A 71,098-nucleotide genomic window follows, 5' to 3' on the forward strand; every position below is an offset into this window, starting at 1 on the left:
CCCCTCATCGCCGTTCTGAAGCCCGTAGCTGTTCGCCATAGAGGAGCAGGCCGCGGCTTCTAAGATGGCGTCTTTTTCCTCGTTTCAGATTCTTCGCTGCTGCTGCCTTACCGCCGAGAACCACCACCCGCCGGGCGTCTTGCGGCCACACCCCTGGCGGGCTCAGGCAGGCTACGCCCACGCGACCCCTCCCGTTTCCCTGCTCTGGCCAATGGAGGAGCTACGAATGGCACGACCTGCTCGAGCTTGGCAGTCTCCAGTTGGGCTGTGCATGGAAGCTTGGGAAGACTTTGTTGGAAGGGGAGGCGGGGAGAGAGTGCTGGAGGCTCTGGGGCGATGGCTTCCGCACCTCTTCCAACCACCCTCTTTCCCTGGAGTCGGCGGACCACAGCTCAGCCAATTGGCTTGGAGATGTGGCGGGTTGCCACTTCCCTGTGGGTCTCTGCGGCACTCTTCTGCCTGGTGACTGACACCTTGGAAATGAAGTTTATGACGTCATCGTTGCGGCTGGCCAATAGAAAAAGCTCCCGCGGAGAGGTGTTCCTTCCCCTTCGACTCAGCTTCTTCACCCGCGTGAGCGAGCGCGCGCGCGCGGAGGGGGTGGGGAAAATCTCAAGCAGGGTGGCGCGCATGAGCGGCGAAGCTCCTCCTCCCCGCCTATATATAAAGGGCTGGCGCGGGGCTCGGCGGCGCCATTTCGTGCTGGAGTGGAGCAGCCTCTAGAACGAGCTGGAGGATTCTGCCTACCGATACAGAGCCTTCGAGTCGTCCGGGGCCGCCATTACAATCCACCTCCATCCACTTGGAAATGGCCTTCGTCCCGGCCTATGACTGGTCCCAGCGGGCAGTACAGACCCCATAGAAGCCCCTGGAGCTCCCCTTTTTCGGGCCCCGCCCAGTCCTCGGAGTCTGTCCACCCCCTCTACTCCGCCCTCAAGAGGATTTCAAAGATGGAGGCGGCGGCTCCCTAAACCACTTTTCGTGTTCATCCGCCTCCATCCGAGATCGAAACGGGACCTCGTCGGCCCCGTAGGGTCCCGACAAGAAGAGGGAATCCCTGCAGACCAACAGCGGGCTATATTGACGACGGTGTCTGAGATCGGGGACCGTCTTTTGAAGTCAGTCCCTCCTTAGTTGCCCGCCTCAGCTGAGGCCGCCGCCATTTTCTTGCTGTCCGCCGTCTGCAGAGCGCGCCAAGCTGCCCGGAGCTCTCCGAGAGGCCCCAAAGAGACTGCTTTCGTGCCGGCCAGGCAGGGGGTTTGTCGCCTGGAGGCCCAAGAGGAACGGCCTCCCCCCAACTTAGCGGGTTATGCTGGACCGGGCGGTGAGGGGAACCGAGGCCACCCGGACTTTCCGCGGCTGAGGGCAGCGCCGGTTCCCTGCGGTCAAGATGCTGCAAAACGTGACTCCCCACAACAAGTACGTTTCCGCGAGCCGCGTGTGGGAAGGGGATGTTGCAGGGCGGCGGCACAGGGGTGTGGGGCGCCGTGTTGGGAGTACGGAGCGGCCCCGGCGCGCTGCTGTTGCGGCGCAGCTGTCGACTCGGCCGCGCGGAGGGAATTGAGCGACGGTTTTGGAACGGTGGTGGCGGCTCGGCTACTGCTCGTGGAGGGGAATACAGGTTGTCAATTTATACACTATTAATGCCGCCGTGGCCCAGTCTTAACCGAGTCAGGCAGAGCTAGTTTGACGGTGGAGTGTAGTGAGGGTGGACAGCAGGTCTGGCGTTTGATGGGTCTGGTATCTAGCGGCGGTCTGTTAGCCTTTTAGGGGGGATTCACGGACACCTCTAGCGCCCTGTAGGGTTGCCATGGTGACGGAGCGCTTAAGGGAATGGCAACGGGGATTCCCAGAGAAGGGTAAAGAGATCACTCTCCCGTGTGTGCAGGTTCCTAATGCCCAGGGCATGTCATTAAATCTTTTGCTTTCTTTGGGTGGGTGGGTTGTGTGTGGTGTTTGTTGGTGCAGGGATTGTTTCTTCCTAACATTAAAAGTTTGATTCAGGGCAGGAGGGTAGAGCTAAGGTTCCTAGTTCAGCTCTGCGATGTAAACAATGAGATTCCCATATGATGTCTTAATTCTTAGGTGGTAGGAAACACTGATCGGAGGAGCACCAGAGGGACTGTAAATGAACCACTGTTAGCGTTTGGTGTCCGGAGTTGGTGCTACAGGGGGAACTGGTAGTGGAATCGTGTTGTGTAGTGGGTGGGTGGAAGGGGGCTATCACTTGGTGACCTTGACTGTTTTGTGTGGCTTTTTGACTTCCTTGGAGTGAGGAGACTTTGATTTGGTGCGAATAATTTTGAGGGCCTGGAAGTTTCGGGCTGTGAAGTCTGACAAATTCTTCCTTGTCTGAATTTGTTTTTAAGTTGATATGGTTCTTCTTCTGGGTTTCTAGTCTATGTTCTGTTGTGGCGTGAACTACCCAGACCTTGTGGAAGATGGTGCTCTCTCTTCTATCTAGGTGGATTATTCTGTGTCTTATCAGCATTTTATGGAATTTTTTATAGCCATAATTTGTTCTTTTCCTCCTTACCGGCGCTCAACCACCATGGCAACCACCAAAACCCCTAGTGAGGAGGAAGCTTGGGGTTTGAGTTTCTTAACTCCACCCATTTTGCTTAAGCCCCATCCCCATAGGGCTGCAGTTCTGAGATGTCGTGCCTTGTCAGAAACAATTTGGGAGTTTTTTGAAATATGAAAAAGAACAGATAGAGCCCATCAGACTTAAGAAGGTGGGGTCTAGATAGTATACTAAAAATATTAATAAAAGGAAGGTGGGGCCAGCAATAAAAGCTCCACAGATTGTTTGGATATTGTTTCTGCTTAAGAAGCACTTGGCATAAGCTTAACCACCTCACTAGGGCCAGCACCTGGATTCATCAGACTATTGTGCAGATGCACTTTTTCCTCATTTGGACGATATTGCCCTAATTTTGTTTCCCATCTTTACAGGCTCCCTGGGGAAGGGAATGCAGGGTTGCTGGGGCTGGGCCCAGAAGCAGCAGCACCAGGGAAAAGGATTCGAAAACCCTCTCTCTTGTATGAGGGCTTTGAGAGCCCCACAATGGCTTCGGTGCCTGCTTTGCAACTTACCCCTGCCAACCCACCACCCCCGGAGGTGTCCAATCCCAAAAAGCCAGGACGAGTTACCAACCAGCTGCAATACCTACACAAGGTAGTGATGAAGGCTCTGTGGAAACATCAGTTCGCATGGCCATTCCGGCAGCCTGTGGATGCTGTCAAACTGGGTCTACCGGTGAGTAGAGACATTGGAGCCCGGGAGGTGTGGGATGAGCAAGAATGCGTGTGAATGGGGGTGGTCTGCCTAGTGTAGATGGCTGCGGCCCCTAGGGAGTTCCCATTTCTCCCCTGTAGGGCAGTTAGCTACCAGATTTCTGGATATCTTGGTCCTTTGTGATTGATCCGACCGCTTGCTGTAACTATCTTGGCATCTTTCCTTGTGCCCTCCATGTGTCCTTCCTTAACTTTTGTGCCCTGGCTCCATTTTACAGATTCCCACCTCGGGTTGGGAGAGGACCACGGTGGCCAAAATTCTTAGCTTCTTCCTTTCCCTCATGCAGCCCATGGATAGCCAGCCCCAGAGGTAATGTCACAGGATGGGAAGTTTCCAGAGTGGGTGGGAGGTGGGTGGTTAGAGAAAGGCAGCAGGAGCCTCCCTGTGGATGTCAAGAATCTTTTTTATTTATTTACTTATTTTGTCCCACAGTTTAACTGGGGCCGCAGTTTAAGTAATTATTCCTTTGATGCATAGGGGGTGTGTGTGTGTGTGTGAGTCGGGGATCGGTAGTCTCCCTATAGGCATTTATTTTTCTGTGGTTCTGACCTAACGTTTCTTTATTTAGGATTATCACAAAATTATAAAACAGCCTATGGACATGGGTACTATTAAGAGGAGACTTGAAAACAATTATTATTGGGCTGCTTCAGAGTGTATGCAAGATTTTAATACCATGTTCACCAACTGTTACATTTACAACAAGGTGAGTTTTTCTGTGTGTTCATTTAGTAGGTGGGGAGAAACGGTAACTTCTATTATTGCTGGATATGTTGTCTACATAAAGTTTAAATCCTTTGCTACTGAAGGTGTTATCCAGGTAGGGTAGTCGGAGTCTTAAAAACCTGACTCTAGATGGTACTATTGAACACAGTGATGTGACTTCAGAGCTCTAGTTGAAGGTTATTTAGAACACTTCATACTTGGGGGTGGTGGTCCTGTTTCTTAGAAATCACCAGAGACCTGAGTAGACCAGGGATCTGTTTTCTTGTCAGCTCTCAAGTTTTTTCTTCTTTCGGATTTTGGGAGACAGTTAGGAGAAAGTGAAAATTAGTAGTGGCCTGGAGTAGGAAATTTTCTTTAAGATTTGATGACAAGATGACTGGTGGGGGTATGGTAATGGCCTAGGGCCTGAATGCCTCTGAGAAAGATGGTGTGTATCTATCTTCTGTTGGCATTTTAAAACTTTCTTTATTGCTGTCTGTGTTCTCATAGCCCACTGATGATATTGTCCTAATGGCACAAACGCTGGAAAAGATCTTCCTACAGAAGGTTGCATCAATGCCACAAGAAGAACAAGAGCTGGTGGTGACCATCCCTAAGAACAGCCACAAGAAGGGGGCCAAGTTGGCAGGTAGGAAGAGTGGGAGTTTTGCAAATGGACAACTAAAGATGGGGAAGAGAATCAAACTACACTTTTTTCCTTTTTTCTAGCGCTCCAGGGCAGTGTTACCAGTGCCCATCAGGTGCCTGCCGTCTCTTCTGTGTCACACACAGCCCTGTATACTCCTCCACCTGAGATACCTACCACTGTCCTCAACATTCCCCACCCATCAGTCATTTCCTCTCCACTTCTCAAGTCCCTGCACTCTGCTGGACCCCCGCTCCTTGCTGTTACTGCAGCTCCTCCAGCCCAGCCCCTTGCCAAGGTATGATCTGTGGATTTTCTCTGGGCAGCAGGGAGGCAAGGGTCTTAAGTAAAGTGGGCTTGGAGTGACAGGTTCCCTATCTTGTTTCTTTCTGCAGAAAAAAGGCGTAAAGCGGAAAGCAGATACTACCACCCCTACACCTACAGCCATCTTGGCTCCTGGTTCTCCAGCTAGCCCTCCTGGGAGTCTTGAGCCTAAGGCAGCACGGCTTCCCCCTATGCGTAGAGAGAGTGGTCGCCCCATCAAGCCCCCACGCAAAGATTTGCCTGACTCTCAGCAACAACACCAGAGCTCTAAGAAAGGAAAGCTTTCAGAACAGTTAAAACATTGCAATGGCATTTTGAAGGAGTTACTCTCTAAGAAGCATGCTGCCTATGCTTGGCCTTTCTATAAACCAGTGGATGCTTCTGCACTTGGCCTGCATGACTACCATGACATCATTAAGCACCCCATGGACCTCAGCACTGTCAAGGTACCCACTGCATGGGGCAGATGGGATGCTCAGGCAGTGATGGGAGCCTAGGTGCAAAACAATAAGTCTCTTTATGTGGACACACAGCAGTCTTTGGTTCTTGGCATTTTACTTTTATAAAATAATAGTGGAACAGAAGGTCTGGTGTTTTGAGAATTCGTATTTCTTGGAGTTTGAAACAGTAGGGTGGGGTTTCTTTGTCTTGAGAAAAATACTGTCTATAATTAAGTACTAATGTTGTGGCAGTGTTGGGTTAAGGAAGTTATAGGGTGGAAAGACAGGCATAGGCCACCTCTCTGTCACTTAGAAATGATTTCTTTTTCTAGACATAAATATTTCTTCAACCCACCCAAATTCCTTTGACTTCAAACTTGAACCCCAGGGCGCAGATCCTTAAGGTCATCCCCACTGTGCTCTCAAGAGAGGGCTCTTCTTGTGGTGTCTGGGGTTGGCAGGGAAAGGTGAGTCTTCCTGCCTGTGCAGCTTCTGATGCTGCCTCCTTCTGCAGCGGAAGATGGAGAACCGTGATTACCGGGATGCACAGGAGTTTGCTGCTGATGTACGGCTTATGTTCTCCAACTGCTATAAGTACAATCCCCCAGATCACGATGTTGTGGCAATGGCACGAAAGCTACAGGTGAGTGGAAAGGTTAGAGTTTGAAAAATAAATGGTATGGGGAGTTATTTTGTCATCTGTGCTGCATAGCCTCAACATGAGGGTCTCACTGTTCTGTACAGTTGTAAATTGGAGCTATATCACTTGGTGGCTGGGTATGTAGGGCACTGTTTATCAGCATAGTTTTGAGTTTGTGCTTCTTTCTAGGATGTATTTGAGTTCCGTTATGCCAAGATGCCAGATGAACCACTAGAACCAGGGCCTTTACCAGTCTCTACTGCCATGCCCCCTGGCTTGGGCAAATCGTCTTCAGAGTCCTCCAGTGAGGAAAGTAGCAGTGAGAGCTCCTCTGAGGAAGAGGAGGAGGAAGATGAGGACGAGGAGGAAGAAGACAGTGAAAGCTCAGACTCAGAGGAAGAAAGGGCTCATCGCTTAGCAGAACTACAGGAACAGGTATTTTGTCACTCTTGAAAGTTTTTACTGGGTAAGAGGTTCATGCCCTTTGTCCTCATTTTTTCTTCTTGTTATTTTATCTTTATTTACTTTTTCCACTTCATGTTTTTTTTCTTTTAGCTTCGGGCAGTACATGAACAACTGGCTGCTCTGTCCCAGGGTCCAATATCCAAGCCCAAGAGGAAAAGAGAGAAAAAAGAGAAAAAGAAGAAACGGAAGGCAGAGAAGCATCGAGGCCGAGCTGGGGCCGAAGAAGATGACAAGGGGCCTCGGGCACCCCGCCCACCTCAACCTAAGAAGTCCAAGAAAGCAAGTGGCAGTGGGGGTGGCAGTGCTGCTTTAGGCCCTTCTGGCTTTGGACCTTCTGGAGGAAGTGGCACCAAGTGAGTTAGAGTAGGAAGCAGAGACTAGTTTGGCTATTTCTGTGTCTCTGGGGGATGCCATCTCTCTTTGCAAAGATACTTCTAAATGGCCAGTTAACAGATACAATAGGCTTTGAGCAGTGGTCCCCAACCTTTTTGGCACCAGGGACCAGTTTCGTGGAAGACATTTTACCACGGACAGGGTTTGAGGGGATGGTTTTTGGGATGAAACTGTTCCACCTCAGATCATTGGGCCATTGGATTCCCATAAGGAGCATGCAGCCTGGATATCTACCACGCGCACTTCACAGTAGGGTTCATGCTTCTATGAGAATCTAATGCTTCTGCTGATCTGACAGGCAGTGATGCCCACATGCCGGCTGTTCACCTCCTGCGTAGCCCAGTAACAGGCCACGGACTGGTACTGGTCTGGGGGTTGGGACCCCTGGCTTTGGGAGTCAGGGTGTTTCACAGCTACTCTGACAGTGAACTCAAAGTAGCCATAAACTAGAAACATGAAGATGGCTGTGTTCCAAAAAGACTTTATTTGCAAAGACACGTGGTGATCAGATTTGTTCCCTGGGCCATATAGTTTGCCTGTTGCTCTAAATCAATGAGTCTAGACTTGTTTTTCATGGCGTAGTAGTTTTTGGTTTTTTGGTGTGGTTTTGTGTTTTGTTTTTTTTTTTTTGTTTTTTGTTTTTTTTTTAAAGACTCCAGGCTGGAGTGCAGTGGCGTGATCTTGGCTTACTGCAACCTCCACTTCTCGGGTTCAAGCGATTCTCCTGCCTCAGCCTCCCAAGTAGCCAGGATTACAGGCATGCGCCACCACGCCCAGCTAATTTTTGTATTTTTAGTGTGCAGCTAGTTTATGTAGTTTTAGTGGAAACGGGGTTTCGCCATGTTGGGCAGGCTGGTCTTGAACTCCTGACCTCAAGTGATCTGCCCGCCTTGGCCTCCCAAAGTGCTGGGATTACAAATCTGAGCCACTGCAGCTAGCCCATGGTGTAGTTTGGTAGTGTTTAAGGGAGCAGAAAGACCCATGTCAGTATACCTAAACAGGTATACCTTGTTTTATTGTGCTTCACTTTATGGAGTTTTTTTTAGATACTACTTTTTTTTTTAATTGAAGATTTGTGACAATCCTGTATGGAGCAAGTCTTTCAACAGTTTTTCCAACATGTTTGTGTGTCACATTTTTAGTAATATTTTTTCATTAAGGTATGTACGTACATTGTCTTTTTAAAGACATGTTATTGCCTACTTACAGTCAAGAGCATAGTGCAAATAAAATGCTCTGTTTCACTATACAGTGTCCCAGTAGCCCACCTCTTACTTGGCCATTGAATGGAAAAACAGAAGCTCCACTCTGGGCAGGAAATAGGATCACTGAATTATAACAGTGGGAACATACTGGAAGAGGTTAATGAAGCTTCTTTTGCTGACAACTCTTTTTGCCCTTAGGCTCCCCAAAAAGGCCACAAAGACAGCCCCACCTGCCCTGCCTACAGGTTATGATTCAGAGGAGGAGGAAGAGAGCAGGCCCATGAGTTACGATGAAAAGCGGCAGCTGAGCCTGGACATCAACAAATTACCTGGGGAGAAGCTGGGCCGAGTTGTGCATATAATCCAAGCCAGGGAGCCCTCTTTACGTGATTCAAACCCAGAAGAGATTGAGATTGATTTTGAAACACTCAAGCCATCCACACTTAGAGAGCTTGAGCGCTATGTCCTTTCCTGCCTACGTAAGAAACCCCGGAAGCCCTACAGTACGTATGAAATGAGGTTCATCTCATGGTTCTGAGGACGGTTTAGGAAAGATGGTGGGGTCTGTTCGCATTCAGGATTGTCAGCTCCCAGGATAATGGGATGTGTTGGTTGGCACCTGACGTTCAAGAAGGGAACTTGGGAACCTTAGGGGCCCATAATAAGATGCTTGGGGCAATCTTAATGTATCCTGATAAATTTCTTTCACTAGCCATTAAGAAGCCTGTGGGAAAGACAAAGGAGGAACTGGCTTTGGAGAAAAAGCGGGAATTAGAAAAGCGGTTACAAGATGTCAGCGGACAGCTCAATTCTACTAAAAAGCCCCCCAAGAAAGGTGAGTATATACTTTCATGCCACTACAGATTGACTGCATTCTGCCTTCTTGATTGTCTTTTATTGACAAATGAAGATTCAGACTTGGACGTCTTTAACTTTCGAATTTGTTCTGCAGCGAATGAGAAAACAGAGTCATCCTCTGCACAGCAAGTAGCAGTGTCACGCCTTAGCGCTTCCAGCTCCAGCTCAGATTCCAGCTCCTCCTCTTCATCATCGTCGTCTTCAGACACCAGTGATTCAGACTCAGGCTAAGGGGTCAGGCCAGATGGGGCAGGAAGGCTCCGCAGGACCGGACCCCTAGACCACCCTGCCCCACCTGCCCCTTCCCTCTTTGCTGTGACACTTCTTCATCTCACCCCCCCTGCCCCCGTCTAGGAGAGCTGGCTCTGCAGTGGGGGAGGGATGCAGGGACATTTACTGAAGGAGGGACATGGACAAAATAACATTGAATTCCCAGCCCCATTGGGGAGTGATCTCTTGGACACAGAGCCCCCATTCAAAATGGGGCAGGGCAAGGGTGGGAGTGTGCAAAGCCCTGATGTGGAGTTACCTGAGGCCATAGCTGCCCTATTCACTTCTAAGGGCCCTGTTTTGAGATTGTTTGTTCTAATTTATTTTAAGCTAGGTAAGGCTGGGGGGAGGGTGGGGCCGTGGTCCCCTCAGCCTCCATGGGGAGGGAAGAAGGGGGAGCTCTTTTTTTACGTTGATTTTTTTTTTCTACTCTGTTTTCCCTTTTTCCTTCCGCTCCATTTGGGGCCCTGGGGGTTTCAGTCATCTCCCCATTTGGTCCCCTGGACTGTCTTTGTTGATTCTAACTTGTAAATAAAGAAAATATTATTCAAGTTTTGAGTTACCTTAGTATTTGCTTTTGTAGTGTTTCAAAAGGAACATCATAAGAATTGTCTTGATAATTTTGAGGGAAATATTACTGCAGTGAGAAAAGGCAATAGCTAACCTATAATTGGATTGTCTTAATTTTTAAACCAGTAGGCTTTTGCTGTGTTTTTAATAAAGTAAATATGACTTTTGTAAACTGAGTCCTTAGAAGTAATCTTTAGGTCTACAATTTGCTCTTGTTTAAATGAAAAATAGTTCTGTGGCTCATTCATGCTTTAACCAAGAACTCAAAATTTTGAGGTAGGCTTTAGGTTTTTCCCTGTGGCACTGGATGTGTGAATTTTCTCCTGAGCAGACTTAAAATATGAGAAAAGGGTGGGAGGTAGCCGAACATAAGTACTTTATGCATTGAGTTTATTGCCTTTTAAAAGGAAATTGGCCTGTAATCCCAGCACTTTGGGAGGCCGAGGCGGGCAGATCACGAGGTCAGGAGATCGAGACCATGGTGAAACCCTGTCTACTAAAAATACAAAAAATTAGCTGGGCGAGGTGGCGGGTACCTGTAGTCCCAGCTACTCAGGAGGCTGAGGCAGGAGAATGGCGTGAACCCGGGAGGCGGAGTTCAGTGAGCCGAGATCGCGCCACTGCACTCCAGCCTGGGTGGTAGAGTGACACTCCGTCTCAAAAAAAAAAGTAATTGGGCCTACTACATTGTTAAACGTTGTTAAATTTTGCTGCCATGGTCACACACAAATTTACAGATAGTTTATTAGTAGAATACTAAAGAGTATTCCAACAATTAAATCACAAAACTATGCTTTCTGCATACCCCCTTGTCTTGCTAAGGGGAGAGAAGGGTTGTATAAAAAGTTTAGGGGGTTGGGATGTGTGCATTCTGGAATTTGGGGCTTTAATACTGGAAAAGTGAGACATTTGCTTAGTATAGTGTACCATAGTAGGAAACCTGGATAGAGACGTGGAAATTAGAATCAGGAATGTAGTAAAGCAAATGGTTTATTTTGCTGTAAATGACACCACAAACTAAGTGTAGGGCAACACCACAAATTAAATGTAGGAAGCAATAAATTTTACTAGTGATGCTCAGCCCTCTTTAGGAATTCCGACTAAACTGGGGCTTGAGCAACAATTTTCAAAAGCTCGGGAGATGGTAATAAAAAATTAGGTTTGTGAGCCACCTGCTACTGTTTGCCAAGCACTTAGTTTTGGAGGGAAACAAACCCTTGTTTGGGCTTTCTTGCTAACTTGTGTGCACCAGTGAAAGCTCTTGAGCTCCCTTTGAGCTCTGGTTCCCTTTTGAGAATAACATGTTGAGGATTCGTAAGTACTTAATAGAGACGCGTTGGGCAATAGGTGATGAGATACAAATTAACAAAGTTCTGAAAATCGGAGTAAATAGATTTAAGCTAAGTGCATGTCTATGTGAAGGATTACATCTCATTTCAGAGGGAATTTAAGGATTTAGTTGGATTAGTTTTGGGACAAAATATAGAATATTTTGTCTGACTGCAGCCCCTTCTGCTCATGTACTTTTAAGGTTTGTTTTCTGTAGTTCGGAAAAATAAAAGTTTCAACCTGACATTGGAGGCCCCTGAGTACTTAATTCCCTGTAAATGGAACCCAGACCGCCCTAAGTGCTTTAAGAGAGAGAAGGGCTGGCTGACACAGGGGCTTTAGACCTGCCTTAAACCAATTGGACTAGTCTCTTAATTGACTTTAGTTTGAACTTATTTCAAGCCTGTCTCACTTAGGGATTGTAATTGTTTCAGGAGTTTGGTTGAGTTCCATCTTGGTTGCCAAAGGACTTCATTCCAAAATAGCAGTCTCCAGCACAACTCAAAGGACTAGTGGAGTCCTGTGGGCATTATTTCCCCCTATGCTCCTCTCAGCTCTTGGAATCATGGGTTCTATTGCTGCTGCTTTTTCCCTCTCCCCTCATGCTGCCATTTACTCCCTTTTATTGCATCCATAGGAAGCCTTTTGTTGGGTTGTGGTGGAAGGTGAGAGTCGGTCTTATTTACTCAGTCACACATTTATTGAGTTCCCTTGATTGCCTTTTCAGCAAACTGTTAGGCCCGTAGACCTGGACGTTGCCAAGCCAGAGGGTATAAGGTGAAGATAAGACAAGGTCTTATCATGGAGTTTGCTTAGCACGAATAGAGTGCAATTATTAACCATCATGGTGTGGTAATTATACTGATTGAATCCAAGATATAGGCATGACTTGGTCTTCACAGACCATCCTTATTGTGCACCCATATGTGGACCCCAGTTCCAGCCTGCCTGTAACCTTCCCCAAAGTCCTGCTCTTAGGTTCACTCGGGACTACCTTGATTGGAAGGCCCTGCTTCCATGAGTGACCAGCATGAAGGACTCCCAGGACAAGGACCAGAGGTGACTGGTGTTACTCTGGGGCTTAGTGCAAGACTGGAGGAAGATTTTCCTGAGCAATTAGAGTGTGGCTGTAATGGAGAGCTGGGAAGGAGATGTGGGAATGGTAGCATGGAACTAATGTGTTGTCACCATGATTTCATTTTTTCCTGGGTCATCACCCTAAAGATACTTACAAAATCCCACTAGCTGGTCTCCAGCACTGAATGAGATGACAGCTTCTTGCTCTCAATTTATATTCTAGGATCGGGGAAAGGGGCAGCATTAGACAACTAGTCACACGATTTTTAACAAAAATAATTCTAACAGGACAATGTGCAGAGGTCTAGCAAGAATTTAGAAAAGAGGGTTCTCTGGTCTAAGCTGAGAGCTATTCAGATATCTCAGAACGATGAGTTCCTTCCTGTTTGTAAGGGGTGGATGGGTGGGAGCAGGGAGTAGTGAACATTGCCAGCAGAAGAAACAGCAACTGAGAAGGTAACTAGGTGATGCTGAAGCAGCAAGGATGAAGGTGAGTGCTTTGAGATGCTTTGAATTTGCATCTCAAAGACTAATAGCTAACATTTATTGAGCACTTACTGTGTCCCATGCACTGTGCTAAATAAAAACTTACTCTGTAAACTCATTTGGTCCTCACTATAATCCTGTGAGGTACATCTTGTCTGCATTTAACAGATGAAGAAATGAGGCACAGAGAGATTAGTCAATTTGCCCAACATCACCACATTGTCAGTGAGCACTGGAGGTGGGTTTTGAAACCAGGCGATCTGGCTTCAGGGTCCACATTTATAACCACATTTATAACTAGACTTCCAGTGCTGTGGGCCAGGAGGGAGCTAGGAGATAGACATGCTTTAAGGAAATTGCACTAGGGACAATCATGTTAGGGTTGGTGGGGTGTTGAGAGTGGATAGTTTAGAAAGCAATTGCAGCAGTTAATCCCAGCCAGTGAGAATAGTGGTGTAGAAGAGAAAGGCAGCAATGTAGATGAAGAAATGTAGATAGATTTGAGAGCTATGTAGGAGTTAAAATAGATGGGACTTATTCTCAAAAGGTTCTTGTCTCCACACATTAAAGGAACAGCAGAGCACACGTGCACTTGCAGACATACAGCTCTCAGAGTCCCTAGCACAGAGCTTTCCAATAGTGGAAGCTTGATATTTTGTTGACTAAAGGAGTGCCACCTGGCTGACTGGCAGATTTGAATGGAGCTCCCTCCAGCAAGGCTTGCCGAAGGGGCAGGGGTTCTGAGGCTCTTGTAGACTGCCACTGAGGGTATTTGGCGCCACCTGTTGGGTGTGTTACCCACGATTGGCTCCTGAATCTATTGTCATTTTTGTGTCCTGCCCCCGAGGTTAGGTGGTTCTTCCCTTCTTACTTTCCTATACTTCAACTCTTAAAATGTGAGCCTTCATTTTTATGACCCAGAGGGTCACAAAAGAAGGAGATTAGGCCTTTTTAGTCCTTATCTCCCTTTACCTCTGAAGCATCCCATGGGGCTTCCCTAGCATTTTATTTTATATTGATTTATTTATTTATTTTTAAGAAAGAGGATTTCTGTCACCCAGGCTGGAGTGCAGTGGTGTGATCATAGCTCACTGTAGCTTCGACCTTCCGGGCTCAAGTAATGCTCTTGCCTCAGCCTCCTGAGTAGCTGGGATTACAGGCATGAGCCACCGCACCCTGCATCTCCTGACTTCTTTGACTTGACACCACTTGTTCCTAGCTCTCATACTTTTCAGACAGCCATTTCTTAGTCTGCTTCTTTAAAGTCTCTGCCTCTGCCTCCCATAATATATTGTCCCTTATGACACCTTCCTTTGTCCTCTTTTTATTTGCACAGTATTTTTAAGCAAGTTTACCCATTCCTCTGGAGGCAACTCCCACCCATAAAATCTGTGTCTCTGTTTAGACCTTGTATTAGTCCATTCTCACATGGCTATGAGGAAATACCTGAGACTAGGTGATTTATAAAGGAAAGAGGTTTAATTGACTCACAGTTCTGCATGGCTGGGGAGGCCTCAGGAAACTTACAATCATGGCGGAAGACACCTCTTCACAGGGTGGCAGGAGAATGAGTGCCAAAATGAAGTGGGGAAGCCCCTTATAAAACCATAAGATCTCGTGAGAACTCACTATCACGAGAACAGCATGGGGGAAACTGCCCCCATATCAAACCTTGAGTCAAAGTTCCAAGTGCCTAATGCAATGCCTAATGGCAAGGTCCCATAAGCTCGTGCACACATTTTTAGAAAAGATTCTACCTTTTTCCCCAAACATGTCCCTCGCAGTGAGTTCTCTAAGTCAGCAGTCCCCAGCTTTTTTGGCACCAAGGACTGGTTTTGTGGAAGACAACTTTTCTATGGATGGAGGCGGGGAGAATGGTTTCCAGATCAAACTGTTCTACTTCAGATCACCAGGCATTAGATTCTCAAAAGGAGTTTGCAACCTTCCCTCGCATGCTCAGTTCACAATAGGGTTTGCAGTCCTGTGAGAATCTAATGCTGCTGCTGATCTGACAAGAGGCAGAGCTTGCTCACTGCTCACCTCCTGCTGTGCACCCCAGTTCCTACCAGGCCACGGACTGGTAGTGTTCAGTGGCCCAGAGGTTGGGGGACCCCTGCTATAAGGAACAAGCACTTATATAGAGCTTACTATGTACCAGACACTTATGAGCACTTTTGAAATTTAGTCTTCATAATAATCCTAAGAGGTACGTACTCATCACCATTTTATACATGAGGAAACAGACATTTAGTAACAGTTCTATAGCTGCCTAGTTTCTTCCCCTTATTCTCCCCCAACTCCCTGTTCAGCCATTGAGGACTGTTGAGCCTTCCTCTGTCCCTTCTCTCAGTGCCCCTCATCAGCCTGGACTCTCACACGACTCTGTCACTAGTCCATGTCTTTCAGCTATACTGTGTTGTTTCAGGGCCCATCACTCACCTCTCCCTTCATGCCCTGCCCTATCCCCACCACACCAGTGAAGACCTCCCTTCCTGGGTTATCAGGCCTGTCACTTGCAGTGAGGCCTCACCTCAACTAAGGAGGTCAAAATAAGAATAACCTCTCATGTGAGTAAGAGGAACTCATCATCCTTGCGAAGCTTTCCAACCAACCCCAAACTTCAAGTATTTTTGTGTCCTTGTACAGTAAGTGAATATTTCTACATAATAAAATATTTCTTACATCTCTTTGCCAAATGAGGACATTGCTCATTTTGTCAGACAAGCTAATGTTTGATTTGAGGTTGAAGGAGAAAAGGGATTTATTCTCCAGCGATAAGCATTTTTGCTGGTGTTTGACAAAAAAAGAGCAGTTCTTCTATTAGCTGCCACTGTCAGACCTCATGGAGTCAGTTGCTATTCTAATTGCTGAGACTATGAGAAGGTAACACTGGTTAATTGATGAATACTTTCCCCTCTTCTGCCCCTGCAGAAGATGTGTTGGAACTGGCTTCTCTGTGAAGGCAGGTTGTAGAGACAATGACAGTTCTTCCAAGAAAGACAGTTATTACCTTGTCTTCCTGCATGGTTTTCTTTCTCACCCAGAGTTCCTGAAAAAAAAAAAAAAAAAAAAAAAAAAAAAAAAAAAAGAGACATTTTGCAGTTTCATCTACCCATTTTCTCCTCTCTCTCAAAAATAATTTTTTTAAAAGACAGAGTCTTGCTCTGTAGCCCAGGCTTGAGTACAGTGGCACAATCTTGGCTCATTGCAACCTCTGCCTCCCAGGTTCAAGCAGTTCTCGTGCCTCAGCCTCCCAAGTGGCTGGAGACTGCAGGTGTGCACCACCGCACCCAGATAATTTTTGTATGTTTAGTAGAGATGGGGTTTCCCCATGTTGGCCAGTCTGGTCTCGAACTTCTGATCTCAAGTGATCCGATCCACCCGCAACTGCCATCCCAAATGCTGGGATTACAGGCATGAGCCACCATGCCCCACCTAAAAATAATTGTTTTAAAGCAGTTCTCAAGGTTTTCTAAGTTTACTTATACTCTTTTAACTCTTAAGTAACCCCAGGTAAGTGGAAGTTGAAAAGTTACAAAATGATAGTTACAAGGGCCAAGCACAATCCTGCATCCCTGTCAGAGTGAAACTTCATTCTCTCTGATGCAAAATAAAATGATGCTTGTTCTTCCAGATCCATGGTTACCATGACATATTATTCTGTATTCTTGATTTAAGAAAGCACTGGCACTGCCCAATCTCTGTGCCCTTTGATTGCTATGTCAAGCTTCAGGTTGCACACCCTGCCTTCTGTAAGGAACTTTCCTTACTTGGCCCCCAATTCCCTGATGTCTGGTCTGTGACCTGGTGTTGAAACTGGCTATGAATGACACTGTGCTTAGACTTCCTCTTAAAATTCTGCATTCTGTTCTGGACCTGTTTCCAACCACAATGACACAACCCACTGATTTACTGTTCTTAAATCCATCTCTGCTATTCAGGCTGATTCCCAGTGATCTCATGTCCTTCTATCACTGCCTTTGGTCTTGCAAATAGACCCTACAGAGCCCCACAACTATTTAACCAATCATTTGGCCAGGGAGTAAGGCAAGAGACAAAAATTGAGGGAAGGAGAGAATGATGAGCAACTGAGGGAGCAGCTTGGGGTTGAAAAGCTACCTCAGAAAGCAGTTCTGTGATTGGGAGGAAGGTGGCTGATGTTACTGCAGGGGGTATCAAAAGCATCTGTCCTGAACTTCAGAGTCAGGTAGAAAACAAAACAGAAAGAATCTTCTTTTGCTCTGAGTCTGGGGAAACTGAGAGAGAAGGAGAAAGCCAAGGAAAGGGAACTGACACTCACTGAGCCGTTGCTATCTGCCAGGTGTATATTGATGGGCACTTTTCATAGTCATCTTTTTTGGTCCACATGACGTTCCTACCACACATATGTTATTATTTTTATTTTAGAGAGGAGGAAACTCTAAGTTAATGTGCATAAGATCACAGAGCTAGTGAGACAAGATAAGGCTAATTTCAAAGTTTATATCTTTACATACCAAACATTTCTAGTTATATTCTAGATATAAGCAAACAAGGAATTCAGAAGTAAAACTTAGCAAAAACTTCCAGATATTGTTAACTCCACCAACCTGAGCTAAAGAATGAGGCTAGAGATGAACACACACACACATGCATGCACACACATACACACAGTCACACACACACCTCAATCTTTTTAGAACTTTATTTTATTTATTTACTTATTTACTTATTTATTTATTTTGAGACAGAGTCTTGCTCTGTCGCCTAGGCTGGAGTGCAGTGGCACGATCTCGGCTCACTGCAACCTCCACCTCCTGGGTTCAAGCAATTCTCCTGCCTCAGCCTTCCAAGTAGCTGGGATTACAGGCACCTGCCACCATGCTGGACTAATTTTTGTATTTTTAGTAGAGACGGGTTTTCGCCATGTTGGCCAGGCTGGTCTCAAACTCCTGGCCTCAAGCGATCCGCCCACCTCGGCCTCCCAAAGTGCTGGGATTACAGGCATGACCCACCAGGCCCAGCCTAGAATTTTATTTTTATTATTTTGATTTCAATAGCTTTAGGAGTACAGGTGGCTTTTATTTACATGGATGAATTGTATAGTGGTGAAGTCTGGGCTTTTAGTGTACCCATTACCCAATAGTGTATATTGTACTCAGTAAATAATTTTTCATCCTTCACCCCACACCCCACTCCCCACTTCTGTGTCTCCAATGTCCGTTATACTACTCTGTATGGCTTTGCATACCCATAGCTTAGCTCCTACTTACAAGTGAGTGTTAAATTAGGTTTAGCCTAAAGCTGCTTCCTTACATGTTTTAAGTTCAGCCTAAAGGTTTCTCCATACATAGTAAACTGAAACCTAACTTGATGTGTAATCAGACTGAAACCTACTCTAGTGCCAATCACTGAGTTTTGGCCAATCAAAGGTGATCAACTGTTCAAACTGTGTTCAAATAAGACAAATGCCAAGCTTTAACCAATCCTGCTGTTTCTGTACCTCATGTCTGTTTTCTGTACATCACTTTACTTTTTCTGTTCATAAATATTCCACCACTTGGCTGTTCTGGAGTCTCTCAGCTTACTCTGGCTCAGAAGGCTCCCCAGTTCACAAATTATTCTTTGCTCAATTAAACTCTGTTGAATTTCATTCATCTAAGGTTTTTTTTCTTTAACAATGAGAACACGTAGTACTTGGTTTTCTGTTCCTGAGTTACTTCACTTAGGAAAATGGTCCAGTTCCATCCAAGTTGCTGGAAAATATATTATTTCATTCTTTTTTATGGATGAGTACGATTTCATGGTATATACACATCACATTTTCTTATCCACTCATCAGTTTATGGGCACTTAGGTTGATTCCATACCTCTGCAATTGTGAACTCTATGTCTTTTTGATATAATGACTTCTTTTCTTTTGGGTAGATACCCAGGAGTGGGACTGCTAGATCAAATGGTAGATCTACTTTTAGTTCTTTGAGAAATCTCCATAGTGTTTTCCACAGAGGTTGTACTAATTTACATTCCCACCAGCAATGTATAAGCTATCCCTTTTCACTGCATCCTTGCCAACATCTATTGCTTTTTGACTTTTTAATATCAATGATACTGGCTGGGATAAGGTAGTATCTCATTGTGGTTTTAATTTGCATTTCCAGGCTGGGCGCGATGGCTCACGCCTGTAATCCCAGCACTTTGGGAGGCTGAGGTGGGAGTTCGAGACCAGCCTGACCAACATGGAGAAACCCCATCTCTACTAAAAATACAAAATTAGCTGGGCATGGTGGTGCATGCCTGTAATCCCAGCTACTCGGGAGGCTGAGGCAGGAGAACCACTTGAACCCAGGAGGCGGAGGCTGCAGTGAGCCAAGATCGCACCACTGCGCTCCAGCCTGGGCAACAAGAGCGAAACTCTGTCTCAAAAAAAAAAAAAAAATTGCATTTCCCTGATGATAGTGATGTTGAACATTTTAACCTATGTTTCTGGACATTTGTATATCTTCTTTTGAGAAATGTCTGTCAATGTCGTTTGCTCACTTTTTAATGGGATTATTTATTGGTTTTTTTTTTTTCTCTCATTTGTTTGAGCTCCTTCTAGATTCTGGATATTAGTCCTTTGTCAGATATTTGCAAATATTTTCTCTCATTCTGTGGTTGTCTGTTTAACTCTTGATTATTTCCTCTGCTGTGCAGAAGCTTTTTAGTTTAATTAGGTAGGTCCTATTTATTTATTTTTGTTTCTGTTGGATTTGTTTTTGAGGTCCTATTCATAAATTCTTTGCCTAGGCCAATATTCATAAGAGTTTTTCCAAGGTTTCTTCCAGAATTTTTATGATCACAGGTCTTAGATTTAAGTTGTTAATCTATCTTGAGTTAATTTTCGTATATGTTGAGAAACAGGGATCTGGTTTCGTTTTATTATTTTTATTTTTTATTTTTTTTGAGATGGAGTCTTGTTTGTCACCCAGGCTAGAGTGCAATGGTACAGTCTCGGCTCACTGCAACCTCCACCTCCTGGGTTCAAGTGATTCTCCTGCCTCAGCCTCCCAAGTAGCCAGGACTACAGGTGCACGCCACCACTCCTGGCAAATTCTTGTATTTTTTAGTAGAGACAGGGTTTCACTATGTTGGCCAGGCTGATCTCAAACTCCTGACCTCATGATCCACCCACCTCGGCCTCCTAAAATGCTGGGATTACAGGCATGAGCCACCACGCCCGGCCCTAGTTTCGTTCTTCTACCTGTGTCAATCCAATTTTCCCAGCACTATCTATTGAATAGGGTGTCCTTTCTTCAGTGTATTGTTTTGTCTGCTTCATTGAAGATTAGTTGGTTGTAGGTATTTGGTTTTATTTCTGGGTTCTCTATTCTGTTCCATTGATCTACTGTGTACTTTTATACCGGTACCATGCTGTTTTGGTTACTCTAGCCTTGTAGTGTAATTTGAAGTTGGGTAATGTGATGCCTCCAGATTTATTCTTTTTGTTTAGGATTGCTTTGGCTATCCAGGCTTTTTTTTGTTGTTCCATATGAATTTTAGGATTGCTTTTTCTAATTCTGTGAAAAATGATGCTGATATTTTGATAGGAATTGCATTAAACCTGTAGATTGCTTTGGGCAGTATGGTCATTTTTCATATTGATTCTTCCAATCTATGAGCATGGCATGGTTTTCCATTTGTTTGTGTCATCTATGATTTCTTTCATCAGTGTTTTGTAGTTCTCATTAGGGAGATCTTTCACCTCCTTGGTTAAGTATATTCCTAGACATTTACAATTTTTTTTGTATCTATTGCAAGTGAGATTGAGTTCTTGATTTGATTGTCAGGTTGGTCGTTATTGGTATAGAGCTGTGTTATTGATTTGTGTATGTTGATTTTGTAACCTGAGACTTTACTGAATTCATTTATCAAATCTAAGAGTCTTTTGGGAGGAGTCTTTAGCGTTTTCTAGGTATAAGATTATGTTATTGGCAAACAGAGATAATTTGACTTCCTCTTTTCCAATTTGGGTGTGCTTTCCCTTGTCTGTTTGCTCTGGCTAGGACTTCCAGTACTATGATGAATAGGAGTGGTGAAGGTGGGCATCTTTGTCTTGTCCAGTTCTTAGGGGGACTGGACAAGTTCCCCTGGACAGTTCTTGTTTTTTTGTGTGTGTGAGACGGAGTCTCACTCTGTCACCCAGACTGGAGTGCAGTGGTGCAACCTCAGCTCACTGCAACCCCTGCCTCCGAGGTTCAAGCAATTCTCCTGCCTCAGCCTCCCAAGTAGCTGGGACTACAGGCATGCAGTCCCACCATGCCTAGCTAATTTTTTTTTTTTTTTTTTTTTTTTTTTTTTAGTAGAGATGAGGTTTCACTATGTTGACCAGACTGGTGTCGAACTCCTGACCTCAGGTGAATTGCCCACCTTGGCCTCCCAAACTGCTGGCATTATAGGCATGAGCCACTGTGCCCGGCTGGGTTTCAACTTTCATCCATTCAGTATGATATTGGCTGTGTGTTTATCATATCTGACTTTTATAATTTTGAGGTTTGTTCCTTCTATGCCTAGTTTGTTGAAATTTTTTATTATAAAGGGATACTGGATTTTACCAAATGCTTTTTACGCATTGATTGAAATGATCATATGACTTCGTTTTAAATTCTGTTTATGTGGTGAATCACATTTATTGACTTGCATATGTTGAACCATCCTTGCCTCCCTATGATGAAACCCACTTGATCATGGTGATTTATCATTTTGATGTGCTGATGGATTTGGTTTGTTAATATTCTGTTGAAGATTTTTGCATCTATGTTCATCAGGAATATTGTTCTGTAGTTTTCCTTTTTGTTGTGTTCTTTCCTGGCTTTGGCATCAGGTAACACTGGCTTCATAGAATGAGTTGGGGAGGATTCTCTCTTTCTTAATCTTTTGGAATAGTTTCAATAGGATTGGTACCAGTTCTTCTTTGAACATCTGGTAAAATTCAGCTGTGAATCTGGTCCTGGGCCTTTTTTTTTTTAAAAAAGATTTTTTATTACTGATTCAATATCAGTACTTGTTACTGGTTTGTTCAGGATTTCTATTTGTTCCTGATTCAAGCTTAGAGGGTTGTATGCTTCCAGGAGTTCATTCATTTCCTCTAGGTTTGTTCAGGATTTCTATTTCTTCCTGATTCAAGCTTAGAGGAATGCTTCCAGGAATTCATTCATTTCCTCTAGATTTTATAGTTTGTGTGCGTAGAGGTGTTTATAGTAGTCTTAGATGATCTTTTGTATTTCTATAGTGTCAGTTGTAATGTCTCCATTTTCTTCTATGTTCTTAAATGCAGCTTCTACACAAGATTCCTGCTTACTGTAGAAAATTTTATTTTTTTCACCAAGCCCAATTAATTTAGCTTAGCTGGAGAACTATTAAGAAGTGTGAAGACACAAATAAGAAACGAACGACTTCATTCCATAAATATAAGTAAAGGAAATTCCAGTGATGGCTTTTGCTGCACGAAGAGAAACCAGGCTAAGTTGAACTATTAATATTCGCTTTAGACTGCGTAATTTCTAAATGGTAACTATTCATACCTACCATTCATCCTAACCATACCTTCAGGCTTGGCTTAGACACTGGGACCTTTGTGAAGGAAGAGAGGCCTGAGGGAACTGGATTGTAGGAGATGGATGGTGAGAGGAAAGCTGGGGGTAGGGGTAGGCGTGCGTCTGGGCTTGCGTTGACTACATAAGAAGGAGAGTAAAAAACTATAAAGACTTTTTAAGATTTTGGAAACTTAGTACCTTCTTCATTTTTACTTTTTTTTTTTTTGTTTTTTTGAGATGGAGTCTCGCTTTGTCGCCCAGGCTGGAGTGCAGTAGCGGGATCTCAGCTCACTGCAAGCTCCGCCTCTCGGGTTCACGCCATTCTCCTGCCTCAGCCTCCCGAGTAGCTGAGACTACAGGCGCCCGCCACCACGCCCGGCTAATTTTTTGTATTTTTAATAGAGACGGGGTTTCACCGTGTTAGCCAGGATGGTCTCGATCTCCTGACCTCGTGATCCGCCCGCCGCGGCCTCCCAAAGTGCTGGGATTACAGGCGTGAACCACTGCGCCCGGCCCATTTTTACTATTTTTTATTCCTCTTTTCTGTTTTCTGATTGGGATTGGCAATAAAATCTCAAATATGGGGAAAATAATTTTTTACATAACATTTTTATGTTTTATAATTTTTATATAACATTTTAATGTTTTATAATTTTTTATATAACATTTTAATGTCTTATAAAAACAAAATTACATAACATTTTTCTAGGTGAACTTATTCTTGGTGTTCCTGGGATGTCTATAGACAATGTTACAGTAACTTTTGACTACAGATCATTTTTTTCAAATGATATAATATTGATAAAGTAATTGTAGGGCTCCTAAAATAAAATGAGTTGGTTTTGAGCCTATGGATGAGAAATCTGCTGGGGAAATGGTCAAATTTTATGTATGTATTTAATAGCCATGTAGTGGAACAAAAATTTAAAGGCATTACATCATGTTTATTTTATTTTAATTAAAACAAAAGAACAACGCATTTACATTATTTATTTAAATTATAAAATATTACAGAACAGGCTGGGAGCGGTGGCTCATGCCTGTAATCCCAGCACTTTGGGAGGCTGAGGTGGGTGGATCACCTGAGGTCAGGAGATCGAGACCAGCCTGGCCAACCTGGTGAAACTCTGCCTCTACTAAAAATACAAAAATTAGTTGGGCGTGGTGGTGGGCGCCTGTAATCCCAGCTACTCGGGAGAGTGAGGCAGGAGAATCACCTGAACCCAGGAGGTGGAGGGTGCAGTGAGCTGAGATCGCACCATTGCACTCCAGCCTGGGCAACAGAGCAAGACTCTGTCTCAAAAAAAAAAAAAAGTTATTCAATTGGTGACATACATCAACTTGTGAGTTCAGGAATCTAGTGCTCTCTCCTTTAATTTCCTGCTATTTTCAAGTATAATAAAGCATTACACACACACACACACACACACCTCTTTAATTGTGAAAATTTCCAAACCTGCAGAAAACTTGGAAGAAATAAAATAATACTTGAAAGCTGCTATGGTTTGAATGTGTCTCCCAAAGTTACTAGGCTCTTCCTTTTGCTAGAGCTAGGACATATATATTAGTAAATCATTAGTTAAAACTGACATTTCTAGTTCAAAATATTTTTCTAGTTCAAATTTAATATTATTGTTTTAATTCAACTACGTTTACTTGCTTTTCATACATTAAAAATCTCAGTTCTGAATTACATGAACATAATCACTGATTTGCTTTATTTTATACATAACATAAAGTTGTTATATATAAAACATTGGAAACTTAATCCCCAATGCAACAACGTTGAGAAGTGGGACCTTTAAAATACGATTAGGTCATCTCTTAAAGAGATGGGCAGAGCCCTCATAAAGGGCTTAATGCCATCATCTCTAGAGTGGATTAGTTATCTCATCTCAGGAGTGAATTCCTGATGAAAGGATGAGTTTGACTCCTTTCCTCTCCTTCATCCTTTCTCTCCTTCTTTTTTCTTCTGCCTTTTTTCTTCATCACAGCAAGAAAGCCCTTGCCAGATGTTGGCACCTGACATTAGGCTTCCCAGCCTCCAGAACTGTGAGAAACAAATTTCTTTCTTTTCCTTTTTTTTTTTTTTGGTAAATTACCTAGTCTGTGGTATTCTGTTATGGCAACACAAAATGGACTAAGACAAATACCCATCATATAGATTCAACAACTGTCAAGATTTTGCTGTATTTGTTTGAACTGTGTGTGTATTCTGAATTCATTCCGAAGTAAATTAGAGATCTAGCATTTCATCCCTGAATACTTTAGCATAAAGATGACTTGATACATAACCGTGGTACTGTAATCATACTAAACAAAACTGAAAACAGCTCTGTAATATCATCAATTACCAGTTCATATTCAAATTTCCCCATTTGTCTGAAAAGTGCTTTTATATCTGTTTTTCCTCAAAGATATTGCCAAGAATCATTCACTAAATTTGATTGTAATGTCTCTTAATTCCCACTATTCCACCCATTTTTTAAACAGCATCTTTTTAGAGAGACCAGGCCAGTAGAATCTCTCACATTTTGAATTTGTGTGATTGGTTCTTTGTGGTTTCATTTGACTTATTCCTCTATCCAATGTATTTTTTTTATAGACTAGAACTTTTTGAAACAAAGGCTTGACTAGATTTAGATGAAAGATTTTTGACAATAATTCTTCATAGGTATTGCTGTGTACTTTGCATTTCATCTTATTAGGAAGCATATGCTTAATGTCTTGTCCTATTATTGGTGAGGCTAAACTTGATCACTCAGTCGAGGTGATGACAGCCATCACCTCTGTAAAGGTATTTCTCCCATTTGACAATAGCAAATAATCTATGACCATGATACTTTGGCATGATGTGACTCTCTTGTTCCTCACTGTCTATTCTCCTAATGGTTTTAACATATATGATGCCTTCCCTGAATCAATGATCACATTAGGCTTACAAAATGCTGGTTTTCTAATTCTGTTATTTTTCCCAACATTTATTCACTGGTACTCTGAAGGGTAGACCTTTTTTCATCAGTGGAACATTTCCTTGTGAAATGTCAGGATATATACTTGTTTTCTTTAAGCACCAATTTCCTGTGTTATGAATTGGAAGATCACATCCAGTGGTAATACCAATGGGTTGTTGTTGCTTACTTTTTAAAATCTGTATTCGACTATTAATAGGAACCCATGGATTTTTATATACTCAATGTGTTTAATTATATTATAGTCATCTTTTTGATGTCTGAGTTGTTCCAGTTTTGGCCAATGGAAGCTCCTTCAAACTGGCTGACCTGTTTTTTTTGACATGACTCTATTAGTCTTTGAACAGTGCCTTGTTTTATGAAAACAATGAGATACTCACACTTGCTTTGTATTTTCCATAACTCAGGCCTGGAACTGGTCACTTCTCCAAGAAGCTCTATTTCCTTTGAGTGGGAAATGATATTTACAAACTACAATCTGTGCATTGAGGATGCTCATTGCTACAGGGCTACTATTAGGCTCTTTCATTTGCTAGAGCAGGGACATATATGTTAGTAAATCATTAGTTAAAATTGACAGTTCTAGTTCAAATATTTTTTCTAATATTATTATTTTAATTCAGCTACTTTTACTTGCTTTTTATACATGAAAATCTTAGTTCTTTTTTTTTTTTTTTTTTTTTTTGAGATGGAGTCTCTCCCTGTTGCCCAGGCTGGAGTGCAATGGTGCAATCTCCGCTGACCTCAACCTCTGCCTCCCAGGTTCAAACAATTCTCCTGCCTCAGCCGCCCGAGTACCTGGGATAACAGGCGCCTGCCACCACACCCAGCTAATTTTTTTTGTATTTTCAGTAGATACGGGGTTTCACTGTGTTGGCCAGGCTGGTCTTGAACGCCTGACCTTGTGATCCGCCCTCCTCGGCCTCCCAAAATGTTGGGATTACAGGGATGAGCCACTGCCCCCGGCCTAAAAATCTTAGTTCTTAATTATATTAACATAATCACTGATTTGCTTTATTTTATATATAGTATAGTTTCAAATAAGGATACAAATATTACTTAACCATAAAACAACTGAATGATGTTCAAAGTTCTGATAGTTCTTTTTGTCCTTAGAATATATTCTATTAAGTCAGCTGGGGCAACATAATGAGACCCCATTTCTATTTAAAACATGTATTTTAATTAACTGGGTATGGTGGCATGTTCCTGAAGTCCCAGCTACTGTACTTGGGAGACCGAGGTGGGAGGATCACGTGAGCCCAGGAATTTGAGGGTGCACTGAGCTATAATCACACCAGCGCACTCCAGCACTCCAGCCTTGGCTGGCAACAGAGCAAGACCCTGTCTAAAAAAACAAAAAACAACAAACAACAACAACAACAAAAAATAGAGAGAGAAGAGAGAGAGTAAATGTATTCCACCAAGAACATACAGTAGTATCTTTTAATATCACTTGGGATACTTATTTTTTCTGTGTGGTTCAGTTCTATTTGTTTTAAATTTTAGAGGTTTTTGTCAATTTTTTTTTTTTTTTTTTTTTTTTTTTGAGACGGAGTCTCGCTCTGTCGCCCAGGCTGGAGTGCAGTGGCGCGATCTCGGCTCACTGCAAGCTCCGCCTCCCGGGTTCACGCCATTCTCCTGCCTCAGCCTCCCGAGTAGCTGGGACTACAGGCGCCCGCTACCACGCCCGGCTAATTTTTTGTATTTTTAGTAGAGACGGGGTTTCACCGTGTTAGCCAGGATGGTCTCGATCTCCTGACCTCGTGATCCGCCCGCCTCGGCCTCCCAAAGTGCTGGGATTACAGGCGTGAGCCACCGCGCCCGGCCGGTTTTTGTCAATTTTTTATTAACATTGTAAATTATTTATGCGTTTCAAAGGTCAATATTCACTTCTCACTTCTCCCTTCCTTCCTAAAAGTAGCCATTTTTATTAATTTCTTGTTTATCCTTCCAATGCAGCTTTTTTCCCCCTTTGGAGACATGGTCCCACTCTGTTGCCCAAGCTGGAGTGCAGTGGCACCATCATAACTCACTATAGCCTCGAACTCCTAGGCTCAAATGATCCTCTTGCTTCAGCGTCCTGAGTAGTTAGGACTACAGGGGGTACCACCATGCCTGGCTAATTTTTTTATTTTATGTAGAGACAGAGTCTTGCTATGTTGGCCAGGCTGGTGTTAAATTCCTGACCTCAAGTGATCCTCCCACTTCATCCTCCCAAAGTGTGGGAATTATAGGCACAAGCCACCACATCTGACCCAATCCACCTTTTTGAAAAAATATGTATCTTTCCTCTTTCTTACCCCAAAGGCAGTACATAGTTTAATCATTGTATTGCACTGTGAATTTTCCACTCTAACCTAGAGATTCCTCCGTATTAGTTCAAAGAGATCTTTCTCATTCCTTTTCGTTAGACTTTTTCCTTTAATTGATACATGATATTTTACATATTTTATTTATGAGGTACATGTGAGTATCTGTTACATGCATACAATGAGACTAATGATCAAGTCAGGTATTTGGGGTATCCTTCACCTTGAGCATTTATCATTTCTATGTGTTGGCAACATCTCAAGTCCTCTCTTCTAGCTACTTTGAAATATACTATATATATATATATATATATTGTTGCTGACTACAGTCACCCCAGTCTGCTATCAAACATTGGAACTTATTTTTTCTATCTCCTCATTCTTTTTAACAGCTTTGCATTACTCCATTGTGCAGATGTACTATAATTTTTTCAACTATTGTACTCTTACTAGGCATGTTTCCAATAATTTTCAATTGTTACAAATAATGACATATCATTTTTAAAAGGCAGATTACTATATAATAAAGATACATACTTCACTTTGGGAGGCCAAGGCGGACGGATCACAAGGTCAGGAGTTCGAGACCAGCCTGGCCAATATGGTGAAACCCTATCTCTACTAAAAATACAAAAATTAGCTGGGTGCGGTGGTGAATGCCTGTAGTCCCAGCTGCTCAGTAGGCTGAGGCAGGAGAATCACTTGAACCCAGCAGGCGGAGGTTGCAGTGAGCTGAGATGGCACCACTGCACTCCAGCCTGGGCAACAGAGCAAGACTCTGTCTCAAAAAAAACAAAAAACAAAAAGATACATATTTAAGTTTGGCATTTCCTTACATGTATTAAAATACGTTTTAACAGAAAAATATTACTTCTATTGATTTGTTTTTGGTTAGGTTATTAACACTCTCCTAAACACTTCGGTTTCATGCAACAATTTAGGAAACATCTGGTGTGCTTCTTAGTGAATGTGGAGATACTGGATTTGACAAATATCAGTTGGTTAGACTAGTGTTTGGCACATTGGAAGTGCTCAATAATAATAGTCAATACTATTATGAAAGATAATAGTATTAACAAAACAATACTTGTTAATATCAGAAAAACAGATTTTAATTTATTTTTCTTTATGCGGACATGTCATCAGGGAATTTGAGAGCAGGGTGACTACATTTTGTTTTAGTCAGCTGGGGCTTTAAACATTTATTGAGTAACCACCATGTTTCAGGCATTACAGTAAGAACTTGTACCTGAAGCAGATCCATATACTGAAGGCCCGAGGAAAGGAATAAAGGGCAACTGGGAACCTGACCAGGTCTCAAGAGCGGTGTTGGGACTCTAGGGAGGAGGCAGCAGAACGTTTCTAGTGGATGGAAGTGCCGGGGAGTCCACCTTGGGAGACCTTAGGCTTACTCAGATTTGCAGGCTCCAGGTCGGGTGGATGCAAACCACAAGATGGAGCCAAATTACAAGTCATAGGTAGCAACCTCCTAAACCATAAGGAGGAGAGGAGAGGAAGTGAAGTCGCTCCTCTGCGTGCATGATCACTTGTCTGGAAGCTTTTCTGAAGTCAGAGAGAAAGGAAAGCCTGAGAAGTGGGACATCATTCATTGAAAGGCATCTGTGTGTAGAGATAAATAGGGTAACATGATAGGGAGAGACTGGAGATAGGTGGTTTATTTAGCAAAGTTGGTCAATGAAGCTTCTCTGAATTGGTACCACACGAGTTGTGAATGGGTGATGAATTGGAGGCATTAATGTTAAGGAGAATTCTGGGGAAGATAGTGTGGCTATTGCTTAATGAAAGAAGGAAGAGTAGAGGGAAGTAAAGATGAAGACACATGCAGCGCCAGATCATATAGAGTCTTGTTGACCAGGAGGGAATTTAGACTAAGCAAGAAAGAAAGTCTGAACTGGGGGAGTGCTTTGAGTGATCCAGGAGGGAGAAGAAAATCTCTTCAGTAATTCCATCCCCAGTCATTCTTCAAGCTCACCTCATTCCCTGCAGCCTGTTGCTGCTGAAGCCTCAGAAGAAGTTTGTTCCCAAAGTTGGGAATACCTCCTCCTACACATTTGCTAGTAATGCTGATGTCTGACCCTGTTCATCCTGCCTCATGTCTCACAAGCTGGTCTCCATTCGCTGCTGAGTAGGACAGTGCAGTGGAAAGAACATGGGCTCTAGCATCACACAGACCTTCCAACCACCTCCTAGCTGTTTGACCTTGGGCAAGTTAGGTAATTTGAATCCTAGCTTCCTTCTTTATAAAATGAAATCATTATACTTAACTTGCAGATTGGTCATAAGGAAGAAATGAAATAATTCATGTATGGCAGAATGATGCTTTTCTTTTTCCTTTGTTTGTATTTAGGTTTGTCACACAAGACAATAGCACATGTCACCGCCAAGGCCTTTCCTCTTCTGGCTTTGGATTTCCCAAAATCTGAAGCTCACTTGACATTATGCCAGGTGTCCCAGACATTGTGCCAGAGAGAGAGAGGGGAATGCCTTTGACAGGCAAAGGGGGAAGGTTCTCCCAAACTGAGGAAGGCACAGTGGCCTGTGGGTCTGAAAGAGCCCTGCTTCCTTGCAGCAGCCAAGGCAGGTGGGGAGGCCTCCCAGGGACGGGGAAGTTGGCCGTATGGTGCATCTTTGCAGTCCTGCTCCCAGGCACTGGGGATCACTCCTCACTAAAGATTCCCTGCCCCAAGCCTAGTGCAGAAGCAGCAGAGCTTCCACTTGGAAAAGAGCATACAGGTTAAGCCCTAGGCATGCTTGGAGTAAACAGTCTGGACTGGAGAAGACAACAGGGGCTTCTCCAAGGCCTCAGCACTGTGTCAGGGCGCAGACCCTTGGAATAACTGTAAGAGACCAGAAGCCCCAATAAAGACAGATTGAATTTAAAACCAGCCTCATGGCAGGGGTTTTGAATCAGATTTAAGATTTTTTAAAGAGCAGGTTTTGAATCAGATTTTCGATTATTTAAAGACATTTACTATTTTTTGCACTCTGTGCACTATCTTATTAATCTTTTGGACCAAGATTCAAATCCACTACACGTGAAAAGCATTAAGGCCAGGCACATTGCATGTGTTGGGTAAACGGTAGCCAATGTTATTAAAACCAGCTGCAGACAGTCGGACCAGGCTGGATTTGAAGCAAACAAAATTGAATTAAATAGAATTCTACAGTGTTTCAATGCCCGTTATGTTCTGGGTGTTGGAACTATAAGACACAGCCTTCTCTTGCTTTAGAGGAGCAGTTAGTGGCAAAGGCAAATTCATGCACGGTCAACTGACACAGGGTGGAATGTGGTATGCACTGCAGGGACAGGGTGGCCAGCATATTGGGGGCTGGGATTGAAAATGCTTCACAGAAGAGGTGACATTTAATCTGGACCCTAGAAGGACAGGTAGAATTTTGACTGGTTGGTGGAGGAAGGCAGGTCCAGCACAGAGAATATTTTGTGCAAAGGCAGGGAGGAGTAAACATGCGACAACAGTTTTCTGTGACTTAAGCATTGATCATTTTCAGGAGGAGCTATTATGTGGTTAAAATAGGCCAGGTGCGGTGGCTCATGCCTGTAATCCCAGCACTTTGGGAGGCCAACACAGGCGGAGCACCTGAGGTCAGAAGTTCGAGACCAGCCTGGCCAACATGGTGAAACCCGGTCTCTACTAAAAATAATAAAATTAGCCGGGCATGGTGGGGGGTGCCTGTAATTCCAGCTACTCAGGAGGGTGAGGCAGGAGAATTGCTTGAACCTGGGAGACAGAGGTTGCAGTGAGCTGAGATTGCACCACTGCACTCCAGCTTGGGTAACAGAGTGAGACTCTACCTCAAAAAAAAAAAAAAAGAAAAGAAAAAAAGAAAAAGAAATACCTTGAGGACAGTTTGAGAAGGGTCTTCATCTTGTAGGTAATGGAGCACCTATAAGAATTTAAAGGAGGAAGGGAAAAAGCAGATATCCTATAAGCTTCTGAGAGAAAAAAACAACAACGATTACATACAAAGTTTCATGACACAATGTCTTTTGGATTATCAACAATAACGCAGGAAGCTAAGGGATTATAGAGAAATGCCTTAAAAATTCTGATGGAAATGATTTCCAATCTTGAATTTTATAACCGTGGAAGCTATTATTCAAGTGTGAGAGTAGAATAAATATATTTTCCGACATACGAAGCATAAAAAGTTTTCCTCATATGCACTGTTTCTCAGGAAGTGGAAAGAAGAGGTGCCTCATTAAAATAAGGCAGACCACAAAAGGGCTATGACTGGATACAAGAAGCAGAAGATCCAACTCGGAGGATAGGTAAATCCTGACGAGGATGGCGAAGAGTGATCTCAGAGTGACCGCTGTATCATCAAGGGCAAAGAGTTAAGAATGGAGCAGACAGAAGGTTCTGGGAGAGTTATATCTGGTGATAAAATTGACAGAATACCTGATGTGTTTGATTGTACTGTGAGGAATTTTGTGATTCATTAATAATAAGTACAAATACAGCCACACAAAGGAAAACAGGACAACTACATACTCCAGAGAAAACGAAGTCGTCTAGAAAAGGAAGAGTGAGCATGGCTTGCTCTATGGTTTGCCATTACATGGTCATATTGATAGAAACATAGTAAACACAGTAACTTTTACTATATTGTAAAAATTACAATATAGTCACATTAAAAGAAAGGGCATGGGAAAGGGGGCATGATGTTCTTTGAGGATGAAAAAAATCTAAATCCCCCTCTTCCACAGCAGGAGGTAAAGAGATAAAGCCTAAAGCTGAAAAATCTAGATGTAGCAACACAAACATGTTATTTAGAGATGGGAGGTTAATACCAACAAAACATATTAGAACAATTGAAAGTTATTTTCTGTAAGGGTGAGGATATGGTGGGAGAGGGGGCTGGAAACTGGTATTTCTGTAGCAAATATTGTAGAAATATTTGACTCTTTAAACTATAACATAATTTGGTTAAAAATTAAAACCGAAAGAGAGTGGATGGGAAGAGGGGATCTGGAGGCAGTCCACGCAGACACTCTCAGAGAGCGTGACCAGGAGGAGCTTGGGTGGAAGGGAGACTGGGTCAAGGACAGACAGAGGATTTGATGTTCTTGTTATATAGGAGAGATGACATGCTTATGATTTGTAGGGTGACCCTGCAAAAAGGGAGAGTTTGGATACAAAGGACAGGAGACTACTGGATGTCTGTTCTAAAAGAGAGTGAAAGATCAAGAATGCAGGAGGACAACTTGTTTTTTAAAATAAAAGACTACGTACTTTGAGACTAGAAACAAATGTGAGTATACACACAGATGCATAAATCTAAAAGCTCTGGAATTACTCCTAGAAGTTCCAGTGACTTCAGGGTAGTATATGCAACAGTGAAAAAAAAAAGCATATTTCTTTAGTCAAAAGAACACAATTTTAATGACTTTATCAAGCCTTAGGACAGAGATGAGAGAAACACCTTTCCAATGATGCATCAAGTTAACGTCTAAGCAAAAGATCAGCAGAGATCAGAGATTGTTGGGTACACACGTATCTTGTGATGTCTTCTGAGAACCAACTTATTCCTCTTTCTCTGAGAAGAACTTGACCCCTCGCCCTGGGGCTGAGTGCTTGGCAGCCACATTTGTGTTGAGATCTTGATTCCTGCTCTAACTACACAGGGCTGGGATGGACACCTGCTCCAAGTTTGGCCAGTCATTTATTTTTCCAGTAATTTAAAGCTGTGACTAGGAGACACAGCCTCTGTGGGTTGTGAGGGTTAAGATGATATAAACTCAGGAGCTGTCGGGTGGACATGTTCACTGAGAAGGACAGTCAGTCCACAGAGAGAGAACACCGCTAACATGCAGGGGGGTCTAGAGAACACAGACCATGTGGATCCGAGAGTGTTGGAGGGGCAGCTCTAGCTTCTCTGGGCTTTTCGGATCCGAGTTCTGTTCCTGGGAGGCCTGGCTAAAATCTACCCTTGGGCCCTGCACTCCTCCCCATGGCTATATTGCAAATATCCTATACTTTGCATGTGATCACACAAAGAGGGTTTCTGTTACTGGCACACAAAAAGTTTGCCTGAGATGATTCTCCTCCACTTCCATCAGGGTCTTCTAGTCATTGATTTCAACTTATTCTCTCTTAAGAAGCCCATTGAGTCCCCATAATCTCTTGGTTTCTTTCTTTTCCAGGACCAACTGCTCACAGTTCAAACCCTCATTTTGCCTCTATTTACTTGTACCTTGATTGGCTGATGCCCTAACAGACCCAGGTTCTTCAGAAAGCCTTCCTAGTCCACCTCAGACCTTGGGGATCCCCCTTTCCCATGACCCCCAATGGCACCTGATTACGTCACTGGGTTCCAGTTACCAGACCACAGCCAAGGTCCAGGATGGCTGCATCAGAGTCATCCAGAGCCGGTTAAAAATGACAGCCTCGGCTGGGCACAGTGGCTAATGCCTGTAATTCCAGTACTTTGGGAGGGAAGGTGGGTGGATCACGAGGTCAAGAGATGGAGGCCATCCTGGCCAACATGATGAAACCCCGTCTCTACTTAAAATACAAAAATTAGCTGAGTGTAGTGGCGCACACCTGTAGTCCCAGCTAGTCAGGAGGCTGAGGCAGGAGAATGGCTTGAACTCAGGAGGTGGAGGTTGCAGTGAGCTGAGATCATGCCACGGCACTCCAGCCTGGTGACAGAGTGAGACCCCATCTCAAAAAAGACAGCTTCCCTGTTGCTGCCCCTTGCACCCCCGAGATTCTAATTCAGTAGGTCTGGGTGATGACTGTTATTTTTATATTTTATTTATTTATTTATTTAGAGACAGGGTCTCACTCTGTCACCTAGGCTGGAGTGCAGTGGCGCAATCTTGGCTCACTGCAGCCTTGAACTCCTGGGCTCAAGCATTCCTCCAGCCTCAGCCTCTCGAATGGCTGGGAATACAGGTGCGAGCCACCATGCCTGGTTAATTTTTAAATCTTTCTTTTTAGAGATGGGGTCTCTCTATGTAGCCCAAGATGGTTTCCACCTCTTGGCCTCAAGCAGTCCTGTCCCCTTGGCCTCCCAAAGTGCTGGGATTACAGGAATGAGCCACTGCACCAGGCCAATGCCTATACTTTTAAAAGGATCCCAAGCAGTTCTTATGTGCATTCTGGTTTGAAAACCGTGATCTGTATTGCTCATTTTGGTCTTGACATAAACTATGTGGTATGGTGATTTATCTCTTTGTATGTTTTAAATTTTGTTCACAGAAAAGTAGACCAAAATCTTCTAGGCCACATATTTAGAGTGTGTCTAGGTGGACCTCCCCTCTTACGAGATACCTTGCAGACCGACTCTACCACCTCCTACCTAACATGACTGACTCCACTGAGGGAAGTGGCCACCTTATCCAAGCCTTGTGCCTCTCTTTATCATGCATGGGACTCTAGGGAAAGTAGAAAAAGGAGATAACATCATGGCAGGATACCAGTGGCCTCTTCATACAGAGTAAACCCAGGCAGGAGTGGAGTCCCCATGAGCCTGTCCTGTCCCAGCACCCTTCAGAACTGTTGTTAGCTGAGGGGGTCATGAGGAACAGGATAATCTGCATCCCTTTCAGGGTAAACCTGAACTCAGGAGGCAAATTTCATGAAGTCCATGTGAAATGGCTCATTCACAAAGTAACACACAATGGGCCAAATGGAGCACACTTGTGTGGGCCCCAGGACGGCTGCCAATCCCCAGCACCACATGCCTCACCCCTGGAAGAACTGGCCAAGGCCTAAAAAGGACACAGTGCAAACACCACCAAAGCATTTAGTGCTGCCAGCCAGAGCTTTGGGTAGAGCAAGAATGTGTGTGTGTGTTGAATGGGAAGGGAAGCTAGTAGGTGTCCAACAAACCCTGCCATGAATACTGGGGCCAAAAAAGAGGGGACCCGTAGGACAGATGTTGATCCCACTCAAAGTCAGCACAGCGGGATGCACTTAAAAGGCACTGAGCATGCAGGGGCTGTCACAAACCCATGAGGATATGCAGGGTGTCTCCCACAAGTCATTTCTCTCAGAAGGATCATTACCTAAAATAGCAGAAAACATACGATCGAGGTTGCTCAATTTCAATATGCTGGGATCCTATCTCTGAGTGCCCACCTCCCCCAAAACCTCACTCTCTCACCCCACCTCTGCTTCTTTTCTCCCTGCCCATTTCTTTCCTGACTTCTTTCCCCACAACAGAATCTCTGATTCTCCACCCACGTCCTGTTCAGAGTCATCCACTTTCCTCCCCCACCCCCCAGACTCCCGGGGCCTCTGCACCTGGGGACACTGGACACATATGTGCCCATGATGATGAGGACGGTGCCCACGAGGAAGCCTACCAGGCCGATGGCCAGGCCCAGGGCACAGACCAGGGTCTCCATGGCATCTGGTGGTGGAATAGGCACCTGGAGCTCTAGGAGAGAAAGGAAGGAGTTGGTGGTATATGAAAGGATTCTAGAGTAAAGGAAACCTGGGGCCAGGAGGGTGCATGGGGAGGGGGCTCCGTACCCCAATGCCTGAGGAGTGGTGCATCCAGGCCCCAGTGCTCCACCTGGCAGTCATAGACGTCCTCGGCTGAGGGCACGAAGGGCAGGTAGTGGAACTTGCGGAACAAATGGTCAGGCTGGGAATAGAAGCTGGTCTGGGCCACTCCCTCAGTGACAGTTTGGCCATTGCGCAGCCAGGTGATATTGATCACAGGGGGGAAGATGTTGTCCACAATGCAGATGAGGATGTTGGGCTGGCCCAGCTCCACCCGAGACTTGGGGAGCACGGTCACCCGTGGAGGCACTAGGAGGAATGGGCCCTGAGTCCACAGGCTCATCCCTCACCCCAGGGCCTTACTAGGACTGGGATTAAGGGACATTCCCCCTTTGTAGCCATCTGTGGGCAGAGGATGCTCTGGGGTATCCACTGGGGCAGGAGAGGAGGGAAACAGAGGGAGAGAGGAGACTGGGGAGGGAGTGGGGATGCCAGGAGCTCCTATATTTGACTGGTCCCTGGGCGGGAGTCCGGGTGAGAGGTGTCATTCCTCAAGGAGAGGGGTGCCAAAGGGGTCTGGGAAGACCTGGAGCCTCCTGGGAAAGAAAGGGACAGGGCATGACAGGCGCGGGCGCTGAGAGCGCGCCCCAGAGTGATGGGAGCCTAGGAACTGGGAGGAAGTTTCTCTGGACCTTCCCGCCTGACTGGGTGGGCAGAGGGAGGGCCGGTACCGTTGATGGCTCTGCTGCGGTTGGAGCGCTCCACCAGGATGTCCAGATGGGCTTTGATTGCGGCGATGCCGGCCAGCCCGCCCTGCGGGTCAAAGCGGGCAAAGTCGCCAAACTCAGGCAGACGCCACACGGCCTCGCTTTTCTTCAGGTCCACAGAGAACAGCTGTTCCCCATCAAATTCATGGGTGAACTGGCCCGAGGCGCCGTAAGACTGGTAGAAGGCGGGTCCGTAGGAGCCCATGTGGTCAGCTGTGTTTGGCGAGTTCAGGGTCAAGGAGAGAGAAAAAAATGTGTCTGTCTCATCCACAATATGTGATTGTTGAGTCCCTGAGCCTGGGCCCCGTCCTGGGTTCTGTGTGGGGACAGAGTCCTGTTCTGACACTGGGCTGGCCCTGGGAGAGAGAAAGGGAGAGAGAACAGGAAGAAAGAGGCTCATCCCAGCACACTGCAGTCGGCACAGAGACAGTGCAGTCTGGCATATCAGGATGGGAAGAGGAGGGACTGCCTAAAATCATGCTTGGGGTTCCAGAATTTAAATCTTGGCTGTGGTCATCTGCTCTGGCTGTGTTGTCAGGCCCTGTGTTGTGAGCTGGTGGGACTGTGGGGGTGGGATGAGGAGGAATGATTAAGGACAGGAGAGTAGTGGAGCTTTGCACAGAGATGCAGTGCAGGTGGGTGTGAGGGGAAACAGGCCACGGCTGGCAGGGGTAAGAATTAAGGTTAGTGACCCAGAGACCAAGGGGATAGGAAGAGGAAACTCAAGGCATTACAAAGAGCACTGGACGAGGAGTCAGAAGTCAAGGTTCATGTCCCAATTCCTCCATCTCAGAGCATTATGACTGAGTGTGGCTCTTCCATAACTGTTGTCTAGTTTTCTGGAAGTTAGTGATTAAGTTTTAATTCTTGTAGAACTCTATGAAGTTGTTTGAGCAACAGTTATTGAGGAACTAGCATGCACCCAGCACAATGGTGGGCCAGGGAAATAAAAGAAAAAAAAGATGAACCATCTGTAGACCCGCACCCCAGCTCATGTCTCCCGAAGAACAAAGACAGGTAAATAGTTAACTACCGGCATGGGCATAAATACTGCAACAGAACTGGACTTGATCGGGCACATTCCAGGCCAGGGGTGGTAGAGAAATCAGGGTGCTTGCTGGCATCTGTTGGATGGAGGTTTGGGTCTCAGGAAGGAGGAAGGAATGAGGAGAAATCTGAACGTCAGCAAAGGCTGACTGGGGCACCTGCGCAGCTGACCGAGCTGCATCTTCATTTAGGTCCAGAGTGGATGTGACAGAGATGAGGGGGATTGGGTGTCTCTTGGTGAAGGAAGTTGCCCATAAACCAGAGAGCGAGAGGAACAAGCATCCTCCATGCCACCTCCTCATGTAACCCAACTCCGTAAATCTCTGCTCCCCGCCGCACCCTCCTCGCCCTCGCACTCACCCTTGGTGGCCCCTGCCTCCTGCGGGCTCAGGAGGGTCATCAGGGTGTGGAACCCCAGGATCAGCCCTGCTCTGAGGGCCATTACACTCTGGTGCTTTAATCAAATCAGTCTCAGTCCGTGTGGTGAGGACAGGAACAAGGCGGAGGTAAAGAAGAAGAAAACAGATTCGAGGACGGGGGCGACCCCTGCTGTCTTCAGCCAATCACAGAAATTCTCTGAGTGAATGTATCTGTTGCTGGGTAAAGAGGGAAAGAGCCGGGGTGAGAAGGTGGAAGGATTCACTGGGCCCGCAGGAGAGGCCAAAGGAAGTTTTGGAGGATGGGAGGGGCTTGGACCAACTATTACCACGTCCTTCAAGAAGGGACCCCCTGAAGAGAGAGAAAAGGCCGTCAGAGCACCGCGCAGCTGAGCTCCAACAAATCCTCTCTATGTCGATCTGCGATGCAGGGAATCCTACTTTCCCAAGAAGTTTCCGTGGACAAATTTTGAGTTAGAAAGTAAAATAAACTTTACCAATAATCTTTAAAAGGAAAACATTGGCTACACAATGGAATAAAAACCTCTTAAAACTTTAAATCACTTTCAAATATGTTATTTTATTTTTCTTTTATTATTATTTAATTTCATTGTGTAAGAAAAAATGTGTAATTGTTGGAGTTGTTTGGTCTAAAGAAAAGTGTAAAGAGCTCCCGTGGACTCCCCGAGGAGGGCAGAGGTGCTGGTCCTCTCTGTTGGTCCCTCCAGGACCCGGGCACCTCCTCCAGGCTGACACAGGCTGGAGGACGGCATCACCCTTGCCTTTGGCTTCTGGTTGGGCTCGGCTAATAAGAGGCACTGGGAGAATTTAGTCCAGTATATATATTAAAAAAACAAAACAAAACAAAACAACAACAACGTAAAGCTAACGTCTGTGTAAAGAGAAATCTAACCAAATTAGGCCATGTGTCAAAGACCGTGAAATCGATGATTTTCAACTTGGAAGGAGCTAGGAAATCATGCGGGTCTCTGGTTCCAAATGAGAATCACCTGGGGGGTTCGTTATACTATGTGTTCCTGAGTTTCCTCTTTACTTAATGGGTTAGATTAGCCTTTCCAAGGCAGGGCCAGGGAACCTGTGTTTTCAGCATGCTCCCCAGGTGGTTCTCGGGTAGTCTGTGGACTGGTAAAACCTGCTCCAATGCTCTTTCCTCAATGAATAAGGGATGCCTATTTTAAGTGGGGCAGACACAGCTTCTGACTTCAAATTAATCAAATGACAGCTAGTAATTGATTTGCATGGCCCAGTTTATGGGGAGCCCTAATCTTAGTTTTTTTGTTTCTAGTCCACAGTGTCTACGAAATGCCTAGCACATAATAGGTGCCTAGGAGATATCTGCGCATGAATGAACAGTGTCTTCACTGCTTTGGTCCTGCCCTGGTTAGGACCCTTACCACCTTCACCTCTCCCCAAGTGAGGTGGGAGCTGGAGCCATGAGATGAAAGATGGGAAAGCCATGAAAAACTCATGATAAAGAATTTTGCTTCTTTGGTTAATAACAGTCGAGTATCGGGTGTTTTTTTAATTTGAAAACATACATAGATTTTTTAAAGTATGTTTTTTGTTATTAACTTATAATTTAATTACATGATAATCCTTTATGGCTTGGAGTGTGGTGAACTTCTGTAAATATTTCACATGGGCTCTAATAAATGTGATGCAGAATTTTATACATGTACATGTTTATTGGATCAAGTATGTGGATTTTGTCATTCTAATTTATTATGGTTTTCTTTATCTTTGGACTGACCTATACATAACTAAGAGTGGTGCATTTATTTATTTATTTTTTAGAGACAGGGCCTTGCTCTGTTGCTCAGGCTGGAGGGCAGTGAAGTAATCATGGCTCACTGCAGCCTCAAACAGCTGGGCTTAAGCGATCCTCCTGCCTCAGCCTCCCAGAGTAGCTGGGACTATAGGCATGCCCCACAATTCCTGGCCTATGAATGGTATATTTAAATCTCTAACTGTGACTGTAGGTTTTTCAACTTGTTTCTAATTTTTAAATCAACTTTTGCCCTCTCTGCATTTAGGTTATTAAGGTGTTTACTCTTGGGAATTATTACAGTCTTGGTGAACTGAGCCTTTTCCCAATTTGTCCTGAGAATCTTTCTGTCCTACTCTGTCTTGTCTGATAGTAGTAAGTTCTACAGCTGTCTTTGGGTATTTGTTCACTGTATCTTTTTCTACTCTTTTGTTTTTACTCTTCCTTTGTACTTATGCTTTAGATGTAGCCCTTGAAATGTCATAAATATAGATTTTTGCTTCTGATTCAATCTGACGATCTCTGTCTTCTAACCTATGTTCAATTCATATGGTAGTCAAAGTGAGCAAACTTGTTTCTGCAAGAGACAAACACTGAAGCCTCAGTGGTTTAACAAAACACAGGTTTATTTTTTAGCCACGTGTAGTTCAAGGCAGGTTGGGCACTCTGTAGCTCTTTTCCAAAACATGCCTCAAGGTGGCTAAGCTCCACTTTGCATCTCTATTATTGAAAAGCACTTCATGAACTCCTAGCTTTGCAGGTAGGAGAGAGAACCTGGGAAAGGCACATTGTTTCCATGGTTTTGGACCAGAAACTATTTGCCATCTCTGCTCACATTCCATTGGCAAGAAGTAAACGATGACCCCACATAGGCGCATGGGGATGGAAAAATGTACGTTACCTATGTGTGCAGGAAGATATAATGGTTTGGTGAGCACATGGCACTGTCTTTGCTGCATTCTGATTGTGTTTATTGTGAATATTGATGCACTTGGGCTTGTTTGTAATACCTTATTTATTTCAATATTTCTATTTTTTAAAGTTTGTTTGTTTGTTTTTGAGACGGAGTCTCGCTCTGTTGCCAGGCTGGAGTGTAGTGGCATGATCTGGGCTGGCTCACTGCAACCTCTGCTTCCCAGGTTCAAGCGATTCTCCTGCCTCAGCTTCCCGAGTAGCTGGGACTACAGGTGCATGCCACCATGCTTGGCTATTTTTTTTTTTTTTTTTTTTTTTTGTATTTTAGTAGAGACGGGGTTTCACTGTGTTGCCCAGGCTTATTCTCCTGAGCTCAGGCAATCTGCCTGGCTTGGCCTCACAAACTGCTAGGATTACAGGCGTGAGCCATCACACCCGGCCAAGTTTTCTTTTTTAATCTTCATTGCCTTTTTTTTTTTTTAAGTGTTACCGATACCTTCTCCATCTTCCCTCTGACTGGATAAGAACTTTAGCATGCTTTCAAATTTATTCACATATTTTCTCCTTCACCAAATTATTTGGTCAACATTACTTTTCATATCTTTTGGCACCTTCTAGAATGCGTTCTCTGATTAGAATTCTTCTTCCAAAACCTTTCAGATGTGGGAATTTGCATAGCAAACCTTCTAAAGTCTTGTATGCTTGATAATTTTTTAAAATTATACCAGCACTTTTGAATAAAGTTTAGCTGTGTATTACATACTATTTGAAGTTTTTTCCCTTTAATATTCTAAATAACATCATTCCAAATTTTTTTTTTGCATCCAGTGTCACAGTTAGAAAATCCCATGTCAGTCTTTCATGCTGGAATCTTCTAGAATTTTCTCATTGTCTTTGAGATTTTAAAATTTTGCTAGTGTGTCTAGAGTGGGTTTTTCCTTCTCTCTGTAAGACATTATGGATCTTCTCTATCTTTTAATTCTGGGAATTCATCTTTTTATTTCTTTAACTATTTTTCTCCTCTCTCTATTTTTTGTCTTTGTGAAACTCATATAATCTATATTTGGATAATTCTCTCCTCCTTTTCCCCTGACTTTTCTATTGATGACTTCTCAATTCTTCCCTCTTTTGTTCTGAACTAGCTCCTCAGTGTAGTCCTCCATCTTTCTGTTTTGTTTTTCAGTTGCATCTCTCCCACTATTTATCCCATTAATGTGGCTTTTACTTTGACTATTATATATATTTTTTACACCTAGAACTTCTAGGTGTTTTCCCTATATTCTCTATTTTTTCATATTATAATAGCTTCTGACTTTTAAAGTGCACTTATAATGCTCATTTTAAGCGGCTGGTCTATATTTTCTACCACTTCTTTCAAGGACATAGATGGTCCTGTTTGCTGTTTTTCTTTTGAGGTGTCGGCACTCCCTAAAGGCATTATTTTGACCCACTAGTGGCCATCTGTGTTAGTGTCATGTGTGTAAAGAGAAAGGAGGGCCAGCTGGAGTCCTAGGCCAGCGCAAAACCATAGTCACTACCCTTTGGGTGTCACTTCAGGTCAGGACTTCAGGGTGGGAGCACTAGGAGGTGTAGGGAGCACTGATAGCTGGGGTGGCAGAGGAGGCAATGACTAGGGCAGTCCCCAGCTCCTCCCACTCCAGCAGGATTTCAGTTGGATTTTCTCACCCACCCCTCAACAGCTGGACAGGCAATCAGGATCTTGCCATCGTTTTTTGCAGCAGGGAGCAGGCAGTGATTGCTCAAGGCCAACACCGGGGAGGCAAGAGCAGAAGGTTCCAGGAACCTTCTCATAGCCACAGCCAGCAAGCAACCCAGTTCAGAACACCTTTCAGTCTCACCAGGGCTTCCTCATTATTTGTTTTCTTGGAATGTATATGTATGGTCCACATTCCCTCCTAGATGGAAAGGGCCTGTAAGAAGGGATCATGGATGATTGAATCTTTGTTACACAATCTTCCTTTTCCCCCTAAACGCTAGCACGTTATTAAATAAATAAGTCAATGATAACAAATAAAAGTGAATAAAGTGGATAACCCTGACTCTAGGGAGAGGTACTGTTATTGGGACTAGAGTCTAATAATGAGGCAAACACAGATTCGACAAAAACTTACTAAAGTGTCCTTTAAAAATGACACAAATCCAGTTGTTCTAAATTGTCTAAAATGCTGACTTTGAGGTAAAGTTGTATCTGTCATGTTCTTTGGAGCATGACAAGTTCAGGTAGGTGTTAGGGGATATTCTTCATTAAATACATGTTTATAGGACACCTGATGTGACTTAGGCACTGTGTGCTGCTCTGGGAGCACAGAAGAGCAGGACATGATCCCCTTCCTCAAGGACCGTGCTGTCCTGTGCAGTAGCCGCCAGCCACCTGTAGCTATTAAGCCAAAAAAATACTCTAAGTATAAAATGCCCTGGGATTTGAAGACTTAATTAAATGTATATACATAATCTCAGTAATTTCTATATTAATTAATATTCAGTTTGCAATTTTTTGTATATTTGCGGTTTAAAATATGTATTAGATTAATCTCACCTGTTTCTTATTGATTTTTAAATGTAGCTACTAGAAAATTTGAAATTGAATTAAGAGGCTCCCATTATATTTCTACTGGACAGCGCTGCTCTGGGTGCTCTTGGTTGGCTACCAGTTGGCCACTGGCTCCTTTTCTGAGATTTTTACATTTAAGTAGCCAGCTTGCCAGAGTCTTCAAGTCCTTTCCTGTTACTACCTAGATATTCCACCAGAGGGCGACCTTACCATTGAATTTTTCCATTCTGGACCTTAGATCTGACTGTTTGCTGGTGCATCGCTCTGTTTTAATCTATTTTGCTTTAAGTGCCGTGCTAGGCTTTGGGACCACAATTATGGTTCCTGCCAGCAAGAATGGCTGTCTTGGAAGTCTGTACACAGAACTAAATACGTGGTGGAAAAAGGAGAAGGTCCATTAATGTGCAATATAAATGTTCATGTGGCCTGCAACTTTCTGGGGCAATCCTTTCCCTAGTAATTAAGCAGTTTCAAGTGCCTGTCTAATTGCAGGAATTCAAATGGCTCACTGCTGTCACCAGAATGTCTGATAATTCCTGGACAGAGAAGTGATGCAAATGTGTGCTTACGTATGGAGTTGATGGCATCTCCTGCACCAGCCTCCTGCCCTGGGCAGACTGTTGTGGTCATTTGGGGGCAGCTCCCCAGCACAGCAGATTTCTTGCTGGCCATCACTTTTCAAACTCTGGACTTCTGCCCTTTGGCTGGGAACTGCTCACTTCCCTTAGAACTTTCCCCTCCCGTCTCCTGACTTCTCTAAATGCCAGAGTTCCAACCTCTGTCTCCTGGGAAATTCTAAGCTAAAATCACTCTTCCTTTATATCTGCAGATAGTTTGAAATTTATACATTAAAACTTATTTGTGAAAAGAAAAGTAACTTTAAAAATATATAACTGGTCTCATTACACTCTGGAGCAACAATTCCAAATGATGGTAGGAAAACCCCAAAATTGGCCATCGAAAGGCATAGATACAGCCCTTCCTGTTTAAAAGAGGTATTTTTGAAAAACTTCAAATGTCTTCTGGGAAAGGCACAATCTTTCACGGTTTCTTCTCCTCCCCCTCCCCCTCCCACTTTTGGGAATGACATCCTGGGGCAGAGGATGAACTTACAGAGCGTGCTGGCTGTGGGAAGCTGGGTCTAGGTGGCATTTTTTCTCTTTTCTGATGGTTCTCTGCCCCCAGTTCCTTGGCCTGTCCCCATCGCTCGCCAACATTTCCGTGTCTGGTCTAATCTGCGATCGATTATCCCTGACGAAGGCAGTGGGGCTCAGCCACCTTGCCTGCTGGTGGCCCCAGCGTGGCTCTGCTCCTACTCACATCCTTCCAGTTTGGCGAGGCTGCAGCCTGATCCTGGGCCCGTGTGTTCTGGGCTGTGGCCCCTGGCTCCAGGCCAGTTCAAGCCTCTCCATGACCATCCTGAACACCAATTTACTGCACGTCAACTCACTAAAATCAACCCATCAACTAATCAGAAATTAATACATCAAATCATCAATTCTCCAATTTTATCAATTTGCCAAAAACTTGACTTTAAAGTTTTTGTCCTTTTATATTGAATTGAATGGTTTTTACAACTTTTGAAGACTTCTGAAAATGTTTGGTTAATTTGCCTTTCCTTTTGTTTTCATAGTAGCTTATAAGTAATGTTCGATTTGTCAGATGTTGGTGACACAGGGAGAAGATGATAATGGTGACAGAGTGTTTTTCATCTTCCCAAGTGTCCTCACAAAAACAGAGAGTGCAATTGGGATAGCAAAGGAAAATATCCACAGGCAGTGTCTCTTTATCAGACCAGGGATATCCCTAGAAGATCCCGTGAGACTCTAGAATGTGTGTGGGTAGATCCAAGCTGTAGATCCAAGGTAGATCCTGTGGGCTCTAGTGCCATGTGGAGGTAGCACAGGGTTGAGAGGAGAGGGTTCTGGTGTTTCTAAGATCTCGGGAACACAGAAGTGGCCAGTGTGTGCCCACCTCCCAAAAGAGGTGATCTCAGTCTAGAATGAATCCCCAGCAGAGAGCTCTAAGGACCTAGACTTTTGTAAATTTAGAAACTCCCTTTTCTCTTACCAATGTCTAATTTTTAAGACTATGATTTTGATATAGCTGTCAATATTCTGTTTTGGAATATTGTTTGCTTTTGGTCTTCTGTGATAAAAATCCAAATTTTCCCCTGGGTGAATAGGCATAAGGTCACATCTAAAGAAGTGCAAAAGGAAAACATTAAGACCTCTAGTAAATTGATGTTTTTATAATAACATATATCCCCATATGCTTCATAGAAACATGTTACTTCTGTCTATACAAGCTTTGGGTATTTCATTTATAATGAAATGGCGCATTAACGTGTTCTTCTAAATCAAAAGTCAATTTCCTCCTTGAGATTAATTACATCTCCAGAATATGAAAGCAGCTTCTGACACCATGTATTTGAAATAGCAATTTCCCATGTTTGCTATAACAACAATAAATAAATTGTTGTGTAATACACAAAAGGGAATTCTTAATTCTGCCCTAGGTAGGAGAAGCTAGAGAGAAGATGACATTTGAACTGTGCCTTGGAGGATAAATACAAGTCTACTGATGCGGAGAAGAGGATGAGAGCCTTGCAAGGAGAGAAGATGGCCTGGGCAAAGGCACAGAGGCCTCAAAGCATATGGTGGGTAGGGGACTGCTGCATGGCCAAGTAAACGAGGAGCCGGAGGAGACGAGGCTTAGGAAACAGGCTGGTGTCAAATTGTGAAAGCCGCAGATGTCCTGCTAATGTAATAGGGTTGTGCCTTATCTATGATTAATGGCAAGCAGGCACAGTTTTTGCCTTGGAGCCCGGTGAAAGCAGGATTGACTTGAATTGATAGAAAGAGAAAAGAGGCAGCAAACCATTTAATTGATTGACTGATCAATTAATTAATTACCTGAGTCTCCTTATGAAAGTTCCAAACCTTCTCACTCTCCTCTCACTCCACATTCAGTTCTACATAGCAGCAGGAATTCCTTGGCTCTTACTTCATCAAGAAAATTGGTCAGGCACACCCTTCATCAGCGACATTCTGACCATTTGGAGACCCTGGCTTCTCTTTCTTCTTCTTCCTCAAGTCTCAGAGGCTGGGACTCTTCCTGCTCCAGGCTAACCCTGACCTCCAGTTATGCGCTCGAGACCTTCACTCCTGCCTCCACTGGGAGCTTGTCTCAGCTGTCCTCCCTTCTATCTCTCTGTTAACTCTAATCAGCCCCCTGCTGCCAGATCCTTCCCTTCAGTTTAGAATTTAGGCTCAAATCTTCCTTGTCCCTAATGCTCTTCTCATCTCCCTAGCTTCCACCCTCATCTCTCTTCTTTACTCTTCCCATGTTCCTTAAAGAAAATGTTACACTTCTGTGTTTCCTCTTCCTCCCCTCCCACTCATTCTCAGCCCCACTGCAGTCTGACTTCCTTGTCCATGACCTCAGTGGGACAGAAATTGATTGCCAAGGTCACCAAATCTTTATCTTCGTGGAGTTTTCTGCTGCTTTCATCACAGTAGATCATTCCACTTTCTTGAAATCTCTCCTTATTCAGATTTCAAGACATCACACTCCTCTGATTTTCCTGACACCATTTAGATCATTCATTCTGGGGCTTCTGCTCCTCTGGGAATCTCTAAATGCAGAGTGTCTCTAGGGATCTGTCCCCAGCTAACAATGTCTCCTTGATCAAACATTCATTTGTATAGCTTCAATTCTTAGTCATCTAATTATGCCTAACATAGCAAAGAACAATCCTTGGCATCTACTAGGTGCTTAGTAGCTGTCACATCTTTTCTTCTTCCCAGACCTTTTGAATACAGCAACCTGGTCTTCTATTAATGGAGAGCAAAATCTAACCATTCCACCTCCTCTCTCCTCAGGGCCACAATTTTATTCTTCTAGATATCTCTTCTTTCTCTAACATTAATCCACTTATTTTTCCATTTCTGTACACTCACTTTCCTTCTTTGGCTCTCTTCATCTGATCAAAATGAAAAATTAAAAGATATTTCAATGTTTTTGTGTAATAGCTAATCTATTATAAAATATTTATATTCTTAGACATGCAGCTTTATTATGCAATCACAAATGTTTTACACGTTTGACTTTTCTCAAAACCAAAAATCAGTTTTTAAAATTGCTTTTTACCTATATGTGGTGCTTGCTTGATGAAAACAAGCAACTAGAAAAAACTGGTCTACTTCCACTCAAACAGTGTCTCCAACTATGTGGCTTGCCCGGCTACCAGACCCTTCTTGAGAAATATTCTGCCAGACACAAATGAACACTCTTAGTTCACACTGCCCATTGGCCCACGAGGGCATGGAGAGTGTTCTCTATGGAGAAGTAGGTGCTTACAGCAGAAATAGCCTTCCATGAGGTTGCGTCGGTTCTGCTTTCACTTTCCCGTCTCATGCAAAGTGGCCCAGAAAACAGCAGCCCCTCCCTGGAACTATTTCCTTCCTTTCTCAGAGAGCTGCATCTCCTGCTCTCTGGAAAGTTTCATGAGGAAATGGATTGCCTCCGTTCGTAGTGAAAATTAACTCCATTACTAAGTTCTTAATCTTTTTTGTTTATATAGCTCTCATTCCAAAAGACAACCTCCCTGACGGGGCTAGAAAGTCATATGTTTGTAAATAATCAGAGACAGACCAAGGAAAAGGACAGAGCTGGCCACTGAGCCCAGAGGGCTCTGTTATCAATCCCATGGCAATTCACTGCTAGTCTTCTGCAAAAGACACGTGACCCAGAGGAGCCGCTCAGACACAAGGAAAGAGGAACTCTGTAGGGGACTTAGAGGCAATCTCTTTAATTGGAGGGGCTGAATAGCTTTCCTCTCATGGTTTGCAGCTCAGTGTAAGGCCAGCAAACTCCCAGGAGGCCATCCAGGCTGTGAGGTCCCTAGAGAATCTCAGAGACCACACCAGAGGGTCACTCCTGTCTTAGCAACTGAGTAGGAAGCATTGTTGCCACCAAACTGTACAAATCTGAGAAACTTAGTCAAGGAGGGAAGGGAGGACTTTGGGGCTTAGAGTTAAGCAGACTACTGCCCAGACAGGCAATGGCAAGGACAGGCAGAGTCCAAAGTGTCCTTTGAGACAGAAGCAGCATCAATGGTGTGGTGATAATCCAAGGACATGATAGAACTTCAGGGGATAAACACACACGGATTCTAGGGAAAAACTGTATACATGGCCAGCGTGGATTAGTCTCAAAGCCAAGGGGAAGTTTGATGGGACTGAGATGTCTTCATGAGGCCAACCTGGAGTGGGACTGCCCTCATTTCCAGAGGATTTAGTAAGTAGGTTTGGGCGGAGAGTCAGGCTGGGACCAGCTATAAAGGCTTTGCCAATCTGACTTGACTTAGTGCCATAGGAAAGTGAAGGCAGGAAACTGATGCTAATTGATTCTGGGCCTCTTGTTTTCTGCCTCAAAATAGAGAGCTCTGGGATTGAGGAGGGAATCATACTAGCACCATAAATGGTTTGAAAGGTGTAAAGGGGAAAATGTGAAAACATTTTTTATATGTCATGTCAAAGTCCAGTCTGTCTGGAGCACAGCGTGTTTGTAAGGACACAGAGGGAGGTTAGGCTGAGGAAAGACTGTAGACAACTGCAATGCCAGGCTCAGGATGTGGGACTTTGCAGGCAGTGGAGAGACAGTGAAGGTTTTTGAAGAGGAGGTGAGATGATCATGGTTGTGTTCTAGGACTATTAACCTGGCACTAGTGTAGCAAATAAATTTGATCTGAGAGTGGCAGGAAGGTTAAAGAAAAAATAAGAACAGCCTTAGCCAACTTCTTTGGAGAACAACAGGGTAAGCTCAGAAATGCCCAATTTAATACAATAATTATCACAAAAGGAGTTGCATTTGTAACGTACATATTACTTTTTAATGTGCCTTTTCATCCATCGCATCATCTGGTGCCTCTGGTGTGACCTTCCAAGTCCATCCTCCTTCCTGACCCTATCCATCCAGGCTCAGCCCCTGGGAGTGTGCCCACTTGCTCTTACAGTGCCTTCCACCACTGGTCCTGAGTTTTGGAGAAGACATAGGGAGATGACAAAGCTTTAGAAACAACAGAAACAATTTAGGGAATGGGGTGGTCACTATGAGAGGAATAAAAGATGTCCACTGTAGACAGCATATATGGTGCAAGTCTATAATCTTGGAAAAAGTCAGACTACATTAATCTTGTTTACCAAATCCTGAAATACACAACAGGGAGAGTCTTTTAAACTTTGAAGATGGTAAGTTTAACATAAGTAGAAAAGCAGACTCTCTCATACCAAGGCTAATAAACCTGTGGGAACCTGTTAATCCTAAAAGTGAAATGTGTAAATTCCCAAAACATGTATATATATATATATATAATCTACTCACACACACACAAGGGTGACAGAAACTTGAAGCGACTGCTAAGAGAGCTCAAGGGTATTTATGGCCTATTTAAACTTATGAAGCTTTTGTGGAGGAAATCTGTCCTTCTACACTTTGTTCCTGCTGAAAGAGAGAAACCCTGTGCTTACAGCAATATCCACCAGGAGTGATTTTGCCTCACAGGGAATATTTGCCAATGTCTGTAAACACTTTTGTTCTCACACTAGGAGAGGGGAGCACTATTGATATCTGGTGGGTGAATCTCAGGGATGTTGCTAAACATCTTGCACTGTGTAGGATAGCCCCCAGCACAAAGAATTATTCATCCTAAAATGGCAATGGTGCCAGGTTGAGAAACCATGGCTTAGGGTCATGCTCCTGCCCTAAAGTGCCGTTGCTATTGTTTGCAAGTTTAATTATTCCAGGAGCTATACCTCTGTTAAGGACTGAATTTTATCCCTCCCCACAACTCGAAATTCCTATGTTGAAACCTTAACACCTAATGTGAATGCTTTGGAGACAGGGCCTTTAAATAGGTAATTAAGGTGAAACGAGGTCATCCAGGTGGGGCCCTAAGGCCCCTTATAAGGACTGGTGTCCTTATAAGAAGAGGAAGAGACACCAGGAGAGCAAATGCACAGAGGCCCTGTGGGGACACAGTGAGAAGGCAGTCATCTCTAGGCCAGTGAGAGAGGCCTCAGAATGGAACCTACCTTGCTGGCAACTTGATCTTGGACTTCCAGACTCTGAGAAAATAAGTTTAAATTTAAGCCACCCAGCCTGTGGTATCTTGTTATGGTGGCCCTGGCTAACTAATCACCCTTTCTCATTTACCTTTAGCTCTTCCTCACTCAATAAGTTTCTGCTGAAAACTAGATGCTGGTGTGGTCCCCCGCCCAATGCGCACACGTGGCCCACTGCAGATGGACCTACACAAGTGGCGCTGGAACCCTGAGGGGCTGAGGGGACCTCGCGTCCAGGCCAGCCAGGTGTGGGGTGAGGGGGGACACCCCAACTTCCCTGGATCACATGGGCTGCGGTGACCCGTGGATCAGGGAGGAGAGGCACCGGGAGCTTGCTGCAGCTCCTCACCAGGGCAGGAGAGAAGATGCCCCCCGCCTCCTCTAGTTCACCCTCTGGATTCAAGCTTGTCAGCCCCTGCCGCTGAGATCAGGGGATGGCACCAGATAGAATTTTAATTCAAAAGGAAGCAGAACTTAAAGATTAAGAAACTTCTCAGCCTATCCATATTGTGAAAACTAAGAAAGCGTGTTCAGGAGAGAACACCAATGGTGTGTCTATGTAACCATCGGATGAGGAAATTAGTATGGATCAACCATCTCAGTGGAATCTGGGTGCTATTCATCAAGGCAATGAAAGAATGACCCAAAGACATTTCAGATCAGGGCTGCCACTCCTATCCGAGGTGCGGAATACAAGGGCATGAGGGACAGAATGATTTCAAAGAAGGGGCTGCAGGTACTTGTGGGGCTTCAGCACTCACTATCATGGGCCACCCGAGGCTCTGCTCTCCATACTCCATCACAGGGCTCCTAGGCTACCCCAGGTATGGCTCCAACAGATCCTGGTTTAGTGTGTGCTGTGCTCTGAAAAGCTGTGGGGGCATGGTAACCTCCACCTAGATTTCAAAGGATGCTCTGGAAAGCCACAGAGCATAGGCAGAAAGCCACCATGTGCAGGGCCACCATGGAGAGATTGCACTGCACAATGCCCAGCGAAGCAGTAGGGTAAGGCCACCCCTGAGGCCCTAGACCAACTGAACCACTGGTATACAATTTCAGCCTGGGAGAGCCTCGGGCACACAGCTGCCTCAGAGGTAGGGCCACCAAAGGGAGCAACTATGACGGCAGGGCTGCACAAAGCCATGAGGCAGAGGCCACCTCCCCAGTGTGCCTGGAGGGCATAACCTTGATTCAAAAAGATTATTCTGGAAACTTGACTTGCTCAGGACCTGGTACACCTTTCTTCTCTCCCATTTCTTCCTTTTGGAATAAGAATTTCTATCCTATGCCTGTCCCATCATATTTTGGAAGCAAATAGCATATTCGATTTCACAGCTGGAGAGCAATTTGCCTCACAATGAATCATACCTTGAGTCTCATCCATATCTGATTTATCCTCTTAACCCTTTTATGTGTATAGCTCAGTTGGGTAAATAATATTCACATTGTTGTGTGACAACTCTAGAACTTTTTTATATGCAAAATGAAACTTTATATTCAGGGAACAACTCCCTATTGTCAGCTCTTCCCAGCTCCTGGAAACCCCCACTCTGTTTCTATTATTTTGACTTTAGATATCTCTTATAAGTGTAATCATACAGTATTTATCTTTTTGTGACTGGCTTATTCCATTTACCATAATGTTCATCCATGTTGTACCATGTAACAGGATTTCTTCTTTTTTTAAGACTGAATAATATTCCACTGCATATACATATATACATATATATATATATATATATATATATATATACACATCACATTTTCTTTATTCATTTATCTGTCAATAAACTTTTGGGTTGTTAACACCCATTGGCTATTGTAAATAATGCTGTAATGTACATGAAAGCAGAAATATCTCTATTAAATGCTGATTTTGTTTCCTTTGGGTATGTATCTAGAAGTGGAATTGCTGAATCATGTGATAATTTTATTAGTAAACTTTTTAGGAAATCTCATACTGTTTTCCATGGTGGCTGCACCATTTACATTCCTGCCAACAGTGCACCAGGATTCCAGTTCTTGACATCCTCGCTAACACTTGTTATTTTTTTTGTTGGGTTGGTTTTGTAGTGGCCACCTTAATGGCTGTGAGATAATATCTATCTCATTGTGGGTTTGATTCATGTTTCTCTAATAATTAATGGTGTTACACATATTTGCATACACTTGTTGGCTATTTGTATATATTATTTGAAGAATTATCTGTTCAAGTCCTTTGTCCATTTTTTTTTTATGGTACAATTGTCTTCAGTACTTAATGTTTCTGGTTATTTTAAAAATTTTTTTTTTTAGTATTTATTGATCATTCTTGGGTGTTTCTTGGAGAGGGGGATTTGGCAGGGTCATAGGACAATAGTGGAGAGAAGGTCAGCAGATAAACATGTGAACAAGGGTCTCTGGTTTTCCTAGACAGAGGACCCTGCGGCCTTCCGCAGTGTTTGTGTCCCTGGGTACTTGAGATTAGGGAGTGGGGATGACTCTTAACGAGCATGCTGCCTTCAAGCATCTGTTTAACAAAGCACATCTTGCACCGCCCTTAACCCATTTAACCCTGAGTGGACACAGCACATGATTCAGAGAGCACGGGGTTGGGGGTAAGGTTATAGATTAACAGCATCCCAAAGCAGAAGAATTTTTCTTAGTACAGAACAAAATGGAGTCTCCCATGTCTACTTCTTTCTACACAGACACAGTAACAACCTGATCTCTCTTTCTTTTCCCCACATTTCCCCCTTTTCTATTCGACAAAACCGCTATCGTCACCATGGCCCGTTCTCAATGAGCTGTTGGGTACACCTCCCAGACGGGGTGGCGGCGGGGCAGAGGTGCTCCCCACATCTCAGACGATGGGCGGCCGGGCAGAGACGCTCCTCACTTCCTAGATGGGATGGCGGCCGGGCAGAGACGCTCCTCACTTTCCAGACTGGGCAGGCAGGCAGAGGGGCTCCTGACATCCCAGACGATGGGCGCCAGAGACGCTCCTCACTTCCCAGACGAGGTGGCGGCCGGGCAGAGGCTGCAATCTCGGCACTTTGGGAGGCCCAAGGCAGGCGGCTGGGAGGTGGAGGTTGTAGCGAGCCAAGATCACGCCACTGCACTCCAGCCTGGGCAACGTTGAGCACTGAGTGAGCGAGACTCCGTCTGCAATCCCGGCACCTCAGGAGGCCGAGGCAGGCAGACCACTCGCAGTCAGGAGCTGGAGACCAGCCCGGCCAACACGGCGAAACCCTGTCTCCACCAAAAAATGCAAAAACCAGTCAGGTGTGGCAGCGCGCGCTTGCAATCCCAGGCACTCTGCAGGCTGAGGCAGGAGAATCAGGCAGGGAGATTGCAGTGAGCTGAGATGGCGGCAGTACAGTCCAGCCTCGGCTTTCACAACTTTGGTGGCATCAGAGGGAGACTGGGGGGAGGGGGAGGGGAGGGGGAGGGAGAGGGGGAGGCCTTTGTCCATTTTTAAACCAAGTTATTTGCTTTTTTAATTGACAAAGAAAAATTATATATATCTATCATGTACAACATGATGTTTAAAATATGTATGCATTGTGGAATGGTTAAATTGATCTAATTAATATATGCATTATATACTTCTATGGTGAGAACACTTAAAACCTACTCTCTTAGCAATTTGCAAGAATACAATGCATTGTTATTAATTATATTCACCACATTGTACACTAGGCCTCTTGAACGTATTCCTCCTATTTGACTGAAATTTTGTAACCTGGGACAAACATCTTTCCAACCAGCAGCATTTTCAGCTCCTAATAACCACCATTCTATTCACTACTTTTATGAGTTCAACTTTTTTGGATTCACATATAAATGAGATTATGTGTTATTTGTCTTTCTGTGGCATATCCACTTAACATAATGTTCTTCAAGTTCATCCATTTTTGTTGTGAGTGACAGGATCTTCCTCTTTTTTAAGGCTCAATAGTATTCCATTGCATGTATATACCACATTTTCATTATCCATTTATCTGTTACACACTTAGGTTGTTTCCATATCTTAGCTATTGTGAACAATGTTGCAATGAACATGGAGCATAAGTATCTCTATGAAGTGTTGATTTCATTTCCTTTGGGTGTATGCTCAGAAATGAGATTGCTGGATCACATGGTAGTTCTATTTTTAATTTTTTAAGGAGCCTCCATACTGTTTTCCATAATGACTATATAATTTACATTCCCACCAACAGTGTACAAGGGTTCCCTTTTCTCCACACCCTTGCCAGCACTTGTTACCTGTCTTTTGATGATAGTCATTCTAACAGTTGTGAGATGGTATCTCATTGTGGTTTTAATTTTCATTTCTCTGATTAGCTATGTCGAGCATTTTTTTCATATGCCTATTGGCCATTTGTATGTCAACTTTTGAGAAATGTCTTTTCAAATCCTTTGTTCATTTTAAAATCAGGCTGTTTTCTTGCTATTGAGTTGTTTGGATTCCTATACCCCTCATCAAGCATATGGTTTGCAAATATTTTGTCCCATTCCATATGTTGTCTCTTCACTCTATTGATTGTTTCTTTGGCTGTAAGAAAAAGAAGGTTTTTAGTTTGATATAATCCCATTTGTCTATTTTTGCTTTTGTTGCCTGTGCTTTTGGGATTATTTCAAAAAATTATTGCCCAAACTAATGTCATGGATCTTTTCTTCTATGTTTTCTTCTAGTAGTTTTACAGTTTCAGGTCTTCTGTGTAAGCCTTTATTCTGAGTTGATTTTTGTATATGGTGTGAGATGACAGTCTAGTTTCATTCTTCTACATGTGGATATTCAGTTGTCCCAATACCATTTATTGAAGAGACTATGCTTTACCCATTGTTGGTTCTTGGCATCTTTGTTGAAAATCAATTGACCATGAATGTGTGGATTTGTTTCTGGGCTCTCTATTTTGTCAGTGCATCTGTTTTTATGTCAGTACCATGTTGTTTTGATTACTATGGCTCTGTAGTATATTAGTATATTTTGAAATCAGATAGTATGATGCCTCCAGTTTCATTCTTTTTGCTCACAATTGCTTTGGCTATTCAAGGTCTTTTGTGGTTCCATATGAATTTAAGGATTTTTTTTTCTGTTTCTGTGAAAAATGTAAGGAAATTTTGATAGGGATTGCATCAAATCTGCAGATCACTTTGGGTAGTACAGACATTTTAACAATATTGATTCTTATAATCTATAAACACAGGATATCTTTCCATTTGTTTGTGACTTCTTCAGTTTCCTTCATCAGTGTTTTATAGTTTTAAGAATATAGGTCTTTCACCTCCTTTGTTAAATGTATTATTTTACTTATTTACTTATTTTTAGCTATTGTAAATGAGATTGTTTTATTGGTTTCATTTTCAGATAGTTCTTTGTTAGTGTGATGCTACTGATTTTTGTATGTTGATTTTTGTATCCTGCAACTTTACAAGATTCCTTTATTTTTTTTCAGTACAATCTGTATTCTGTTGCAACTAGATTTCTTTATTACTTCATAGTTTTTAATTGGAGTTATTATGGTTTTCTATATATATAATCATGTCATCTACAAACAGTGACAATTTACATTTTTCCTTTCCAATTTGGATGATTTTTATTTCCTACTCTTGCCTAATTGCTGGCTAGAACTTCAGTACTATGTTGAATAGAAGTGGTTAGAGTGGACCTCCTTGTCTTGTTCCCGGTCTTAGAGGAAAAAAATTTCAACTTTTCACCATTGAGAATGATGTTAGCTATGAGTTTGTCATATATGACCTTCATTGTGTTGAGGTGCATTCCTTATCTGTTGAGAGTTTTTTTTTTAAATCATGAAAGGATGTTGAATTTTGTCAAATGCTTTTTCAGAGTCTATTGAGATATTAATATGGTTAGTATTCTTCATTCTGTTAAAGTGGTATGTCACATTTTTAGATTTGAATATGTTGAAACATCTTGCATCCTTGGAATAAAACCCACATGATCATGATAAAAGGCCCTTTTAATGTGCTGTTGCATTCAGTTTGCTAGTATTTTGTTGAGGATGTTTATAGGCTATTTGTCATTGTTGCTGCTGTTGAGTTTTAGAAGCTCCTTATATATTCTGGATATTAACCTCTTATTGAAAAGATAATTTGCAAATATTTTATTTCATATTGTTTTTCACTCTGTTGATTATGTTCATTGATGTGCAGAAATGTTTAAGTTTGATGAAGTTGGATTTGTGTATTTTTTGTTGCCTGTTTTTGGTCATATCCAATAAATTATTGCAAAATTTAATGTCATAAAGTTTTCTTCTATGTTTGATAGAACTTCTAGGAGTTTGATACTTTTAGCTCTTACATTTAGGTCTTTTATCCATTTTGAGTTAATTTTTGTATTTGCATATGGTGCCAGGTAAGAATCCAACTTCATTATTTTCCATGTGGATATCCAGTTTTCCCAATGCAATTTGTTGAAGAGATTGTCCTTTCCCCATTGTATACTCTTGGCACCCTGGTGGAAGACCATTTGACCATATACTTGAGGGTTTACTTCTGGGCTCTCTATTCTGTTCCATTGGTATGTTTTTATGCCAGTACCACATCGTTTTGATTACTGTAGCTTTGTAATATGTTTGAAACGAGGAAGTGTGAGTTCCTCAACTTTGTTCATCTTTTTACTTTTTTTTGTTGCTATTCAGGATTTGTTGAGATCTCAAGGATTTCATATAACTTTTTAAGACGGCTTTTCTATTTCTAGAATTTGTAAATTTATTTTGATAATTTTCCTCTCTTTACCTGAAGTCATTAGGCATAAAACCTTTAAAATTCTTACAAAAAGCATGTATTTGCTTTAAAAATAAGAAAAAGAAAAGGAGAAACTGTAAGTGTGGCTCAATCCAACACAGATTTAGGTGAAAGATATCTAGATAACACAGGTTGCACTAAGTAGAAGAGAAAACACTGTCAAAACCCCGTTTTTCTTTCAATCTATATACCTGCTGCTTATTTGACTGAATAGAACATAATGTCTATCAATTAACACTCATTGTATAAATAAGTGGAATAGACAGTTGACATTGCGGTACTCAGAAAACAGCAAGAATCTAAGAGTGTTTGAGGGTCTATTCTTAGAAAAAAACCTTTTTCATACCTCATAATCTCTGCTTTTGTGAATCCTTTCTGTCTTTGAAAACAAAATCCATACTTATTCATTCATTTATCATTCATTCATTTACTCACTTACTTAACTCGATTTTATTGAGCACTTAGTGGCAGGATTCAGAGTAAAGACCCCACTGTAGGACTTACTTCCTTCAATTATCCTCAGTTTTTAATGATTCATGTTTCATCTTAGCTCCTGTAACTCTTCCATATGGTCGTTCATTTACTGTACCCATAGTGTCCCGTATTTGCATGGGACTCAGATATATATGTCTTGAATCTAGACAAGGGATATTGTATTTTAAGAAGTTATAACAATAAACAAATTCCATTCACCCAAAGCAACTTTCTAATGGATAATTTTTTTTTTTTTTTTTGAGACGGAGTCTCGCTCTGTCGCCCAGGCTGGAGTGCAGTGGCCCGATCTCCGCACACTGCAAGCTCTGCCTCCCGGGTTCACACCATTCTCCTGCCTTAGCCTCTCGAGTAGCTGGGACTATAGGCGCCCAGCTAATTTTTTGTATTTTTAGTAGAGACGGGTTTCACTGTGGTCTCGATCTCCTGACCTCGTGATCCGCCTGCCTCGGCCTCCGAAAGTGCTGGGATTACAGGCGTGAGCCACCGCGCCCAGCTCTAATGGATAAATTTAAGACACAACTATAAGATGGGAGTGGCTGAAAAAGCAGGGACTCCCCAATGCCCTTAAATCATGTGATAACTTTTTATCTTCTCTAAGACTGTCTGGCATGGTTTTCTCTTCTATTATTTTTGACAAATGTGGTACCTCTAGGCGTGGGTTTTTCTTTCACTTCTCATTTCTCTAACCACAAATGCTGTCACAGGCCAACCGGGAGAATTCAGTAATACATCATACTCATCCCTGAGCTGTGATGTTGGCTCTCCACCTCTATCAGCCATCAGATTTTCATATTATCTTGTCTCTCTCTTCCTCTTTCCTTACACCAAACATTGATTCATCAAGGAGTCTGACCACTTTACTATACTTCCATTTCAACTCACACACACACTCAAATTCCTCACTGATAATGTCTACTTTATGAAATATTCCTTCAAAGCAGCCATTGGCCTAATCCCCAGATGATGCCATTGATCCATGACAGTAGGGAGAATAACGTCTCCATCATTACTTTCTTCTCATAGTCTTTTAATTCCTTATACAGAGGCTAGTTTCAACTGCAAAAGTAACATGGGGTCCTTTGTCTATCAAACACTCCCCTTGTAACATTTATATTGGTTTGGGACAGAAATCTGTCCTCTGGACACCAGAGTAGGAGGTTTAAGAAAGGCCAAATGTTGATGCAATCCAACTGATGTAGAGTGATAAGGAAGGGAGTCAGGCAGCATGAGGAAGTGGGAGGATGGGAGTTACGGAGAATTTCTGATGTAGACAATGAGCTTCTTTTCTTTTTCTTAAGGGATTTCCACAATCCTCCACTTTGTGGTATTGAGGACAGTGGTAATGACAGGAAGGGAAGGGCAGAAGAGGCTTATTTCAAGAGGAAGCAGTAAAAGGTGGGCCTGTGAGGACCTGTTTAGCAGAATTTAACATCCTATGTACAAGTCCTTATCTTTTGAAGTACTCTCCTGGTCCAGGCCCTGCTTATCATTATTCACAAATTTCAGTGTCTGAAATAATCCAGAAGGTGGCCAATCAGACATCCACAGATTAATTGATGATTTATACTTATTCTCCCTCTCTCCCCACTCTCTCTCCCTTTCTCTTCTCTCTCTCCCCCTCTCCCTCCCCTCCCTCCCTCCCCCTCTCTCCTTCTCCATCTCTCCCTCTCCATCTCTCCCTCTTCATCTCTTCCTCCCCTTCCCTCCCCTCCCCTCTCCTTTCTGTCTCTCCCGGCTCCAAAAAAGAATGATACAGAGACGCATAACACTGCTGTCTCTCCCTTCTGAAAATTTAGGGATGGGGTGGTGTCCTAAGAAGCTAGCCTTAGAATCTCTTCCTCTTACTGTGGCTTCCTTAACCCTCCATCAACTCATAACTAATGATAAGTCTGAAAATGAACTTCCTTATTAATTCTCATTATTCTGACAACAGACTCTAGAATCCAGCCATATTCTACTGTTTGGAGCCAGCCAGGGACTTTCCAAGTATTCACAGTGAAACACTGGCTTCCATGCCTGTGTCTCCCCACCTACTGCCTCTGCACTTGGTGCCTTTGAACCTCTCTTGTTCCTCTTGCCCTTGCTACTTCTGTATAGATCACAAACTCCCTCTACACAGCTTCAGTTACGCACATCCGTGCAGCAGGACCTTCTCAGGGGCTTAGTCTGCCAGAAATTAGTGACGCTGCCTTTCACCCACTTTTTATTGGATAGAGAGAAATGTTACAAGAATTTCCCAGGAAAAGAGCTTCTTTGAAGTCTCTACATGCATTCAGATAAATCCTTTCCCCTGATTATTTTCCCTCCCTCCCCCTACTCACAGCCCTGTTCAGAAGCCTGAACATGTTATGATGGCTGGGGCCTCAAATCCAGGGGACAATCTGAGGTGAAGGTGAGCAAGGAAAGAGTCTACGAAGAGGCCGTGGAAGCTGTCGGGGAAGGAGAATGTTCAAGTAGCACAGGCAATCAAACCCTTCCCATTGCTCCAGGTGCCAAAGCAGGAATGAAAACCTGTCCCCTCTGTTGATTACTCTTCTTCTTCGCTCCTAAAACTACACACCTGATGTTAGTTGTCAGCCCTCTTCTTATCACTCTACACCTGCTGCTCTGGAGGACTCATCCAGGCCTGTGGCTCCTTGCAGGTCTACACTAGTAACCTCCAAATCCACAGTCTCCAGCACTCCCTCCTGCTCCCATCCCCAGGTGGCAGTCAGGAGCCTGCACTTGGCTATCTCAACATCAACATCACCCCAACACCTATTTTTTCATGCTTTCAAGGGAGATATTTTTCTCCCCAAATTTCTTTCACCTTCCCTTTGGGGTTCCTGGAATAAATAATACAAAACTTGAGGTTCTCTTGTGATGCTGTTTGGAGTCGAGGGAGAGACAGAGAGAGAGAGATACTCCCAGGAGGGAGCTGTCCCGATTCTTTTCCATCACTCGGGAGCTAGCCCTACATCTAGTCTTACTGTTTGGAGCCATATAAAAAGAGCTCATGAGCAGCCCCCTGGGAATAGCATATGTCTTTGTTCTCTGAGAGGCAATGATTTTTATCTGGAAGCCACATAACTTTTCTCTTCCACAGAGAGCATCACAGTAAAAACACATGTTTATCTTCTCTCCTTAACTTCTGACATCCTTAAATCCCAAGGAAGGGTATGGAGGGAGACAGATTGCTGATCCTGTGTATTTGGGTAAACTAGGTTCCTGGCTAAAATCACTTAGTAAAAAATGCCAAGCATGGTCAAGGGAGAAGGGTTAGAGAGTTTAAAAGAATGAAATTTGGAGACAGGTAAACTTGAAATTTAATCTTCCCTTCACCTATTATTGTGTATGTGATTTGGGGTCATATTCTTAACTATAACTACCTATTGCCTCATCTTAGAATAAGGATAAATAATATCTATGTTGAAACACTGCTGTGAGCATTAGTGCTCAATAATTACTGTACTAATGCAGGTTCTTGACTTTAAACAATAGAAAGCAAACTTGAATAATTAAGCAGAAAAGGCATTTATTGGAAAGGAACTAAATAGCTCATAGAGGATATGACAAAGGCAGGAGTTCTTTATAGTTGATATTGTATCTCTGTGCATTGAATCAGGAGACACATGATGTTGATTTGTTCTATTATAAGTGATGCTAATTTTGACTACTTGATTTTAGTGGTAACTGACAGATTTTTTCAACCATAAAGTTACTATTTTCATTGCTTGATTTTCATATATTAAACTTACCCTGTGATGCTAATTTTGGCTACTTGATTTTAGTGGTAACTGACAGATTTTTCAACCATAAGTTACTATTTTCATTGCTTGATTTTCATATATTAAACTTACCCTATGTTCATAGAATAAACTCAACTTGGTCATTATTTTACCTAGCGTTATATTTAATTGACTAATAGATCATTTAAGAGTTTTATATCTATGTTTAAAAACGAGATGAGCTTTACTTTTGCTTTTTAGTTTTTGTTTTTGCTTCATGCTTATGAGGATTTGGCATATTGCTGCATGAGTTGAGAAATGTTCTTTTATTCCCGTGTCTTTTGGAATCGCTTGTGTAAGGTTAGCAAATGCCTTCACTGAATATTTAGAAGAATTCACCCAATAAGATCATCTTTGCCTAAAAATTTCTTTGTGGAAAGTTTTGTAATTACCAACTCAATTTCTTTAATAGATACAGGATTATGAAAATTTTTCTATTATTTCTTGAGTTCATTTTAGTAAGTGGTATTTTCTAGAATATGTCTATTTCATCTAGCTTTTCAAATTTGCCAGCATAAAGTTATTTATAATATTTTCTATTGTAATTTTAATGTGTATGGGACCTGTAATGACCATACCTTTTTCATTCCTGATATTCGAATTTCATGCCTTCTGTCTTGTTTTAAAATCTTCCACAGTCTTGCTAAAATTATATCAATCTTATTAGTCTTTTCAAAGAAACAAACCTTTAGTGTTGTTGATTTTTTCTATTGTATTATTATTTGCTATCAAATTATTTTCTTCTATTATGTATATAATTCCCTTACTTTTACTTTTCTTGGGTTAAATTTGACATTCTTTTTCTAAGTATATGATTGATTTTCAGTGTTTCTTTCTTTCCAATTAATTATATGCACTTAAGGCTGCATATAATTTTTGTCTAGACCTGATTTCGGCTTCATCATATGTTATAGTATTTTGTAATGCAAGTATAATTTTCAATATTTTCAATTTTCTTTCTTCCTTCCTTCTTTTCTTTTTCTTTCCTTTCCTTTTCTTTTCTTTCAAGACAGTATCTCACTCTGTTGCCCTGGCTGGAGTGCAGTGGTGCTGTCATATCTCACTGCAGCCTTGGACTCCTGGGCTCAAGTGATCCTCCCACCTCAGCCTCCTAAGAAGCTAGGACTACTGACATGCAGCACCACACCAGCTAACTTATATTTCATTTTTTGTAGAGATGGGATCTCATCATGTGGTCCAGGCTGGTTTTGAACTTCCTAGGCTCAAGCAATCCTCTTGCCTCAGCCTCCCAAAGAACTGGGATTACACTCGTAAGCCACCACACCCAGCTGATATTTTCAATTTTTTATTGTCAGGGATCTGATAATAATTAGATTTAATCTCTGATTATCTTCTGTGACCTATGGATTATTTTAATTTGTATTTCTTAATTTCTTTTTTTTTTTTTAGTTTTTCTCTTGGCATTTTGTTTTATTTATTTATTTATTTATTTTTAAATTATTATTATACTTTAAGTTTTAGGGTACATGTGCACAACGTGCAGGTTAGTTACATATGTATACATGTGCCATGCTGGTGTGCTGCACCCATTAACTCATCATTTAGCATTAGGTATATCTCCTAATGCTATCCCTCCTCCTCCCCCAACACCACAACAGTCCCTGGTGTATGATGTTCCCCTTCCTGTGTCCATGTGTTCTCATTGTTCAATTCCCACCTATGAGTGAGAACATGCAGTGTTTGGTTTTTTGGCCTTGCGATAGTTTGCTGAGAATGATGGTTTCCAATTTCATCCATGTCCCTACAAAGGACATGAACTCATCATTTTTTATGGCTGCATAGTATTCCATGGTGTATATGTGCCACATTTTCTTAATCCAGTCTATTGTTGTTGGACATTTAGGTTGGTTCCAAGTCTTTGCTGTTGTGAATAGTGCTGCTATAAACATACGTGTGCATGCGTCTTTATAGCAGCATGATTTATAGTCCTTTGGGTATATACCCAGTAATGGGATGGCTGGGTCAAATGGTATTTCTAGTTCTAGATCCCTGAGGAATTGCCACACTGACTTCCACAATGGTTGAACTAGTTTACAGTCCCACCAACAGTGTAAAAGTCTTCCTATTTCTCCACATCCTCTCCAGTACCTGTTGTTTCCTGACTTTGTAATGATCGCCATTCTAACTGGTGTGAGATGGTATCTCATTGTGGTTTTGATTTGCATTTCTCTGATGGCCAGTGATGATGAGCATTTTTCCATGTGTTTTTGGCTGCATAAATGTCTTCTTTTGAGAAGTATCTGTTCATATCCTTCGCCCACTTTTTGATGGGGTTGTTTGTTTTTTTCTTGTAAATTTGTTTGAGTTCATTGTAGATTCTGGATATTAGCCCTTTGTCAGATAAGTAGGTTGCAAAAATTTTCTCCCATTTTGTAGGTTGCCTGTTCACTCTGATGGTAGTTTCTTTTGCTGTGCAGAAGCTCTTGAGTTTAATTAGATCCCATTTGTCAATTTTGGCTTTTGTTGCCATTGCTTTTGGTGTTTTAGACATGAAGTCCTTGCCCATGCCTATGTCCTGAATGGTATTGCCTAGGTTTTCTTCTAGGGTTTTTATGGTTTTAGGTCTAACATTTAAATCTTTAATCCATCTTGAATTAATTTTTGTATAAGGTGTAAGGAAGGGATCCAGTTTCAGCTTTCTACATATGGCTAGCCAGTTTTCCCAGCACCATTTATTAAATAGGGAATCTTTCCCCATTTCTCGTTTTTGTCAGGTTTGTCAAAGATCAGATAATTGTAGATATGTGGCATTATTATGAGGGCTCTGTTCTGTTCCATTGGTCTATATCTCTGTTTTGGTATCAGTACCATGCTGTTTTGGTTACCATAGCCTTGTAGTATAGTTTGAAGTCAGGTAGTGTGATGCCTCCAGCTTTGTTCTTTTGGCTTAGGATTGACTTGGCAATGTGGGCTCTTTTTTGGTTCCATATGAACTTTAAAGTAGTTTTTTCCAATTCTGTGAAGAAAGTCATTGGTAGCTTGATGGGGATGGCATTGAATCTATAAATTACCTTGGGCAGTATGGCCATTTTCATGATACTGATTCTTCCTACCCATGAGCATGGAATGTTCTTCCATTTGTTTGTATCCTCTTTTATTTCATCGAGCAGTGGTTTGTAGTTCTCCTTGAAGAGGTCCTTCACATCCCTAGGTATTTTATTCTCTTTGAAGCAATTGTAAATGGGAGTTCACTCATGATTTGGCTCTCTGTTTGTCTGTTATTGGTGTATAAGAATGCTTGTGATTTTTGCACATTGATTTTGTATCCTCAGACTTTGCTGAAGTTGTTTATCAGCTTAAGGAGATTTTGGGCTGAGACAATGGGGTTTTCTAGATATACAATCATGTCATCTGCAAACAGGGACAATTTGACTTCTTCTTTTCCTGATTGAATACCCTTTATTTCTTTCTCCTGCCTGATTGCTCTGGCCAGAACTTCCAACACTATGTTGAATAGGAGTGGTAAGAGAGGGCATCCCTGTCTTGTGCCACTTTTCAAAGGGTATGCTTCCAGTTTTTGCCCATTCAGTATGATATTGGCTTTGGGTTTGTCATAAATAGCTCTTATTATTTTGAGATACATCCCATCAATACCTAATTTATTGAGAGTTTTTAGCATGAAGGCTGTTGAATTTTGTCAAAGGCCTTTTCTGCATCTATTGAGATAATCATGTGGTTTTTGTCTTTGGTTCTGTTTATATGCTGGATTACATTTATTGATTTGCGTGTGTTTAACCAGCCTTGCATCCCAGGGATGAAGCCCACTTGTTCATGGTGGATAAGCTTTTTGATGTGCTGCTGGATTCAGTTTGCCAGTATTTTATTGAGGATTTTTGCATCAATGTTCATCAGGGATATTGGTCTAAAATTCTCTTTTTTTGTTGTGTCTCTGCCAGGCTTTGGTATCAGGATGATGCTGGCCTCATAAAATGAGTTAGGGAGGATTCCCTCTTTTTCTATTGATTGGAATAGTTTCAGAAGGAATGGTACCAGCTCCTCCTTGTACCTCTGGTAGAATTCGGCTATGAATCTGTCTGGTCCTGGACTTTTTTGGTTGGTAAGCTATTAATTATTGCGTCAATTTCAGAGCCTGTTATTGGTCTATTCAGAGATTCAACTTCTTCCTGGTTTAGTCTTGGGAGAGTGTATGTGTTGAGGAATTTATCCAGTTCTTTCAGATTTTCTAGTTTATTTGCATAGAGGTGTTTATAGTATTCTCTGATGGTAGTTTGTATTTCTGTGGGATCGGTGGTGATATCCCCTTTATCATTTTTTATTGCATCTATTTGATTATTCTCTTTTTTCTTCTTTATTAGTCTTGCTGGTGGTCTATCAATTTTGTTGATCTTTTCAAAAAACCAGCTCATGGATTCATTGATTTTTTGAAGGGTTTTTTGTGTCTCTATTTCCTTCAGTTCTGCTCTGATCTTAGTTATTTCTTGCCTTCTGCTAGCTTTTGAATGTGTTTGCTCTTGCTTCTCTAGTTCTTTTAATTGTGATGTTAGGGTGTCAATTTTAGATCTTTCCTGCTTTCTCTTGTGGGCATTTAGGGCTATAAATTTCCCTCTACACACTGCTTTGAATGTGTCCCAGAGATTCTGGTATATTGTGTCTTTGTTCCCATTGCTTTCAAAGAACATCTTTATTTCTGCCTTCATTTCATTATGTACCCAGTAGTCATTCAGGAGCAGGTTGTTCAGTTTCCACGTAGTTGAGCGGTTTTGAGTGAGTTTCTTAATCCTGAGTTCTAGTTTGATTACACTGTGGTCTGAGAGACAGTTTGTTATAATTTCTGTTCTTTTACATTTGCTGAGGAGTGCTTTACTTCCAACTATGTGGTCAATTTTGAAATAGGTGTGGTGTGGTGCTGAAAAGAATGTATATTCTGTTGATTTGGGGTGGAGAGTTTTCTGTAGATGTCTATTAGGTCTGCTTGGTGCAGAGCTGAGTTCAATTCCTGGATATCCTTGTTAACTTTCTGTCTCATTGATCTGTCTAATGTTGACAGTGGGGTGTTAAAGTCTCCCAGTATTATTGTGTGGGAGTCTAAGTCTCTTTGTAGGTCTCTAAGTACTTGCTTTATGAATCTGGGTGCTCCTGTATTGGGTGCATATATATTTAGGATAGTTAGCTCTTCTTGTTGAATTGATCCCTTACCATTATGTAATGGCCTTCTTTGTCTCTTTTGATCTTTGTTGGTTTAAAGTCTGTTTTATCTGAGACTAGGATTGCAACCCCTGCCTTTTTTTGTTTTCCATTTGCTTGGTAGATCTTCTTCCATCCCTTGATTTTGAGCCTATGTGTGTCTCTGCACGTGAGATGGGTTTCCTGAATACAGCACACTGATGGGTCTTGACTCTTTATCCAATTTGCCAGTCTGTGTCTTTTAATTGGAGCATTTAGCCCATTTACATTTAAGGTTAATATTGTTATGTGTGAATTTGATCCTGTTATTATGATGTTAGCTGGTTATTTTGCTCATTAGTTGATGCAGTTTCTTCCTAGCCTTGATGGTCTTTACATTTTGGCATGTTTTTGCAGTGGCTGGTACCGGTTGTTCCTTTCCATGTTTAGTGCTTCCTTCAGGAGCTCTTTTAGGGTAGGCCTGGTGGTGACAAAATCTCTCAGCATTTGCTTGTCCATAAAGTATTTTATTTCTCTTTCACTTATGAAGCTCAGTTTGGCTAGATATGAAATTCTGGGTTGAAAATTATTTTCTTTAAGGATGTTGCATATTGGCCCCCACTCTCTTCTGGCTTGTAGAGTTTCTGCCAAGAGATCCGCTGTTAGTCTGATGGGCTTCCCTTTGTGGGTGACCCGACCTTTCTCTCTGGCTGCCTTTAACACTTTTTCCTTCATTTCAACTTCGTTGAATCTGACAATTACGTGTCTTGGAGTTACCTTCTCGAGGAGTAACTTTGTGGCGTTCTCTGTATTTCCTGAATCTGAATGTTGGCCTGCCTTGCTAGATTGGGGAAGTCCTCCTGGATAATATCCTGCAGAGTGCTTTCCAACTTGGTTCCATTCTCTCCATCACTTTCAGGTACACCAATCAGATGTAGATTTGGTCTTTTCACATAGTCCCATATTCCTTGGAGGCTTTGTTCATTTCTTTTTATTCTTTTTTCTCTAAACTTCTCTTCTCACTTCATTTCATTCATTTGATCTTCCATCAGTGATACCCTTTCTTCCAGTTGATTGAATCGGCTACTGAGGCTTGTGCATTCATCACGTAGTTCTCGTGCCATGGTTTTCAGCTCCATCAGGTCCTTTAAGGACTTCTCTGCATTGGTTATTCTAGTTAGCCATTCTTCTAATCTTTTTTCAAGGTTTTAAACTTCTTTGCCATGGGTTTGAACTTCCTCCTTTAGCTCGGAGTAGTTTGATCATCTGAAGACTTCTCTCAACTCGTCAAAGTCATTCTCCGTCCAGCTTTATTCCATTGCTGGTGAGGAGCTGCGTTCCTTTGGAGGAAGAAAGGCACTCTGATTTTTAGAGTTTCCAGTTTTTCTGCTCTGTTTTTTCCCCATCTTTGTGATTTTATCTACCTTTAGTCTTTGATGATGGTGATGTATAGATGGGGTTTTGGCGTGGATGTCCTTTCTGTTTGTTAGTTTTCCTTCTAGCAGTCAGAACCCTCAGCTGCAGGTCTGTTGGAGTTTGCTGTAGGTCCATTCCAGACCCTGTTTGCCTGGGTATCAGCAGCGGAGGCTGCAGAAAAGCGGATATTGGTGAACAGCAAATGTTGCTGCCTGATCATTCCTCTGGAAGTTTTGTCTCAGAGGAGTACCTGGCTGTGTGAGGTGTCAGTCTGCCCCTACTGGGGGTGCCTCCCAGTTAGGCTACTCGGAGGTCAGGGACCCACTTGAGAAGGCAGTCTGTCCATTCTCAGATCTCTAGCTGCATGCTGAGAGAACCACTACTCTCTTCAAAGCTGTCAGAAAGGGACATTTAAACCTGCAGCAGTTTCTGCTGCCTTTTGTTTGGCTATGCCCTGCCCCCAGAGGTGGAGTCTACAGAGGCAGGCAGGCCTCCTTGAGCTGTGGTGGGTTCCACCCAGTTCGAGCTTCCTGGCCACTTTGTTTACCTACTCAAGCCTCAGCAATGGCGGGCGCCGCTCCCTCAGCCTCGCTCCCGCCTTGCAGTTGGATCTCAGACTGCTGTGCTAGCAATGAGAGAGGCTCCATGGGTGTAGGATCCTCCAAGTCATGCATGGGATATAATCTCCTGGTGTGCCGTTTGCTAAGACCATTGGAAAAGCGCAGTATTAGGGTGGGAGTGACCCGATTTTCCAGGTGCCGTCCGTCACCCCTTTCCTTGGCTAGGAAAGGGAATTCCCCGACCCCTTGCACTTCCGGGGTGAGGTGATGCCTCACCCTGCTTTGGCTCAGGCTTGGTGCACTGCACCCACTGTCCTGTACCCACTGTCCTGCACCCGCTGTCTGACAATCCCCAGGGAGAGGCACCTGGTACGTCAGTTGGAAAGGCAGAAATCATTCGTCTTCTGTGTTGCTCACGCTGGGAGCTGTAGACTGGAGCTGTTCCTATTCAGCCATCTTGGCTCCACCAATCCATCCTTTCTTTCTTTCTCTTTCTTTCTTTCTTTCCTTCTTCTTTCTTTCTCTCTTTCTCTCTCTCTCTCTCTCTTTCTTTCTTTCTTCCTCTGTCTCTCTGTTTTGTGTTTTTACTTTTTTCTTTTAAATAGGGATGGGGTGTTGAACTCTTAGACTCAAGCAATCCTCCTACCTCAGCCTCCCAAAGTGTTAGGATTAAAGGCATGAGTCACCGCACCTGACCCTTCATGGCCTCTAATGAAAGATCATCTGTCAATCTTCTTGGTTAAATGTGATGAGTCACTTCTCTCTTACTGGTTTCAAGATGATATCTTTGTCTTCAACTTTCAACAGATTGATTACAATGTATGTAGGTGTGGTTCTCTTTGAGTTTATTCTACTTACAGTTCATTAAGATTCTCAGATATGTAGATATGTAAAATTTTTCATCAAATTTGCAAAGTTTTCAGCCATTATTTCTTCAAACATTTTTTCTGGCACTCTTTTTTTCATTTTAGGACTACAATTATACATATTTTGATCTGCTTGATGGTGTTCTACAGGTCTCTGAGGATCTATTCATTTTTCTTTTCTCATTTTTGTTTTTCTTCCTCAAACTGGATAATCGAAATTAACCTACACTTAACTTTGTAGATTATTTCTTCTGCCTGCTCAAATCTGCTGTCAAGCCAGTCTGGTGAAATTTTCATTTCTGTTATTGTATTTTTCAACTCCAGAATTTCTATTTGGTTCTTTTCTTATATAATTCCTGTTGCTATAGTCTCATTGGGTGGTGAGACATCATTCATATGTTTTCCTTTAGTAAACATGATTTCCTTCAGGTCTTTGAATGTATTTTAAATGCTTATTTAATGTCTTTGTCTAGTAAGTCTAATTGCTAGACTTCCTTAGAGACATTTTTTATTTATTAATTTTCCCCCTATGTACAGGCCATGCCTTATTATTTCTTTGTGTGTCTTGTAATTTTTGTTGAAAACTAGATATTTTGTGTAATATAATGTGGCAACCCAGATAATCAGATTCTTCCCTCCCTTTCCCTTCTAGGGTTCACTTTCATTGTTTGTTGTTGTTTTGTTTCGTGACTTTTCTGAACAAATCTAGCAAAGTCTGATGCTTTGTTATGTGTAGCTATTAAACTTTTTCTCAGTTAGCTTAGTGGTCACCTGATGTTTGAACAAAGGTTTTCTAAAATGCCTGGAATAAACACATCTCCTAGTCTTTCCTGGGGGGCTTTGTCTTTGTTTTGTGTTGCTATAAGAGAATACCTGAGATGAGGTAATTTATAAAGAAAAGAGGTTTATTTTACTCATGGTTCTGCAGGCTGGAAAGTTCAATATTACACAGCTGCATTTGGTGGCTTCTGCTGAGGTTCTTGTGCTGTGTCAAAACATGGCAGAGAAAAAAAGGAGAACCAGGTATATGTGAAGAGGACAAAACAAGAGAGGCAAACTTACTTTATAACAACCCACTCTCATGGGAACTTGATTACTAACCCAGTCTTTCAAGAAAGACAACTATCCAACTTAATGATCTAAGCACCTCTTAAAGGCACCATCTCCCAACACCACCAGATTGGGAACCAAGCCTCAAAATAAGTTTTGATGAGGACAAGCCATATTAAAACCACAGCAGGTTCTGTGTGCATGTTGGTGAATACCTTCAACACTCAGCCAGACAGTTGACAACTCTGCTTTACCCTTGATTTCCTCCTCGTAAAGAGCCCCAAGGCCAGTCCAAGAAGAAAGCTTACAATCTTCTCAAGTCTTTCCTAAGTATGCACCCTGTCCTGTATATGTACATGGCCTTCTAGATTTCCAGGAATATGATGGAAATAATCAAAGCCCCTTGGACATCT

The 71,098-nt window shown here is 42.8% G+C and overlaps 2 protein-coding genes across 13 annotated transcripts in view; one reads left to right on the plus strand and one right to left on the minus strand.

Annotated features, from left to right (window-relative positions):
- BRD2 (bromodomain containing 2) overlaps positions 1-9,795 on the plus strand; it is a 12,864-nt gene extending 3,069 nt beyond the window's left edge. For 4 of the 5 annotated variants that reach the window (XM_034961821.3, XM_034961822.3, XM_024929272.3 and 1 more), the window contains exons 2-13: positions 89-1,419; positions 2,956-3,259; positions 3,867-4,004; positions 4,514-4,652; positions 4,733-4,947; positions 5,045-5,419; positions 5,928-6,056; positions 6,243-6,488; positions 6,609-6,871; positions 8,315-8,619; positions 8,829-8,951; positions 9,069-9,795. In XM_034961821.3, coding sequence (XP_034817712.2) covers positions 1,391-1,419; positions 2,956-3,259; positions 3,867-4,004; positions 4,514-4,652; positions 4,733-4,947; positions 5,045-5,419; positions 5,928-6,056; positions 6,243-6,488; positions 6,609-6,871; positions 8,315-8,619; positions 8,829-8,951; positions 9,069-9,205 — 2,403 coding nt within the window. In that variant the 5' untranslated portion in view covers positions 89-1,390 and the 3' untranslated portion in view covers positions 9,206-9,795. Of the gene's footprint in view, positions 1-88; positions 1,420-2,955; positions 3,260-3,515; positions 3,608-3,866; positions 4,005-4,513; positions 4,653-4,732; positions 4,948-5,044; positions 5,420-5,927; positions 6,057-6,242; positions 6,489-6,608; positions 6,872-8,314; positions 8,620-8,828; positions 8,952-9,068 lie in introns of those variants that run through there. The other variant, XM_055113457.2, reaches the window with a different exon arrangement.
- A 23,147-nt stretch (positions 9,796-32,942) lies between these two features.
- On the minus strand, positions 32,943-38,373 carry LOC100967723 (HLA class II histocompatibility antigen, DO alpha chain). Of its 8 annotated transcripts, none has more exons than XR_008625597.2 (6): positions 38,217-38,373; positions 36,774-37,022; positions 36,113-36,351; positions 35,839-35,974; positions 35,557-35,600; positions 32,943-33,301 (listed from the first exon to the last, which is right to left on the minus strand). XR_008625597.2 is itself a non-coding variant. In XM_055113459.2 (6 exons), exons 1-5 carry the CDS (start codon positions 38,296-38,298, stop codon positions 35,597-35,599), a joined length of 648 nt encoding a protein of 215 aa, XP_054969434.1. In that variant the 5' UTR covers positions 38,299-38,373; the 3' UTR covers positions 32,943-33,301; positions 35,557-35,596. The 8 variants fall into 8 exon arrangements, 6 of the variants coding, with proteins under 6 accessions (XP_054969434.1, XP_024785091.2, XP_014200801.2 ...); XM_055113459.2 differs by having other exon boundaries at positions 35,901-35,974; XM_024929323.4 differs by having other exon boundaries at positions 35,901-35,974; positions 36,070-36,351.
- Between the last annotated feature and the right edge of the window lie 32,725 nt (positions 38,374-71,098).

The sequence above is a fragment of the Pan paniscus genome, chromosome 5 (genome assembly GCF_029289425.2).
Source record: "Pan paniscus chromosome 5, NHGRI_mPanPan1-v2.0_pri, whole genome shotgun sequence".
In the NCBI taxonomy this organism is placed as follows: Eukaryota; Metazoa; Chordata; class Mammalia; order Primates; family Hominidae; genus Pan; species Pan paniscus.

Bases quoted from the DNA above. Each gene is read 5' to 3' on its own strand.
- LOC100967723 (XM_024929322.4), bottom strand. From the start codon at position 38,298: ATGGCCCTCAGAGCAGGGCTGATCCTGGGGTTCCACACCCTGATGACC. The intron at 36,352-36,773 runs GTACCGGCCCTC...CATTCCTCCTAG, and splicing joins CCGCAGCAGAGCCATCAACG to TGCCTCCACGGGTGACCGTG. The intron at 35,601-35,900 runs GTAGGCTTCCTC...CTGCTATTTTAG, and splicing joins TGGGCCTGGCCATCGGCCTG to GTAATGATCCTTCTGAGAGA.